Here is a 72,089-nt window from a genome sequence, read left to right as displayed (position 1 = left end):
CTGAGCTTAGCATATAGCTCGTTCTCCTTAAGAATTTGGAGGGTAATCTGAAGATGCTTGGCATCTTGCTCCTCATCTTCTAAATAAACCAAAATGTCATCTATGAAAACCACAAAAAAGTAGTCTAAATATGGTCTGAAGACGCAGTTCATGTAATCTATGAAAATAGCAAATGCATTGGTCAGACCAAATGGCATGACAAGGAACTCATAATGCCCATAATGCGTACGAAAGGCTGTCTTAGGCACATTTTTATCAGAAACTCTCAACTGATGATACCCTGACCTCAAGTTAATCTTGGAAAAGACGGAGGCTATAGCCAACTAATTTAACAGATCATCGATCTTGGGCAAAGGGTACTTGTTCTTCACCGTCACTTTATTCAATTATTAGTAGTTGATGTACAGTCGCAAACTGCTATCCTTCTTTCTCACAAATAACACCGATGAACCCCAGGGTGACATGCTTAGTCTGATGAAACCTTTGTCAAGCAAATCTTTAATCTGCTTCTTCAACTCATTCAGCTCTGAGGAGGACATCCAATAAGGGGCTTGAGAAATTGGTTCTGTACCAGGAATTAAATCTATTGAGAATTCAACTTCTCTTTCCAAAGGTAATCTAGACATTTCCTTCGAAAATACCTCAAGAAATTCACTTACCACTCTAATATTCTCAATACCCCCGTCATATATACTGCTAGCCACACAAATTACATATAGGCATCACACCCTTACCTGATCAACTTCTCAACTTGCACAATTAATAGAAATCTGACTTGCTCAGTAAAACTAGTTCCTACTGACAATACTGGTAATGACACTAGTTTCCTGACATAGTCTAGTATAGTTTGCTGCAAGCTAATCTATGCCAACCATCATATCAATCCCTTTCATAGGAATGCAAATCAAATCGATCATAGATACTCAACCCTTAAATATAATCTCAACTTTCTGACATGCTCTGCTAGTAATACTTAAGGACGCAGAAGGTGTAGTCACTCTAATCAGCATAGGTAACTTTATCAACTCTAATTTCAGCTTATCTACACATTCTTTTGAAATAAAAGAATGTGTAGCTCTATAATCAAATAATGCTTCTATTCTATTATCGTGGACAGAAATAATACCTTTGATCAGGTTTAGAGATGCCCTGGCCTCTTCTTAAGCCACTATGATCACTCATCCTGGAACCGTCGATTGCTGCTCTGTGATCTCAACTCCACCTTCAGGACAATACTTAGCGATATGGCCTAATTTTCCACAATTGAAATAGGACCAACATCTTCTTGCATGGAATCTACCATAGACATTGCACTGGGGTGACCTTCTAGTGCTAAAATTAGGAGCTGGTGTGTTCAAGGCTTGTCTTGAAGGTTGCAAAGGTCTAATTTTAACCCCAATACTCCTCTGCATAGACCCTCTTTGAACTAGTCGGGTCTAGGAACCTCTACCAACACTCTTCTTCCCTGAAGCTCCAGAACTACTCAAGTAATATACGGGCTTCTTCAATACACCATCCGACGAACCTAGAGAAGCTGCAAATCTTCCTATACTGTTCTTCTTCTTCTCTGCCTCTCTTCGTAGCTGTTCTCAGCTTATGACACATATCCTCATAAGTGGTGATGTCAAACAAAGTAATTTGCTGCCTATACTCTGGATACATCTTCTCTAGAAATCGTTCTACCTTCTACTTAGTGTCATTATGGTACTGTAGGTACGTAAAGTAAGCTATAAATTGTTGAATTTCTTAATGAATTCCTCTTCATCCAAGTCCCCTTGTCTGAATGTGTGGAATTCTTCCTTTTTCTTAGTACGAAAGGATATTGGAAAGTAGTAATCAAAGAATACCTTCTTGAATTCTCCCCAAGAGTACCTTAAGCCATCAGATGGCCTCACTAAATCCCATTATCTCTTAACTGCTCTGACTAACTAAACCATAGCTAAGGTCACTCTCTACTCTAAAGTGTAGGTCACCACCTCGAATATTGTCTCGAGGTGTTTAATCCATTGCTCAACTTCTCCTTCTCTTATACTTCCGTCAAAAGTAGATGGACTAAACCTCACATATGTCTTCCAAGCTTAATTGATAGACAGTTTTGTAGTAACTCCTACAATCTATCTACTACTCGAAGCTTGAGGTAGCTTAGGTTTGCTATAAGCTTCTTCTGGTACCAGTCTCTCTTGAGCTTCTCTCTCTTCTGCATGATCTCTACCCCACAACAACACATCATTGCCTTTGACCATTTGCCGACTTTCAATCATCATATCTTTCAGCTCTTCTAATAAGCCATCTCTTCTATAAGCTTGTTGAGGCACATTCGATTGAACCTCAAGCACAGGTTCATCCTCAACTGGACACTTAGACACTTAAGTGCTACACATAGTTCGAGTAGATCTTCTCATTTTCTCCCCTCTTAAGAATGAAAATAACATAAAGGTTAAGCAAAAGGGAAAGAAGAGGTGTAATGAGCAATATATAAGTTGCCAAAGTCCAAGGTGAATGCATAAACAAAGACATGACAAGATCTCCAAACTCAAGAAACTGATACCAACTAATATTGTAATGCCCTCACTGACATTACCATATGCTCCACTACAATCAGTTTGAAATCATATAATTTGAAAACATTAAAAGCCTTGGGATCCCAAGAAAAGATTTTTTAGAAATCATTTTATAAATCACTCAAGTTGTAAAACTGCATACACAACGGAAGCATAGATATATATATATATATATACATGCATCACGGGCTAAGAAAAACATGTGCAAATCTTAAAACAAAGTGAAATTTGGCACCTTATACCACACATTAAAATCTGCACAAAATTGGCAACCCAAGTCAATTTCACTATTAACAAAAAGTGCCAATTATCACAATTAAGCACCTAATCGCTATCAAATCCATATTTCACACTCAGTTACTCACATTATCATTGATTACCCCTCATTACAAGCTTTAACATTTCTAGCTAATTTCTCTCACTAATCTCTCTCTAGATTAGGGCAATACTTGCCTATAGCTTCAAAGCTTTATCTTTTCGACTCTAACTAATCACAAAGTACTAGTTTAGTTTTGAAGAAACTTTTTATTACTATAGGGTAAGAAATCAACTCCTTAAAACTCCTAAATTCAATTTCTCACTAGTTAAAACTAAGTGAAAATAGGGTAGAATTAACAGTTAAGGCAGTACGTGACTTACCCGATAAGTAACAAGTCAGAAACACCATCCTTGCTCCTGATTATGCTTGCCCTAGCACATCCCTTGCTCTTCTTCATGCCAGACCTCTCCTCTCGTGCTCTCCCTTTTTGCTTTTATGAGCTAGAACGTCCTATTAATCTAATTTTTGCATTATGCGCCGCGGCGAACCTATCCCCTACCGCAGTATATGGCATAGTAAGGGAAATCCTCACTTACTCACCCGCTCTACTTCGGGGTCCTGCTCTTCCGCTCATATTGGCTCACATAACATCCCAATAAGTCAATATAACACTTCATTACTCAGAACCCTAATCCCACATTAAATCACTAATTCAATTCTAATCAGTCATTAACACAAGATTAAAAATTTGGGATGTTACACTACTCGTATGTGAGAACAGTCTGAGTGTATGTGAAGTGGCATAGTGAATCATATAATATGTCTCATAAATCCACACATATAGTTATAGTATGATAGCATGATTAACACACCATCTTATACCCTCCTTATGTCTTTTGACTGAATCTGTGAGCTGATAATTTGATAGGACCAAGTCTATGTGACTAGACTAACCGAAGCTCACTAGTAGTAGGAGGCAGCCCTAGCTAAGAGCACCTTTGCCTACTATAAACCATAGATTCCCCCTATCTACAAATGTTAGGGGTGTTAATGCCCAATCTACCTCTTGTAATACCGGGACTTCTAAACAATATACTACTGAGCACTAAGGCCTCCATGGTGCTAGTATACCATATAGATTTCCAAACAATGTCCCAACAACACACTAGAGTAAACTCCCACCCTCTCATAATGATCATGCCAACATGCTTAATATATCCAATACATACTTATAACATGTCAATGATTACAATTGTTCATTTTCACGTAAACCATAGAATTTCACAAGTAGTTATGCATAAAAATAGCATTTACTATTCAACTACTTAAAACATTAAAACAACTTTTCATTCCACTATGCATAACTTCAAAATCATAATTTTATATTATTACTATGTTAATACCAAATCAAAACATTAATTTCAAAATCTATACATTGCCATCCAAACACACAAAAAGGAAGATTAGACAATATAGTTATCTCAACTTGTTTTGTCACTAAACATGGTCTACCAACAGCTGCACATGCATTCACTAGCACACAATGCTTGATCGAAGGTTAATCTACATAATTAAACCCTTACTTGTCAGATCCTCACACTAATCATCCTATGTTATATTATAACTAGCTGTGCTAGACAATATAGTTACCTTAACCTTTTTTGTCACTAAAAAGGTTACTGTAGTCTACCAATGGCTCTGCATGCATCACTAGCACACAATGCTTGATCAAAGGTTAATCTATATAATTAAACCCTTACTTGTCAAATTCTCACACTACTCACCCCATTTTATAGTACAACTAGCTGTGCTTATTATGCTCAAAACCTCAATTTACCCCTAACAGTCCTTCCAACACACTACATTAATCTTATTTAACATTCTAACACATAAATAACACTATTACATTACCCACATTTCTCTTAATCATCCAATTTCAACTAGGGGTTCGTCCAAACCCTAACCAACAACTCTAAATCTTTATGAAATCCATAAATATATGTTTAGAGGCTTGATTTAACTCCCCAAAGCCTTAACTAAGGCAATAGGTTCAACCATTACCCAAGAAAAATTGATTCAATGCCCCAAAATACCCTAATCATTAGAAAAATCTAAATATAGGGAGAAGGAGAAGTGTGGGAAGCTTACCCAAAGCTAAATCTTACTCCAAAAGCTTCCAATATGGTCTAAAGTTTGAGCCCTAGCAGCCCCAAAAGTCTCCTCTGACACTCTCTTAATATCTCTCTTTCTTTCTCTGATTTTTTATCTGATTGCATATCTGATATAAGCAAATCTATGTACATACGCTGCGGTGCATTAACACATCCGTCGCAGCTCATGGCATAGAGAATCCCCAAACTCATTTTGGCCTTTCTTCGTGCCACAGTCTACTCAAACTCTGATCTAGCTCTCTTCTAAGGCTACCTATTGATCTATTAGATACATTAATTTTCCAAAACATCATTAACTAACATGACTAAAATACCCTTATAAATAGTGAAAATTCTCAAAGTTAAAATCCAAGATGTTACACCTGGCTTTGTTGAAAACATATGCAATGAAAGGGCTAATGGAAGCGTAAGTGCATATCCACTTAATAAGAAAATCGAATTACTATTTTTCTCAAAAACACAACATGCGTCGTGGTGTATACTACATGCATGGCGGCATGTGGTATAGAACAACGTGCTCTAGTTCTGTATCATGTGTCATGGCATTGTCTCCATGCACTACAGTGCATGTATTAAATTCTGCTATCATGGCAGATTCTGATATGAATTTCATCGTGTGCCATTTTCACATCTGATGTCTGATTGCACTGATTCAAACATCTACACGAAGTTTACAATATAATCTATCTAATAAGATAAGTTTAAATATGATCTAACAATACAATCATAAATTGGAAATCTAAGTGTAAAAAGCTACTTTTCTTTCAAAAATGAGTACCCTGAGTGTTCAATTATTATACCTTGCCTCATTATAATACTTTAGGCCTTGAACAAAGTCCAAAAGGACCAAATAAACCTGATTTAGACATCATAACACATATAATATCACAATCACAATTTGACCTCTTAATGCCACATTACACACTTGTGGTCTTATATGAGGTAAGGCACATAACCATATAAACAAAAATATACTTGTTCCACTTTCAACCATCTGACTTTCAAATATGGGGTTAAGTCTCATTATATGGTCAGGAATCACAAACGCACTTGACTTACACAAATAGGGTTAAGCCTCACTATTTAGTCAAGTTTCATATAAATACATAACAATTCATATAAGAATCATACTTATTACTAGTGGAACAAGTTACCCAACATCATATATACTTGCTTGAATAGCATCTAGGCCTACCCACATATTCACCACCATGATAAAATGGGTGAGATGCAATCTCATTTATACAAGCAAGTCATTACAACTCAAAATTCACACGCACGCGCGTGCGTGCGCACACACACATTCATACACATATGCACATATACATCCTAGCTGGTAACCCAATTATTTATCAACACTATTTTACATTCATTATACAAAAGGTAGTTATACCACAACCAAAATGAAGCTAATCCTTCCTTGCTTCCCTTCCTGGCCTTCTTGTACTCTTTTCACTTGTATACAAAGGCAAAGAGTAAGACATACATCCCAATAACTTAGATAAAGCTCAATTATCAATTAGTAAGCAAAATCAAATGCAAAAGATAAAGTAGCATCGATTTGAATAAAGAGCAATATAAATAGATGTACACACAATGACATACTCATTCATCCTTTATACTCATGCACTCTCGGTTCCCACTAATGGAGCAAACTCAACACTCAAACTAGGACTTCTAGCCTTACACAAAATAGGGCCCACCAAACCAGTTCCTTAAACCAAGTATCATAGATATGGGTGCTCTCCTAAGTCCCCACTAGTGGAGAACGCTCAATGCTTAGACTATCAGGACTTCTTAGCCTTGCATAAGGTAGGGCCACAATCACTTACCCTAGTTTAAGGTATATTTATGGATGCATATACTCCTAGGTCCTCCACAGCGGGTCATCATCAATACTTATGAATTTTTAGAACTTTCTATGTAAGGCTGCAACCCCCTACCCTAGTCTAGGGTATGCTTATAGATGCAAATGCACATGCCCCTTTACATACATTGTAAGAATCACTCACACACATGCATGCATAATTCTTTCACAATATTATTACTCTATCAGTTTATAAAACACAATACACATAAATCATATAAAATACTTGTTATTCATTTTACAAACTAATAAATAAGAAGGTTATTCTAGTTACCTTTTTACCCTTATTACCAAGGATTATCGTTCTCACATTTGACTCCTAAGGGTGCAAGTTCCCATGAGCAACTTCTTAAGTGCTCAATCTACACAATTAAATATATTTAGTTAGCTTCTAAGTTTAAAACTAAGCTCTAATCTAGCAAAACTACTTAACTTAGCATCTATAACCATTTTAATGGTATCTCTTGAGTTCATTTAACACATTCACTATAATCACTTCCTTTTTTTTTGCTATCTAATTGACCAAAATACCCTTCTTTCTCCTTTAACTGACGTTTTTATCCTTTTCAACCTAATCATTGAGGCTAATTAGAGCCCATATCCTTAAGGTTCAACCACTAAACTCCAGATCAATCGTAAAACTTTAGTTTCACATCTAAGAGTCCTTTTAAAACCTTTCCCTCAAATTATAACCCATTAAAACTCTCTAATCCAATTTCTCTATCAACCAAAATTAGAAAAAAATAGAGTAAAAATGTATACAAAGTGGTACAAAACTTACCTAATAAGTCACTAGTTAGAGTAAGCTCTCTAGTTTCCATAAATTAATACTCTAGCACTATTAGGCTTTTCTTGTCTTCTCCTATGCATTTTCTTCCCTTCTCTTATTTGAAACATAAGCTGAGCACGTCAGCTTTAAGTAAAATCTATGCCATGAGTCGCAGCACATGCAACACATGTCGCGGCATGTGGCATAGTAAGATAAATCTCACTAGTGCTCATGTGTTTTTTCCCAAACCATAGTTCTACCATTTGATCTTGTAATCATATCAACCAACCAATACTACACATTAACCCACTATCCAAAACCATATGCAATCCATTAATTACTAATTGATCCTTAATTAGTAATTAGTTTCTTATATTGAAGTATAGGATGTTACAGGGTAGGAGTTCACCCTATAACGAAGAGATATGCATGTAAAATCCATATGGATTAGTTGACACTAGGGGACCCATGATGCAAAAATTATTAGGGGACTGTACCATGAAAATTTTGGGTAGCTTGGTAACTCCCTTATGCTTGTTAGGGTGTAATTAGGAATCAACGACACCGTTAGTGTAACATTTTCAGTTTTAACTTTCAAATTCTAATTATTTAAGAAGGATAAATTGGTCAAAATAAGTTATTTATGAATTAATGGTGTTTTTGGGACATTAATAAAGTTTAGACCTTTGGATAGCTTTAGGAATGAACTAGGATAGTGCTTAGGTCAACTAGGCTCATATAGTTAGTCAAATGGCATATAGTCTTTGTTGTGCCTTACACTACAATCCACGCACCTTGCGTCACGGCATATGACACATTTCATAAATAAACCAAACACGAGATGCATCTGATTTTAAAAGAGGAAAAAAAGAGGAAACACAAGAAAGGCAACAGAGAAGGCTATTGGCTCTGTTAGGGCTCAACTTTTATAATAAATTTGAGGCATTTAAAGCTTGCTACATGTTTTGGGTAAGTTCCTCTTCACTCTGTCCTCCCTCTATGTGAATTTTCTATGAATTTGAGCACAATTGAGGCTTGACTTTGTTTTCCCTTAGGTTTAGATGGAACCCATTGGCTTAGTTAAGGTCTTGAGGAGTTAATTCGAGCTTTAAAACCTAGGTTTAATGTTTTTATAGTGATTTGATGTTTTTTGTTAAGGTTTAAAGAAACCCTAAGGCCTCATTTGGTACGCAGCACTAAAGGATAAGGACTGGGATTGGGTTAAAGTATTACCACATTGGACATATTTGGTATGAAGCATCAATTAATACTTGGAATTACTTAGTTCCACTTATGTGGGACTACTCAAACCCACCACCACCTTAGTATTATAAAAGTATTCCTGGGATTATAATTTTCATGACCAAAATTCCCTCTTAAAAACATCTAAATCTCACTCAATCTTTCTCTTCTCATTTGCTTAGCATTTTCACTATGAGTTTGCTTAGCACATTCACCATGATAACTTCCTTACCAGTAATGACTTCCTCCCTTGTCGGTAAAGACTTCCTCCCTTGTAGTGATGAATTTGGCAGAAGCAATAAGAAAGACCTTGATACGAGCAAGAACAAAAGCAAAGATGGTGAGATCAAAATTGAAATTAGATTTTCTTGTTCCAGATTTTTTTCTTCTTTAAGTTTTCAGTGTCTCTATTTTTAGCGAGGATCATGATGCATTTCTTCGTAAAGGCTTCATCATTTTTATTGACGTCTACTACCACCATCCCTACTCATATTCTTGCCTTTGAATCTCCCTCCATTTGAGATTGTTGATGGTGTTTAGATCTAGTTCCTTGAGTTTGACAGCATTTTAAATCTAGTTCTAAGTTTGAGTTATGGTTTTCTAGATCTGGTTCAAGTTTAAAGGTTAAATTCTCTAGATCTGGTTCATGTTCATCCAACTCTATTTTTTAAAATGAAAAAATGATTCTATTACTTAAAGATATACATGAAAAGTAATCTGGTTTACAAAAATACTAGATTCAAGTAAAGTGTGATACTCTAATTTCATTAAAGCATTTATTGTTAACAAGCCTTTTTGATTCCTCATGTGTTAATATTTCCCGTGTTCTTTTTTAGTTAATGGTGAGGGCCATTATAGTATTTTAATAATTTTTTATTGAATATAAAATAAATTAATGCAAGTATTCTATCTAAATATTACTCCATACTAAACATACTTTTAAACCCTTAATCCCAACACCAACCCCAATCCCAATCCTAATCTCTTAAAATTCATAGCTTCTTACCTAATAAGGCCTAAGTGAAATTTGAGCTATTAGGAACAATGTGAGTGAAGTAGTGACATTATTTAAGTGTTTGGATGCTAAATGAAATTTACTGTGTGTTGGGAGTGTTGATGGTGTTAAAGTGGGATTTTAGGTATAGTAGGCACCCAAAATTAAATGATAAAGAGATTTAATTAGAATGATAATTGATAGTTAGTGTTTAATCATGTAGATTAAATATTCATTAGGTATTGTTACACGAGTAGACACTTGTAGAGCTCTTATTTGACGATGGTAATCTTTTTGTGACAAAAAGATTGAGGTAACTAAATAATTCACTCTATTTGATTAATTGCTTAACTGTTTGTGAGTAAAGGCATAATGTTACATCCACGTGTTTTGATAAATGTTACATGCTGTGAAAAGAGTATTTGTACATGGAAAATGATTTTAAAACAATGAAACTATGGAAGTAATTGTATATGATTATATATATATATATAGATTTGATACAAGCATGTAGTTTGTATGAGAGTGTGAGCATGATCATTTTAGGGAGTAGGAATTCACGCATAGGAAAGAGTAGTAGAAGTCCATATAACATACATTCTCCTTAGTTCCTATACAGGTACGATGTGGGAGAATCCTCTCCTTAGTGCCCATATAGGGTATGGTGTTAGAGATTTAAGCTCCTTAACATCAACATGATACAGTGTTGGAGTAACGACACCTTGATCTTGTATGATAGGGGAAATATAGTCCAGAAGTAAGATAGAAAGCCTTTGTACTAGCGATTTCACTATGAAAGGTATATTTGAGCTAACTTGTATGGGCATCAAGTCCAATAAAGCCTTTGGTTTTAGTCAAGGTGATATGGAAGCTTAAATGGCAGAATGATTATGCAAGAGTATGAAAGTGACTTATGGATATGGAAATGCTTATGTTTGGATATGTAGTTTATTTATCTTTACTTATCTACAGTTATACATATTAATTGATAGTTATAAGTTATTTTGTTACTGAGATATTTATCTCACCCCATGGTTATATTTCATATGAGAGGGCTCCGATAAGGGCAAAGGGAAGGAAGACTTGGTTAGGATTTGAATAGCTTAAGTATGTATAGCTCTTCCCCTTTCCTTTTGGTATTGTAACAAATACTTTATGAATCATATGTCAACTTAGGACCATGCATTGATTTTTGTGTTCACTTGTATAAGATTGTGTAATGGTAGGTATCTCGGCCAATGATGTTATAATTGTAATGAGATTATTATTAGAGATTGAGATAATAATGCAAGTGTATGTTATTGTTTTATATGCGTGGTTAATTGGCCAAGAGATTGATGTTTTGAATTTTGTGTCACCCCTTGAATTATATGAAGCTGGGGTTTTTATGGCCAATATATGTTCAGAAAGTAATTGTTAATATATGATTGTGGTCCATTTGAATTGGTTCAAGGGGTTTCAAGATTATTGGTACTAGGTTAGTAGATTTGGACACCTTTGTGTGTGTTATAAAAGAAAAATGGACCATTTTGTGTTTGGGTAATCAAATTTTAAATGGTAAAGTATATGAGGGTGAAACTAGTGCCAATAGTTGGGTGGCTCTATAAGATACGTATAGACACTAGAATAACTCAAATTGGACGTCAGATGGCAAAACGACACACTCTAAAAGTAGCTGAAGGTGCTGTCATGATAGTCTATGACAACAGTAATGCGCCATGGTGTACTACACAGTGACGGATCTGGTACCTCTGTACCAGTAACCATGGTGGATGGAGCATTTTAGGGGTGATCTAAAAGGCTCTATTTAATGCTCATATGTGATATCCTTTAGTACCTATACTTTTGCTACTTTATTTAACTTGTTTTAACTATAGTTTGAGCTCAAACGTCTTTTCAAAAAGAATTTCTTGGGATCTCACTCTTTTAAACTATTTTAAAGTCCTTGAGTTATTATAACTTTATATAAGGAATTAATTAATCCTAGTTATCATAACGATCTTATGCTCATGTGCTGTGTTCTGGTAATGTCAAGGCAGACATTACACCTAGCGTGTATGAAAGGAGGAATCATAGTCATAAAGTAGGATATAACACCTTAGCTAGGTGGTTCACCTATGAAAGGTTAGGCAATGAGTAAATCCTTTAGGAGATATTCAAGGTTGCCTACGAATTCAATTGGGGAAGTACAAAGGATGGATGAACTAGGATGACCATATGTGTGAGAAAATGCTTTATGAAAATGGATATACATTTACTCTTTACATATACACACACTTTGAAATTGAGAAAGATAAAGTCAAAATTCTTTGTTTACGGTTATTCTCTCTAATGGATATCTTTAAATTTTCTTGATTACTAAGATGTTTATCTCACCTTGTGGTTAATATTTTACAAGTCCTAAGACTGGTAGCTGATAAGGGCAAGAACCAAGCCAGGAATAGTGAGACTACACTCGCTCCTGAGATTTGTAATGAATTAGTATTGTCACAAACAATTATAAATGTTTATAAATTTCCATATGAATGCATACATATATGTGATGTTTGATGCACTTGTATGTACATATCTTAGTGCTAAAGCATGAAAATGTGCAATGTGGTATGGAATTTGGCCATGTGTGTGAATTGTGTGGAAAGTGTGGAAAATAGCCCTAGTGTTGTGAAAGGGCATAGTTGTGGCCAAATTCATTATATGTGTGTGTGAATAATATGTAATAAGGCTAAGAGGACTAAGATATTTGTATAAGTGTATAAATATGACTTTTGTAGTGTTTATATAAATTTTAGCCAACTAAATATGTGTTTATGCATAAGTGTGCAAAAAGGCCATATTATATGTGAAGGAGGATTGACTAGCCAATATGGCGTATGATTGCATTATTGTTTATACATATGGTCAATTAGGTGAAAATTGTCCCATTGAATGTGGGCAAGGCCCTCAAAGGGGCTAATGACGTAAGGTTTGGTTTTGGCATGCTCGGATGGATGTAGTAAAATGACATTTAAATTGCCATTTTACATTTGAGTATTCAATTTTGAAAAGAAATGTCATATTTATGGTGAAACCTGTATCACTAGTTAGACTATGAAATAAGTTTTATGTAGAACTTAAATCATCATGATAGCAAAAAAACTGTCATATGCGCCATAGCACATGGTGACATGTCGCAGTGTATGACACAAAGTGAGAACTTATAGTCAATACCACATGCCGCAATGTATGTGGTACATATGGCGCATGGTTCTTTTGGGCAAAAATTACAATTTTTTCCCTTGTTTTAGATTACACAATATTTATGCATTCCTAAATGCTTACACTATGCATAAATACATATTTTTAGATGGTTTGAATGGTTTTAAAATATTTTTGGGATCCTTACTTTCTAAAAGAATTAATTCCTATATTTTTAATATTTATGATTATTAGTAGTTCAGAAGCATAAGGACTTCTAGGGACATTACAACCCATACATGATTGAACTCATAGACAAACTTAGTGCTTCTACTCACACTTGGTATCTAGAGTAGCTCATGCTTGAATCATTAAAGTGAATGGTGAGTAAAGGGTAGCTCATCCACATATGGATCATGCTTATCCATGCTTGAATGAGAGGTCTAACAGCATTTAATATATTTCACAAAAAATTACATTCTCTATCATATGTCACTTCTTCTACATATACATTTTGCATTAAGCTATCAGTTTTCACTATGTTCATGTAAAAAGCTCTCAAGCTAGTTATTAGACTTAAATTATTATATCTACTCTTTGAGAGAGAACTAGATAGGAAATTTTAATCTCTATCATTAAAGAGATTCAAGGAAGGATTTCCTTAATATATTGAGAAAGTGTTCACTGTCTTGAAGTAAGGGGTTAAGAAAACTCACTGTGAGTAAGATACCTTGCACAAGGCTCACAAAGTGCTTAATGAAGCTTATGGTTTGTACCGAGGTAGCAAGCACTCATTGAAGATTATGTGATAGTGAAAAATCCCAAGTGTGAGCTTGGGGACTGGGTGTAGGTCAAGTTGTTGGCTGAACTAGGATAAACTTATCATGCAGTATTTCTATCCAATGCTCTCTAATTTAAGCTCTTTTGTACTGTGCTTACATTCTTGACAATAACAACAAAAGGATTTATATTTTCTAAGTGTTGAAATATGTAACTAAAGGTTTGAAGGTTCTCCTTTGATTTATTTCACTAAAAAGTTTAGTTTCATCTTAAATTATTTTTGAAGATATAAAAAGTTTAAGAAAATCAAAAATTTCCTAAACACCCAATTCACCCTCCTTTTAGGTGTTGTTGTCTAACCTTACACAATTGATCATATTTCTATTGCCACCTTTCATTTTTCGTTTGCCTTTATTCTCGTCTTCTTCATACTTCTCCTTTGTCTTCTCCTTTGTCTTCTCCTTTGTCTAGTGTTTGATGAAGATCGATAGCCTTAGGTGTAAGTTCAACGGTCATAGGTGTAGCAACTTACATTCTTCCTCTTCTTCCTTAGCCATTTAGATATGGAATTAGTAATTCTTCTTTGGTCATTTGGTGGAAGATCTAATGTTTTCCAAATCTAGAATTAGTAATCTATAATTTTAGATCTAAAAAACCTTTGAAACTTGTGATTTTGATTGAAATCTTTGATTAAATTCATTGTTGCATATTTGAGTCATTCTCCTTTATTAAACATTGAAAATTGTAACTTCCTAAGTCTTCAACCTAGGAATTTTAAGTCTTTATAAGAATAGAATAGTAATTTTAAGTGAATTTTTTATTAACAACATTTATGGGAGACGTATAATTTTGATCCTTAGACAGCCTTAGAAGAAGGCTATGTCGTAGTGCAAAAGGGCCATGGAATAGAGGAAAGTTTAAATTATGGTGGGACTCTCTGTGTCATGCACCACGACACACATGCAGAATCGACACTTATCAACTAGCAAAAACAGACCCAAATTAGAAGTGGGATAAGAGAAATCTAAGGGAGCAATGTAGGAGGAGCTTGTAGTTGTTAGGGCTCGATATTGGGAGAGATTTGGAGGCAATTAGAGCTTGAATCATTATTGGGTAAGTTACATACTCCCTCTCCTTCTCTTTGATGTGAAATTTTTGACTTTTGGGGCAATAGGGGCTATGATTTTGGTTACTTTTGGTATAGACCAAACCTATTGAATTAGTTAAAATTTTATGAAGTTAAATCGAGCCTCTAACTCTAAGTGATTTGCAATTTTTGGCTAGGGTTTAAATGAACCCTATATGAGAATTTGAGTTTTTGGGACAATGCGAATAGTTAGTTGATTATTTTGGCATGTTTAGATGCTAAATGAGATTATTAGAGTATTTTAGAAGGGTTAATATTGTTAAATGTGGAGTTTGGGTGTTATGGGTACATGGAATTTAGTGAATCCAAGGTTTATTCGGAGTAATAACTGATAAGTATTACTAAATTGTGTAGATTAAGTGTTGTTCAAGCCTTAGCATGCATATAAAACATGTAGAGCTAACGTTGAACTATGGTAACCCTTATGTGTGACAAAGGGTTAAGGTGACGGAATAATTTATGCTATTTGATTACAATGCTTAACTGTTTGTGACTAGATATGTTAATTTGTTACTTGAGATTTAATAACCTTGCATATTGCGAAATGTGATTTTATGCATGTAAAATGATTTTGCAAACAATGAGAATGGTGAAAGTTTTATAAGGTTAAATGAGAATGTGATTTGTATATGTATTATTATGAGATATGAGAGCATGATCATGTTAAAAGGTAGGAGTTCACCCATAAAAAGGAGTAATGAAAGTTAATATAGCATATATATCCTTAATGCCTAATGAGGCATGGTATTGGAGATTTTCTCCTTAGTATCCAAATAGGATATGGGTTGGAAATTGATGCTCCTTAGCATTACTGATGCAATGTTAGAGTAACGACACCTTAATTCATGTGCAATAAGGGGAGACTATAGTCTAGAAGTAGGATAGGACACCTTTAGTTGAGTAATCCTATCACGAAAGGTGAGCTCGGCTCATTATGAATGTGTAGTTGGCCTAAGAGCCTATGATTTCAATTGGGGTAATATGGAGGCTCAGATGGTAAAATAATCATACTAGAGTATCAATGAACATTTGTTATGAAAAAGGTTATGTTGTAATATGCTAAAAGTATGTTTTGGTCTATAATAGTTTTACTCTCATATAGTTGTGCATGTTAATTAATAGTAGTGAATTATTTTATTATTGAGATGTTTATCTTACCTCGTGGTTATATTTTACAGGTGAAGGCTCCGCTAGGGCAAGAGGAAGGAAGGAATGATCGAAGAGTGAAAAGCTTTATTTCTATAAGAGCTTTTCTATTTTGGGTTTGTAATGAATATGCTATATTGTAATGCCAACTTAGGATCATTACATTGTTTTGCTGTCACTTGTATGAAACTATATGTAATGTGGGCTTATCTTAGCCTAAAATTGTAATGCTTGTTGCTAAGTAAGTGTGAATGGCCAAGATACTAATACAAGTGATTTATTATGTTAACTATGTGTTGAAATAACCACAATGAGATTTATGTTGAATTTTATCCACCTCTTTGTATTGTTGAGAATTAGGGGTTTAGTGGTCATTTTGAATATGAATGGTTATTTGTATGATATGATTGTTCATGTGTGTTATGTGTGATCCATTTAAGTTTATCAAAGTAATTCCAGAGCTAATGACATTTGGTGGTGCGGATTGGACACCTTTGAATGTGTTTTAAGGTAAAAATAGACCATTTTAGATTTTGGTGTTCATTTTTTTAATGATTGAAGATTTGGATATGAGACCAGTGCCATTAGCTAGAGGGCTCGAAGAGCTTCCTGTGAATACTTGAACCACTCAAATTGGACATCAAATTGTGAAATAACACACTCTAAAAGTTCAAAGTACTGTCATGACAGCAAATTAGGCTCACACCGCCATGCATCTTGCATTGAGGGACTCGTCCCTCTATACTATCCATCATAGTGGATGTGGCTTGTGTCGAGGTAAACAGCTTAAAAATTTAGATTTTTCTAAAATTCTCCATTTGTGTTTTTAAGTATCGATTTGTGTCTTCTTGCTTCTACTATCCTATTTGATTTATTTATTTTAAACTATAGTTTGAGTTCAAACAACTTTTTAAAAGGGTTTTCTTAGGATCTCAATGTTTTAAATAAATTACTGTTAAACCCTTGAGTTGTGATAACTTTTACTTGAGTTGTCCTGTTAATGTCAAGGCAAATATTACAAAAATCATCCTCCACCATTGTGATGTTCATTAGTTATTGCTTCATTTAGATAGAAAATGGTTATTGCTTCATTTAGATAGAAAATGGAACCATTTATTTTTTTTATTTTTTTTATTGCAAGGGTTTTGTTATATCAATTGTGGTTCCTTTATCAAGATGAAGGAGAAAGAAGGGTTTGGATGACAATAAAGGTGATATTGTATTTTTATTTTGAAAAATTAATTTAATTAACATAGTAAAAAAAATTTCCATCCATATTTTCCATCATATCAAACCCATATTTCCAACTCTTCTTCTTCTTCCTTTTCCTCTTTCTCTTCCTTTCCTTTTTCATCAAAATGGTTCCAGCGAACTAAATAGGGCATTAAGTTTTAGAGCCATGAACACCCCATCAACCATTTGTCTTGCCATCAGCACCAAACAATTGTCATACATAGTGCAATTGATGGTACTTCCTCTTTTTTAAAATATAAGCAACTTTTACTAATAATATGCATATCAATAAAATTCTTAATATTATATATATATATATATATATAATGTTTCTCCTTTTTACTCTTAGTTTTAAATTATGATGAGTGAGAAAAATATTATAAATTAGCAAACACAAAAATTTAGGTTAATAAACACAAGAAGTAAATGGAAAAAAAATTATACAAATATTAAATGTCTGATATTTTGGATTAAAATTAATTAAGAGAAAATATTTATATTTTAGATAGGAAGGAGTAATAGAAGCTAAAAGCATAGTCTCCTCATGAAATCCTTTCATGTCATTTTCCTTGATATCTGTGTGCATGAAAAAAATAACATGTTTTTCCCCTATTATTGGCCAAAAACATATTGCATGTACACACATTAAATACAATGTTAGACTTTGAATAATTGAAATTTCATTATAAGAATTGAGGTCCTTGTTTGCAATTAAAAATAGAAAAATTAATTTGCAACTTCTTAAAAATTTAGGTTAATAACACAAGAAGTAAGATGGAAAAAAAATTATACAAATATTAAATGTCTGATATTTTGGATTAAAATTAATTAAGAGAAAATATTTATATTTTAGATAGGAAGGAGTAATAGAAGCTAAAAGCATAGTCTCCTCATGAAATCCTTTCATGTCATTTTCCTTGATATCTGTGTGCATGAAAAAATAACATGTTTTTCCCCTATATTGGCCAAAAACATATTGCATGTACACACATTAAATACAATGTTAGACTTTGAATAATTGAAATTTCATTATAGAATTGAGGTCCTTGTTTGCAATTAAAAATAGAAAAATTAATTTGCAACTTCTTATAATTTTTTTAAATTTTATATTAGGTCTTTATAGTTTATTTTATTTTAATTAAACCCTTCTATTTGATTTATTAGATATATTAATCCCAAAGTATTAGAATTATTAAAGAATGATTAACTTTCCCAAAAAATTCTAAAGTTTACAAAAAATTTGATTTAATATTTTTGGCAAAAAATTGATTTAATACAATCTTTACGTTTTTATTAATTTTTATAAAAAAGATATATGTAAAAAAATTACTTAGAAGGTATAACTTAATTATATAAATATTGAATTATAGAAATTAGGCTTAAATGAAATTTAGACCATAAACTATAAGCTCAGAGACGATTTGAATCCTGAACTCATATTTGGTATATTTTGAATCCTAAACAATTAAACTTGAAGCAATTTGACCCTTATAGTTAATTTAAGAAAACATCCATTAATTGGTCCATAATTATCCCTCCCTTTTTGCCTCTCCCTCCCTCTCTCATTGTGTCTTTGATCTCTCCTCTTTCTCTCCCTAGCCCCTACCACACCCCTCACATCATCCCTAATGCCCTTCTCACCAACAACAATTATAGACCTTTTCCAAACTTCCAACGATATATGGAGTTTGATATTTTGCAAATAAAAAAGGATTACTCTCAATGGTATATGAGATATCACAAATAGAAATGAAAGGTATGGTTATTCATGCTCTCACAATTCACTTCCAATCCACATCTGACATCTTCATAGCTTTTTTTTCTTTTATGTCTTCATTAATAGAGGAATATTACTTGGATACATTTCAAACTACACATTTTTTTTTGAAATTGCCGCTTTGCTTGCCATTCCTTCAATACTTCTAAGTGTATGGGTCTTAGCCATGCTCGAGTTGCCTTGCTTGTTCTTCATGCATGGTTGGCTAAGTAAAGTCAATCAAGTTCTTGATAAGACCTTAGATTCTAAGGAAGAGGCTTGACTTAGGCTACCCAACATTAAGAAAGCTATTGATATTCACAAAAGCTGTGATGATGGCATCGTTCAGGTGATCACAAAGCAAAATCTTGGCAAAGGAGTTTAGAAAGAACTGTTCCTCCACCTAATGCTAGCCATCCGTCACATCATGGTTGTTGACCTCAGAATTAACTTCTTCCAACAAGTCTCTGGCATAGACATCATTATTTTGTATACCTCAACAATCTTCAAAATAGCCAACATTACGTCCGATACTGATCATCTTAGATTGGGTTGGGCAATGCCCATTATTGTTGAGTACTATTAGTGGTATGATACTCTTACTCATCATCACTCTAGTGATGAACCTCATGATCATTGATCATTCAAAGACTAGGTTAAAATTGATGAACCTCATTATTTATATAACCTTATATGGGTGTTTCTATAGACCATACAGAGTAATCCTTTTTTATTTGCAAAATATCAAATCTATATTTTATTAAGTTTTCTCTATATGTGCTTTGAAATACTATTTTAACCAACTCATGTATTCGGAAGATCCACCTTTCCAAGGATAGCTCATCTCTCTTTTCCTCAAAGAACTTTCTATCTCTCCTAACCTTTCCTTTATTATTGACAAGTTTTCGGTTTCCTTCGACCTTTTCATTTGTTGTATACGAAAAGCTTGTCTCTCTTTTCCTAATTCTCCTATCTCTTGTCATCTCATATCTTTTTTTTCTTCATCTCTTCCACCACCTTTTTCTTTCCTTCTCTATATTGTTTCTCTCAGTTTCTTTGTTCTTTGTTTCCTTTTCCATCTTCATCTCTATCTCATCTTTGATTTTGATTTCCACCACTAGTTGCTTCTACCAACTCATTACCTTGTTATTTCCTATGTTGAAACCTTTTTTCTTTTCTTTCTAAGAAAATATCATTCAAGGACTGCCAATGATATTTGCTATCAAACAAGGACCTAAAGATTTTAAATATTACTGCAGGACTAGGGGATTGATTTGAAAATAATTTTAGATGAAAAAAGATTATAATATCCCTATTTTTCTTTTTAATTGACAAGTAGTCATTAATTAATTAATATGTATCCATTCACACTTAACAAGAAGCCATTTGCTAATTGACAAATTTGAAAATTGAAATAGCTTGATTGTAAAATAGGAAAAGTGTAGATCATGTTTCAACAAGTAACCCTTTATTAATTAACAAGTACTCATTTTTATTTAATAAGAAGTCATTCATTAATTAATAAGTTTTAAAAATGGAAAAAGAAAAGTAAGGGTATTATGTTATTTTCTTCTATAAAATTATTTTAAATCAATCCTTTGATCCTGCAATGATATTTCAAAATTTTTTGTCATTATTTGATATTAAATTTCTTCAATTATCCTTAAATGATATTTCCCCTTTCCTTTTTCTCCAATGTTGCTTGTCTAGATGTCAATCCTAAAGAAATATAACTAATTAATGCCTCATTTAGTACGTTGGAATTAATTTTGATGGAAATGAAAATGGATATAGAAGTGGAGATGAATATGAGTTTTAAAAATACATTTGGTATGTCCATGGAATTATGGTATTATTTTTATTCAAAAGACTAAATATTCTTTTTGAAAAACTAGCACGGATGATACCCACCTTATCATGAATAAGGAACCCCATTATCTAATGCAAAAGACAAGAAACTTGATTAAGGAAACTGGCCACCTAAGCAAATCCCGATCAAGGCAATGACATCCCTCATAGGCATTTTAACAAAGACATTGAATGCGTTTATCAGTTGAATTACAGCCAAGTTGCCCACATTCTTCTACTGGCGGAGGTGACAGTTAAGCTCCTGCAATCCACTATAATCACAAAAAAGTCTGACTATAAATAGATATAAAAATGAAATAGATCTAAAACCCATATATGAAAATGAAGCAAAACATATTTGAGAAGAGTGCGAACGGAGATAAATGTGAACGTAGGGGTGATCGTTTGTCAAAAAATGATGTATGACTTTAAAGCTCTCATATTCAACATCAATGGTGGGTTACCTAGAGGCAATCATGCGTGGGCACTGAGGTAGGTTATCCTCCGATTAATGGAGATGAAAAGGGAGGATCAAAGACAGAGGAGGTCACTAGCGAGGAAGGGAGATTGAAAAGGGAGAAGAAGGTCACTGACAGGTGGGGAGAAGGTCGCCCGTAGAGAAGGGGAGAAGGTTGCTCTTAAGAAGGAAGGGGGTAAAATTTGAGTATGGAGCAAAGAATTTGAAATCTTTAAGGTGTATCGTGGAAGCCAATTCCACCGATTTTGGTGGATATGGAGATGGAAAATTTTTAAATTCCATGGTACCAAACAAATATTTTTCAGGATTCCATATCCATTTCCAATTCCAAGCTTCAAATTCTAGTGTATCAAATGGGACCTAAGATGTTTTTTATTGTTAATCATATTTTTGTAGGTCTTATTGCTCCATCATTGTCTCATGTCTCATGCACCTCTAACATGGCCATTTCATTTGTGGAAGAAAAAGTAAAGTCACAATTCACCAACCGTGAGAAATAGAGTTGATATGTATATTGTGTAAATATTCCAAATGATAATTAAAATTAAAAAAATGTTTAAGAAGTCATGAATATAAAATAATAATCGTTTCCAGAATTTACTCAAGTCAGATTTAACTACTCCAATGCTATACAAACTAGTAAAGTACATATGCAATGCACGAGCCATATACAATAATTTTTTTATAAGTGAAATATCTAGCATCTGCAATGAACTAAAGTTTTTATAAATAAGTATTAATATTGCAGGAGATTTTCTTGAAAGAATAACTTGTAGCATATCATTTCCAATACTCCATATCATCCTATACATAGTAGGGCTATGTAACTATCATTTTTAATGTTAAATATGCATATTAGAGTTAAGTAAATGTAAAAACTAAATGAATATAGTGTGAATGGATATGATAAGAAGCATATTAATAAAAATTTATAATTAATTAGATCAAATTATCAAAAACTTTCCTATAAACAATATTAAAAGTTTTGTCTGTGGATCGACTATCCTCATCAAGAACCAATATTTTTAAAAGCATCCCTGCTTCGAACATGAGAAATAGCAACATATAACTGGTCATGCATGAAAACAAGACGAGGTAAGTACAAACCAACATTACACAAGGTCTGGCCTTGGTATACATTCTTTCATCTTTGTAGTTGATCCATACATTTATTAAACTTCAATAACATGTTTTCTAACTCGTATAACTATAAGACGTGTACCATTGCACAACCTGTAAACTTCTCAATGTTTAAGTTCATATTAAAATTGGGGCACCTACTTTAAGCCTTATTTCATAATTCAAAAAGTTTGACATTGTAATTTAATTTAGAAAATGTGTAGAATGCAAGTTATTAAGTAAATTCACATCTCCAACATATTTAATAACACTATCAAAGCTCATGTATCCAACTTTCTCTTGGGAAGTAAGGATAATATGTACTTATATACTTCTTCAGTCACAATCTACATAAGAGCTAATACAGTCCTATCTCTAAACAATGAAGAATTATATATATTGGCAAGGAAAATTGAGAAAGTTGAATTAACAAAAGACTTTACGATTGTCTTAACCATCCTGTGACAAATCATCTAAAATCTTAACATCCATAAATCCTTCATTAGCTCCAACGACTGTTTCATCACCAATTGAGATAACCTAATCAGTAAAATTTTAAAGAGCACTAATAGATAACTCCATTATTTGTCCACAGAAGTCTCATGTCTATTGTTAGTGTCAAAAGGTGACAATTGTCCCAGAACAAAAAGTTAATGGTTATAAAAATAATATCTTCTCTTGACTTACCTAGAATAACAGGAAGGCCAAATTTGCCTTAGGTCTCCACCAAATATAGCAACATTTCCTTCAAAAGAAAAAAGATCACCAACTAATAGGCTACTTAAATTTAGAATATCCTTTAGGCATCTGTCAAGAGTTTCAAGACAAAACTTATGTGCCATTAAAGCCTCATCTCGCTTAATGCTATATTGAAAACTATTTTATCTCTAGATCTTAATTTTTATATATATATATACACACACATATACATATATAATTTTTTAAATACTAAATAAATAAGTTTACATAACTAAAAATTTTAAAATATGAATGAAAATTTGAAAATATATCCATTAATTTTTTTAGTAACTTGAATAATTTTTAGATAATTTTTATAAATTTTAAAAATATAAGGATAAAATAGAGGAATGGTCAATACTTTTTTTTTTTTGGAATAGAATAGTCAATATATTTTACTCTAAATTTTAAAAATCATTTTCCTTTTCACTTTTCAGTTACTATACATTTAACTTGTTTTTAAATTTTAAATTATATCTTTTAAACAAGTTTCAATTTATTAAAATAAATTTTTTATATAAAATCCAAATATAACTCATTACAATAACTAAATTTTTGATCACTTCCTTTTTTTAAATAACTTTTTTTGGCCAAATTTTTTTGAATAACTTGCACTAACTAAATTTGCAAAATGCTATTCGTAATTTTTGCTTTAATAGTTTTGGAAATTTTAATAAGATGGCATTGTATCATAGATATGTGGAGGTGTGAAAATAGGCTGCGCTGAGTTAATCTTTGATCAAATAGGCCTGAACCTATGTGGTAAATTAGAGGCTTGAGCCTTAGGCTTGAAACCTATATAAAGTTTTTTGTATGACTCAAACCTAAGCCTATTTAAAGCCTAATCTGGCCTGTAAGCCTATTTAAAAATTTACTTAAAAGTAAAGCCTTTTAAATAGGCTCGTATTTTAATTTTAAATGTCTCAAATATACTTTAAAATTATTATAATATATAATATATAACTTAATTATAATATATAAGAATTGAAAGTACTTATTAACTACAATATAATATAAAAGTAAAGTAACAATATTAAAATTAATATATAAATTAAATATGATTGAAAATATAATTGAAAATAGTAAAGAATAAATTGATTAAAAATTTTATAGTAAAATTAATATACTTGTAATATAATATATAATGTATACAAGACAGTTTATTGAGCTCATAAACTAGACGTTAAAAAATAATTAAATAAATTTAATTAAGGTGGTTAAATTGAATTTGACCCCCTAGATGTGTGCGAGTTTTCAGGTCAAAAAAAAAAAAAAAACCCTCTCCTTCGTCCTCTCCCAGATGTTGAATCAAGTAATAGTCTCCACAAAGGAAAACCCATCCCAGTCAGAACGGAAGAGTGCGTATTAACCTCAATTCAAGTTCCATTTTGGGATTTTGTGAATCCGAGGACTTTGGGGATCATCTCTGCAAATGGCTCCAATCTATCCAAGCGCCAATTGACCTTATCCTCGTCGCTTCCGCCGTACGGGAAGACGCTCCCCTTTTCCCATGGCAACGATGTCGTATTTGGATGTTGATAGGTTCAAGCTCCCCCCTCTTTCTCTGCCACCGCTCTGCACTTGTCCTTGCCGTCCCATTTCGTCCCAATCCCTAATTATCCATCGCCGTTGCTCCAGGCTCAGCCAAATCCGTCTCGTGTTCTCGAGACGCAAAGCCGTGCTTCGGGTTAGTCAAAACGGCCTCTTGCCTCACCGGCGAGTCATCACAGCTGTAGCTCAAGCCGAGCCCGACCGGCTTGATGAAGGGAATGCGGAAAAGGTGCTTGGGTATACGGTATTGATGAATTGTGGTTCCGTGTCGTCTGTGCTTTTGTTTGTGGGTATTGGTTTAGTGCTACGTTTGGCTGAAGTGGGCCGGTGGTATAAGGAGATAAGTTGAATTCGGCATTGTCGTTGCTTTTAGTGAGTGAAAGTGGATGAAATTTAATTGTGGTAGTAAATTGAAGATGACAATTTGAAGAACTGAATTTGGTTACTTGATGGTGATATGATAATCCATTGTTTATCGTTTTGAACCTAAAATAGGAGTAACTGAATGGGATGCTAAGGCATGCGTTTTTAGAAAAAATGGTCTCTGTCTTTACTGCGCTAAGGAGTCAGTTCGGATAATTGGATGAACTAGTGAGTTCGTATGAAGTTAATGTTCATCTAGGGTGCCACTTTGCCTGCCAAGTTATTGCGAGAATTACACTTAAATCCACCACAACCCAATTAAATACCACAAGGTCCATTGATATTTTGCGATGCTGAGTTGTCAATGGATCTTGTGGGACCTAAACATAATTCTCCTTTAAGTTATTTACATTTTAACTAAAAAAGTTAAATTACTCGTGCTATCTCTCATTTCGCTGAACAAAGATTTGTATTTGTTTTATTCTGTTGATGAAGATATAGAGTGATGAATTTTTATGTTCATTTTGATTCAATTTAATAGAATGTAGTTACTGAAGGGTTGTTTATGGGAAGTTAATCCAAGTCTTTGCCATTGCAGGAAGATGTAATCTTGGAATCTCAGCAGAAAGTTAGTCAGTTGAAAAACAGAATTATTTTTGGACTTGGCATTGGGGTAGCCGCTGGTGGTGTTGTCTTGGCTGGAGGATGGGTTTTCACAGTAGCCTTTGCAGCTGTTGTCTTTGCTGGTGCCCGTGAATATTTTGAGTTGGTTCGTAGTCGTGGAATTACTGAAGGAATGACCCCTCCTCCTCGCTATGTGTCACGAGTTTGCTCCATCATCTGTGCCCTAATGCCTATGTTTATCATGTAAGATTTATTATTTTGCTTTACTTTCTAATTCTATGCTAGCCTCTTTGCTCATCTATATTACATTTTGCTTTTTTGCGGACAGTACGTATTTATCAATGGAAGTTTGGTGTTGTTTTGAGCAGTCAAATGCAATTTATTATCTCTGAATCTTAGTTTGCTAATCTTATTGGAAATGGGCACCTAAAATATTTTTCATACGACACATTAGTTGGTGCATTTCGTAAGCTACATGATTAATGGAAATAAACTTAGGAGGGGAGGCTACCTTCCCCTCTAGGATGTTAAAAGTAGACGTGGGCTCCGTCCTTCCCCCACCCACCCCTTGCTTGAAATAAGATGAAAGAAAGAACCTTTTGCTAATAGTTGTTAGCCCATTTATTTTTACATATGATAAAACATTTAGATTCAGAAGAAGAAAAATAAATCTTACAATTTCCATGTAAAGTCTATTTGTGCATATTTGTGTGCTGCAAGTAAAGTTAATGCTATCAACAGCCAATGTAAAAATTTGTTGAATCTATCATGAACATGGACAATAGACGTTATAATGTTAATGCTAGGTCGTTGCCCGTAAGTAACGCGCTGCATGGCTCGAGTACAGTGATAAGTGAGTTAGAGCCGCTGCATCGGCGCCCGGATGTAGTGTTAAATGAGCAAGGGCTACCGCGTCATTCTGGACGCACGCGGCTAAAGAAGTTAGTCCATAAGAGCAAAATTAGATTTGGTACTTGGAATGTTGGGACATTAAATTGTAAATCTGTAGAGGTTGTAGGGGTTATGATTCAAAGGAAAATCAATATCCTTTGCTTGCAAGAAACAAAATGGCGTGGAGAAGAAGCTAAGGATATTCAAGGTTTCAAACTTTGGTATACAGGAAAAGTAAGTGCACGCGATGGAGTAGGCATCATTATAGATAAGGAGTGGAAGAAGAACGTTGTAAAAGTTAGCAGAATTGGAGACAGAATTATTTCTTTAAAAATGATAATTGGACGTGAGACTGTTAATATTGTTAGCGCTTATGCGCCGCAAGTCGGGACAGAAGCCAGTCTTAAGGAATTATTTTGGGAGGATCTGGAGGGGTTGATTCGACACATACCACAGAGTGAAAAGATTTTTATTGGAGGAGACTTTAATGGGCATGTCGGGAGGGAAGCTGGTCAGTATGCGAGGGTGCATGGTGGTTTTGGTTTTGGAGAGCTAAACAATGAAGGACAAACTCTTCTTGATTTCTCATTGGCGTATGATTTTAAGATTGCCAACACTTGTTTCAAGAAGAGAGATGAGCATCTCATCACTTACAAAAGTGGAGCCTCAAGGTCGCAGATTGATTTTCTTTTGGTTAGGAACACGGATAGAAAACTTTGTAAAAATTGTAAGGTGATCCCCGGAGATGCTGTAATGACACAACATAGGGTCCTAGTCCTTGATGTGTGTATTATGAGTAAAATTCAAAAACGTCGACAAGTAGTAACACCAAGGATTAGGTGGTGGCAATTAAAAGGTGAGAAGCAAGATATTTTCAAGCGAAATCTTTTGGATAAAGGAATTTGGGATTCTCAGGGAAGTGCTAACATCATATGGGAGGATATGGCTAAAAAGATACGGGAGGTTGCAAAAGTAGTTTTGGGAGAATCGAAAGGTTCTGGTCCGAGAGATAAAGAGTCTTGGTGGTGGAATAATAGTGTACAGGACAAAATCAAGTATAAGAAGAACTGTTTTAAAGCCATACATTTGTGTAACAATGAGGAAAATTGGGAGAGGTACCGTATGGCTAAGAAGGAAACTAAGAGAGCTGTGGGTGAAGCTCGTTCTAAAGCTTTTGAAGAATTTTATAAGAACCTTGAGACGAAGGAAGGAGAGCAAAATATTTATAAGATTGCCAAGAGTAGGGAAAGAAAATCAAGAGATCTAGAACAGGTAAGGTGTATTGAGGATGAAGAGGGAAGAATTTTAGTTACAGATGATGAAATTAAAAATAGATGGGAGACTTATTTTTCTAAACTTTTCAATGATGGAGAGGATTCATCTAGTAACTTGGAGGATTTAGTAACTGGTGAAGGAGAACAAAATTTGTCATTCTATCGAAAAATACGTGATAAGGAGGTAAAGGAAGCTCTTAAGAAAATGGCAAATGGTAGAGCCAACGGACCTGATTGTATATCTATCGAAGCATGGAAATGTTTAGGTGAAGAAGGGGTGAGATGGTTAACTAAGTTATTTAATGTGATTTTACGGTCCAAGAAAATGCCTGATGAGTGGAGGAGAAGTACATTAATTCCTATTTATAAAAATAAAGGAGATATTCAGAATTGTACTAACTATAGAGGGATTAAACTCATGAGCCACACAATGAAATTGTGGGAGAAAGTAATTGAGCACAGGTTGAGATTGGAGACAAGTATTTCTGAGAATCAATTTGGTTTTATGCCAGGTAGATCAACTACAGAGACGATTTATCTACTAAGGGGATTAATGGAAAAGTATCGTTGTAAAGATAAAGATCTACACATGGTTTTTATTGATTTGGAAAAAGCTTATGATCGTATACCAAGAGAAGTGCTTTGGAAAGCGTTGGAAAAAAAGGGAGTACGGATTGCTTATATTAAAGCCATACAAGATATGTATAAGGGGGTAAAAACTAGTATAAGAACGCCTAGTGGTCAAACAAAGGATTTTCCTATAAAGATTGGACTATATCAGGGATCATCTCTGAGTCCTTATTCGTTCAACTTGATTTTAAATGTTTTGACGGAACATATTCAAGAGGAAATCCCGAAATGTATGCTTTTCGCGGATGATATAGTTCTTATAGCAGAGACAAGAGAAGAGGTTAATTGCAAACTTGAGTTATGGAGGAGGACATTGGAGTCGAAAGGTTTTCGTCTGAGTAGAAGTAAGACGGAATATTTATATTGTAAATTTGGTAAAGGACTATTCGAAAATAATTTGGAAGTGAAATTAGGAGATCAAATTATACCTCAAGTGGAAAAGTTTAGATATTTGGGAGCCATTATTCAAAATGATGGCGAAATCAGTGGAGATATTTCACATAGAATTCAAGCTGGGTGGTTTAATTGAAGAAAAGCTAAAGGAGTTATTTGTGACCGTAAGGTGCCTAATAAACTTAAAGGAAAGTTTTATCGTACTGCTATCAGACCGGCAATGTTATATAGTAGTGAATGCTGGGCTCTAACGGGACAGCAAGAGCATAAAGTTGGAGTAGCAGAGATGAGAATGTTACGATGGATGTGCGGACATACACGTAAAGATAAAATTCGAAATGAGCACATACGTGAAAAAGTGAGGGTGGCACCTATTGAGGAAAAAATGATAGAAAATCGGTTGAGATGGTTTGGGCATGTACAAAGAAGACCAAGGGAGGCACCAGTGAGAAGAGTGGAACATATAACTTTGAGTCCGGTTAAGAGAGGTAGAGGAAGGCCTAAGAGAACACTCTTGGAAGTTGTTGAACGTGATCTCTTAATTAATAATATTTCTAAAAGCTTGATAAATGATAGAGCACAATGGCGTCTTGCAATCCATGTAGCCGACCCCACCTAGTGGGATAAAGGCTTGTTGTTGTTGTTGTGTGCTGCAAGTGTGACTGGGTAAGCAAATTTTTCATCGAAACCCGAAGCTTTGATAAATGTGTCAGAAATTGACGGGAGTTTTGAGAACTATAACTTCATACTTACTTCATTTTAATGTAACCAGACTATGGGTCTTCTGCTTCGCGGAGTTTGAAGTGAGCTTCATTGCTTATTGCCTACAAATAGTGAGGCTTTCTCTAGATTTTATATTATAAATTGATGATATTGATTATTATATTATGATGATAGCTAGGGATGGATGACTGTGTGATGTAAAACACAAACACTCACGCTCACACTGATTTAAATAGAAAAGGAAAAGTGAGATGAGACAAAAACAGAGAGTGGTAGGGAGAGGGACGAGAACAGGGTAATGGGGGAAGAGATGAGGAAGGACAGAACAAAGAGGGAGGAAGAACTGGGAGGGGTAGGACGCAGACTGGAGGGAGAGAGTTTTCAGAATATATCAAATAGCTTGAGTGAAGGCCAGTAAAACCTATCTTCGACTAATGCCATTGTCTTATTAACCACGAAATGACCAGCTAAACCTCCAGCGTGTAACTCCCATATAAGAAAATCTCGCATAGAAGTACATGGGATGCACAGCTTGCTTCCACGAAAGAGATGACCGTCTTTAAGGATGAAATCAACATGCTCATGACGATTACTGCTGTGAACTTCTTGGTGTATTATCCCAAAATCTGGACATGAAGCATAGTCTTCCTTCAAGTTTTCAAAACCAACAACACTAACGCTCATAGTGTGCAACAAGTTGATCTGACAGCTCAGGGCGTCAGCCACAATATTTTCTGTTCCTGAATGATACTTGACCACAAAAGTGAATCCCTGAATATACTCAACCCATTTAGCATGTTTAGCATTTAAGTGCTGCTGAGAGTTGATAAACCTAAACGCCTGATGATCAGAGTAAAGAACAAATTGTTGCGGAAGAAGATAGTACTTCCAATGCTCAAGGGATCTCACAATCGCATAAAATTCCTTATCATAAGTGGAGTACTTTTGTTTGGCATCATTGAGCTTTTCGCTGAAGAAAGTCACAGGGTGACCTTCTTGGCTTAGTACACCTCCAATTCTTGTCCCAGACGCATCACAAGCAACTTCGAAACACTTTGTAAAATCAGTTAAAGACAAGACTGGAGCTTGAGAAAGCTTCTTCTTAATATCTTGGAAAGCCACGGAAGCTGTAGATGTCCACTGAAACTTGTCTTGTTTTAAGCAATCAGTGATAGGAGCCATAATGGTACTGAAGTTTCTAATGGAGCGTCTATAGAAAGAAGCAAGGCCATGAAAATTCCGTACTTCATGGAGAGATTGTGGCTCAGGCCATTCTCGAATGGCTTGGACTTTTTCAGGGTCAGTTGCTAAACCCCTTTCAGAAACTATGAAACCCAGGAAGATGACTTGATTTTGAAGAAATAAACACTTAGGCAAGTTAACATAAAACTGTTCTTGACGCAAGGTGAGAAAAATTAACTCGAGATGTTCCAAATGTTCTTCTTTTGACTTGTTAAAAACTAGTATGTCATCAAAGTATACCACCAAAAATTTTCCCAGGTATGAGCGAAGGAGGTGAGTCATTACTCTCATGAATGTACTTGGGGCATTTGATAACCCAAAGGGCATAACAAGCCATTCAAACAACCCATTTTGCGTTTTAAAAGCAGTCTTCCACTCATCTTCAGGTGAATCCTGATCTAATGATAACCACTTCTAAGGTCAATATTTGAAAACCAACTAGATCCAGACACTAAATCAAGCATGTCATCAAGTCTAGGAATGGGAAACCTATACTTGATGGTGATCTTGTTGATGGCTCTGCTGTCTACACACATTCTTCAAGAGCCGTCTTTCTTTAAGGTTAAAAGAGCAGGTACTGCACAAGGACTCATACTATGCTGGATGTAACCCCTTTCTAACAATCCATTGACTTGTCGGTTAAGCTCTGCCCTATCTTTAGGGTTCATCCTGTAGTGCGGTAGATTGGGGAGTTGTGAACTTGGAATGAAATCAATTGCATGTTGGATATCTCTCATTGGTGATAATTCAGATGGAAGCTCATCTGGAATGATATCCCGGAATTGTTGTAAGAGCTGTTGCACCTCTTCTGGCATTTCTGAAGTAGTAGCAATTCGTTGCGAGATCTTGGATACTAAAATAAACACAATTGTACTCTCTCTGCTTTCTTGTACAAATTGTTTTTCTGTCAGAAGATGCAAGTTGTGGGTCTTGGGTTTTGTGCTTTTTGATTTACTTGAGTATTTGCTTTCATTGTCAGGCTTAGCAGGACGTAATAGGATTGTCTTGCCTCCATGCTTAAATGTATAGGTATTCTCATGACCATGATTGATAACATTGTGGTCATAAAGCCACGATCGTCTTGGATGATGAATGAATATTAGAGATGATATTTTGATTGTTCTCTCTCTCCCTACGTTCTGATTCATTCTCTCTTTCTCCCCCTCTCTGTTCTCTATTTCCATCTCTGTTTCTGCTGTTTCTGCTGTATCTCCCTCTTCCAGCTCTGTTCAAATCAATATGAGTGTGTGCGTGTGTGTCTTTTTCAAATTCTGATGCATATATTGTTTAATGGATGTACATGGATAAGCTTGCTTTAACTTCTTATGAAACATATTAGCTCATCTGCTACTTTACGTTTGAAAAACTGATAGCTATTGGTTTATTTATTAGTGTTTCTAATTTATTTCTAGGTATCGTGGTCATATTGATGTTTCTGTGACTTCTGCTGCTTTTGTTGTGGCTATGGCATTACTGCTACAAAGAGGAAACCCTCGTTTTGCACAGCTAAGTAGTGCCATCTTTGGGCTGTTCTATTGCGGCTATCTTCCTTGCTTTTGGGTGAAGCTTCGGTGTGGTTTAGCAGCTCCAGCTTTGAACACAAGTAATTAGCTTCTTCATCTCTAATTAGGAAAAGTTTATTTATGCTGTTATGTAAGTTTGCAAAATTTATTCTGTTCATCTCTGGTCAGTTATTTATGTTCAGAATTGCCCTCCTCCCTACTGCATCTTTTATGGCGCCTGTGTTGTAACTAGACTAAATCCTGGTAGGAATAGGTGCAACATGGCCTTTTTTTCTTGGTGGTCAAGCCCATTGGACAGTTGGTCTCGTAGCAACTTTGATTTCTATAAGTAGCATAATTGCTGCTGATACATTTGCTTTTCTTGGAGGCAAGGTAAACTAGGCTTTTCAATCTGCTGCTTCAAATTTCTGCTGCAATTATCATTTGTTTTCAGATGTGATATTCACATTTGATAATATGCCAACCCTTGTCATTTCTACATCCTTGCTTCCTATGAATTCATTGACACTGGACAGGAGAAGCTGTATCCATGTCTCACACCTTTTCAACACTAATATATTAGACATGATATGACACTCCAAAACACACATGTATACTTTAGATTTTCTTGTTTAGCTGTGTCCTTTTCAATGTTCTTGCTTCTCACCTTTTTTTTTTTTAATTTCTCATTTCTTTTATCATTGATGAAGACAATAAGAGAGGAAAAATGGTAGGTGCTCAATTTAACCAAAAGGAAATAGGACAAATAAATCTATTATGATGATGATATAGAATAAGGATCTCGTTCTATATTTTTTTCAATAGCCACACTCAAGAGAATCTCCAAAGGGTTTAAAAGATTGTTTTATTGATGAGATGATCTACTAGCTTCTAAGTTGTTAGTCATATTTATAATGCTCAATATAATCTAAAATAATAAATAAAATTTAGATAACTAGATAATTAAATAAAACTACATAAAATCTCCTAGAATCTAAATTGCTGAATAAAATCTAAATAGATAAAATAATGAATCTAAATAAAATCTAAAGAACTAAATAGCTAAATAAAATTTGAAGAAATATCTAAATAAAAAACTAAATAAAATACTGAAACAAATAATAATGAAATCAATCCTAATTTATCTTCTGACGCTTCCTTCTTGAATAAGTCTTTACAGGAATTTTATTTGGAATCTTATCATTACCTCCCCTTGAAAACTCAACTTGTCCTCAAGTTGAAAAGAGGGAACTTGAGCATGCAAGAGATCATAATCCTCCTAGTGTGCCTCTTCCATAGGTTGCTTGTGCCATTCCACTAATAGTTCAAGCAAGTTGTGATGAGTCTATCAATGATCTATGATTCGGTGAGGCCTCACATATAACTCAAAATCAATTGATAGTGGTAAGGAAGCTGGTGTAAGTGACGGATCCATCCCATGAGCCTGGTGCAAGAAAGATACATGGAAAATAGGGTGAATATAGGCATCTGTTGGAAGTTCCAATTCATAAGCTACATTTCCAATCTGTCAAAGAATCTTGTAGGGGCCAAAGAAGCGAGGTGATAATTTTTCAAACTTTTGCTTGGTAAGTGATTGTTGGTGAAAAGGTTGTTCTCATAGCCACATAACATCGCTCGCAACATATTCGACTTCCCTCCAATGCTCGTTAGCATAAGCCTTCATTCAGTCCTGAGCCTTGTGTAGATCATCCTTCAGAAGTTAGAGCATTGCATCCTTGGTCTCTAGATGATCTTCCAAATCAGCTACAGGTGTTTCTCCTTTCACATAAAGAAGCAGGGGAGGAGGGTCTCTCTTGTATACCATCTTGAAAGGAGAAAGGTTGGTTGAAGTATGATGACTTGTGTTGTATGAGTATTCAGCCTAATAAAGAAACTTGTGCCTAGACTTGGGATGCTTATGTGCAAAGCATCGCAAATAGGCTTCAAGACTGCAGTTGACCACCTTGTTTGACCATCTATTTGAGGATGGTAAGTAGTACTCATCTTTAACTTGGTCTGGTTTAATCGGAATAATTCTTGCCGAAAGGGGCCAAAGAAGCAAGGTGATAATTTTTCAAACTTTTGCTTGGTAAGTGATTATTGGCGAAAAGGCTGTTCCTGTAGCCACACAACATTGCCATAACATACTCGACTTCTTTCCAATGCTTGTCAACATAAACCTTCGTTCAGTGTTGAGCCTTGTGCAGATCATCCTTTAGAAGTGGAGCACTGCATCCTTGGTCTCTAGATGATCTTCCAAATCAGCTACAGGTGTTTCTCCTTTCACATAAGGAAGCAGGGGAGGAGGATCTCTCCTGTATACCAGCTTGAAAGGAGAATGGTTGGTTGAAGTACGATGACTTGTGTTGCATGAGTATTCAGCCTTACAAAGAAACTTGTGCCTAGACTTGGGTTGCTTATGTGCAAAACGTCGCAGATAGGCTTCAAGACTACAATTGACCACCTTTATTTGACCATCTATTTGAGAATGATAAGCAGTACTCATCTTCAACTTGGTCTGGCTTAATCGGAATAATTCTTGCCAATAGAAGCTTATGAAAATAGGGTCCTTATTGGAGATGATTGAGCGAGGCACCCCGTGTAGTCGGATAATTTCCTCACAAAAGATTGTGGCAACCTTCTTTATAGTGTAAGGATGCATAAGAGCAAGAAAATGGGCATACTTACTCAACAATCTACCACTACCAAGATGACCTTAAAACCACCAGACTTTGGAAGACCGGTGATAAAATCAGGTGAGATGTCTTCCCAAATCTGAGAGGGTACAGGTAAGGGTTGTAGAAGTCTTGGTGGTACCAGAGTTTGATACTTATTTTGCTGACAAGTGGCACAATGTCTCATGTATGCCTTCATCTACTTTTATTGTAGGCCAATAAAAATTCTCAGGAAGATGCTTAAATATTTCAAGAAAACTTCCGTGCCCCTTAATAGTATTAGAGTGGCCTTCTGTTAGTAACTTTGGTCGCAATTGTGATGAATAAAGAATGACTACTCTATGATCATGGGAAAGTTTTTGATTAACTAGGTGGAATCTAGGTTGAGATGATGGATTTTTTGGCAAATCTTGCATTATTTCATTAGTGAAGGGATCTAATGCCAATTTAGAGGAGAGGTCATGCAGCTCGGAAGTGAAAGGGATTGCCAATTGAAAAAAGCTGCATGTTGTGGTCGTCTTGACAATGCATCGACCCCTTATTTTCCACCCTGGCTTGTGGATGATGGTAAAATTAAATGGTAAGAGCTTGATGATCAACATCTATTAAGTATTAGTGGTGATATGTTGTAATAAATGTAGAAGGCTAGAGTGATCTGTTTTGACAAAGAAATGCCTCTCGAGGAGGTGATGGCACCATTTTTGTATCGCAAGAACTAACGTTAGTAGTTCATGATTGTAAGTGGACTTGAAGAGGTTAGAGAAAGAAAATCCTTTATTGAAGTAAGCAATAGGGTGTTTACTTTGCATAAGGATAGCTCCAATTCCTTTAGTCGAAGCATCACATTCAATTGTAAATTCCTCCTTAAAATTGGGTAGCTGTAAGATTGGGGCCATCATTAGTGCGAGCTTAAGGCAATTAAAGGCCTTATGAGCTTGGTTGGACTATAAAAAGGCATCCTTCTTCGTCAATTTAATTAGTTTTCGTGCAACGATCCCAAAATTCTTTACAAAACGCTGGTAGCATCTTGTAAGGCCCAGAAAACCATGCAACTCCTTCACATTTTTAGGAACAGGCCATTCTTGTACTGCCTCCACCTTTTCAGCCTCAACTTCAACTCCTTGGGGAGAAATTTTGTGCCCCAAAAAGGGAACTTGTGGCCTCCTAATAAAGCATCTTTTTCAAATTAACACAAAACACATTTTCTTGCAAGGCCTTTAAACTATGTGCAAGTGGTCCTGGTGTCGTTGAAAAGAGGAACTATATACCAAGATTTTATCAAAAAATACCAATACAAATTTCCTTAAGTAGGGATGAAATAAGTCATTCATGGCGGCTTGAAAAGTAGCTGGGGCATTAGTTAAGCTGAAAGGCATTATTGTGAATTCATAGTGCCCTGAATGAGTGTGAAATGCAATTTTATGGATATCCTTTGGTAACATTTGAATTTGGTAGTATTCAGAACGAAGATCAAGTTTTGAAGAATTGACAGCCCCATGTAATTCATCTAATAACTTATCAATGTTAGGAGTTGGATATTTATCTAGAATTGTAAGGCTATTCAATTTTTGGTGGTCTACTTAGAAGTGCCATGAACTCATCTTTCTTTGTAACTAATAAAACTGGGCTTGCAAATGGATTGGAATTGGATTGGATATACCCCTTTGCTAGCAGTTCTTCTACTTGCTTCTCAGTTTTTGCTTTTTGACAGTGTGGGTACCCATATGGTTGTAGGTTAGGAGGATTTGTCCTTGGTAGCAAAGGAATGGTATGTTAGTGGTTTCTGAATGGAGGCAAACTAGGGGGTTCTTCAAAAACGGAGGGAAATTCTTCAAGTAGTGGTTTCGGATTGAAATATTGGAATGGGTCAGATTAAGTAGAAGCATCTATTTGTTGCATTGAATTGAATTAAGCACCTTTCATGTTATTAGGGACTCCTTGAAGCTTATAACTCTTGCCATTTAGCAAGAAAATTGTAAAAAGTTGATTCCAATTGGCCTGCACCATATTAAGGGATGCTAGCCATTTAATATCGAGAATTAAATTGGTCCCTTCTAGAGTGAAGGGGTAAAAATCTTCCTTAATGGTCAATCCTATTAGTTCCACTTCTGTATTTTTGCAAATTCGGTCGCATCGCACAATACTACTGTCACCAATTTGAACTCCGAAGGTAGGAATAGATTGGGTAGGGAGATGAAGTTCCTGGACTAATGCATCAGAAATAAAATCATGTGTGGACCCACTATCCACTAATAATAATACTTGTCGAGAACATAACATGCCATAGAGTTTCATTGCTGACCCCGAATTACTACTCAAGATGGCATTAAGAGAAATTTCGGCACCTTCAAGCTTTGTTTGTATGAGTTCGGCATCTTCAAGAGGGGGAATGATCTCCTTGCCTTCTTCTATGACTTCCGTTAACAAAAAAGAGCCCTTGCATCGATGCCCAGGCCTAAAGTTTTCACCATAATGGAAGCATAATCCTTTATCTCTCTCCTTCTTTGGTGTTTAGCATCCATAGAAGTTGTGCTTGCTGGTGTGAGGGAAGCTGGGGGTGACGCCGCTTACAAAGGGACCATGTATGCTTTAGGGCTTGCTTGAGGGTGGGAATCTAGCAGATGGTTTCTGTGCCTGACTCGAATCACGTGTGACTGAGGAGGTTGTATTAGAGAATCGGGTTGGGTTTGAGTCCATGAGAGAGCATCTTCCCTTCAAATTCTAGAGCAATGGTGAGCGCACGATATTCACTGCTGGGTTTATGAATTCGAATGTTAGAATGGGGCTCTTCCTTCAACTCGCTGAGAAAGACACTAAGAAGACAATGTTTAGGCCAATTTTTTACTCTAGTTGAATGTTGTGCAAATTCTTGCTGTTAGTCTTGCCTGGTCTTGCCTGCCTGATGTTGCATAAATGTTTGTCTAGATTTTGGTATTCTGGAGGCCCATAGTTGTCTTGCAAAGCCTTCACTTACTCTCCCCAATACAGCAAGGTGCATTTTGAATTTAACTATAAGAACAAATCCAAGGCATCTCCATCTAAAGACATTGAAGCTATATCAACTTTTGATTCTTCCAGTGTGGTAATATCAAAAATATTTTTCAGCTTTAAGAATCCATCCTTTAGGGTCTCCTTCATTGAATTTAGGAAATTCAATTTTGGGTTGAGTGGCCCTAGCCCTCTTTTGTGGTAGTAATCTAATTCCTCTTCGTTTTCTTCATCCCAGTGATGGTGTCTTTGTTAGCTTTTTGGATTTCTTCTATTTCTTTGCATTGTAGAAGCTTCTAAGGCCTCTACTTTTTCTTGTAGTAAGTCAAGCTTCTCCAGTTTTAAAGCAATAAGTGCTAGATCGTGCGCAAGTGGGTTATGATTTTTGGGTGGAATGTTGGATGAATTGTCAGGAAGGTTGGTTTTTTGGCCAGTATGTGTAGTAACCATGGCTTTGATGCCAAATTGGTAGGTGCTCAATTTAACAAAAAAGAAATTAGACGAATAAATATATTAAGATGATATATAACAATGATTTTGTTATATATTTTTTTCAATAGCTACGCTCAAGAGAATCTCTAAAGGGTTTACAAGACTGTTTTATTGATAAGATGATCTGCTAGCTTCTAAGTTGCTGGTCATATTTATAATGCTAAATATTCTAAAATAATGAATAAAATCTAGATAACTAGAGAATTAAATAAAACTAAATAAAATCTCCTAGAATCTAAAATATTGAATAAATTTAAAGAACTAAATGGCTAAATAAAATCTAAAGAAATATTCAAATAAAAAACTAAATAAAATACTGAATCAAATAATAATGAAATGAATCCTGGTTTATCTTCCGACGCTTTCTTTTTGAATAAGTCTTTACAAGAATTCTATTTGGAATCTTATCAAAAAAGCTTTGACTGCTTGCCTACTCCCATAAAGAGTGCATAAATTGGGATATGTAGCCACAACAGATTAAATACAAGATAACATAATATAAAAAACAAACCTTTAGTGTTGCAGTTTGCATGGCATGGTGGTTGATGAGGATGCTAAGTTGGACTTTACCTTCAGGGCAATGCCTTTTAGGCTTGATGCCATGAAAACCAAAATTGAGAGAGTGATCTTGTGTGAGATTGAGAGAGGGAGGGAGGGAGGGAGGGAATCTCTATTCTTAATATTGGTAAAAGCACGATATCCATATTATAGAGAAGATAGTTGTGGCCTACTCCTAATAGGAGACAGCTATGTGTCATAACAGTATTCTATCTAGCGGTGATCCATGTGATATGCTGAGGCAGCAGAAAATGGATGGTAGAATATTCATTTTTCATATCTCTGGTCTTTGATTATGAGATTCATGCTAACCTCCATGCAGACATTTGGCAGGACTCCACTTACTAGTATAAGCCCCAAAAAGACATGGGAGGGAACTATTGTAGGCTTCTGTGGGTGCATACTTACTTCTGTCATATTGTCGAAAGTTTTCAGCTGGCCAACAACATTGTTCAGGTACTCTTCCTGCCCTGAATTTAATTTCAGTGTTATGGGCATGTTCTCATTTTATGTATTTGGTTAATTAAATTTATGAGTTGGAATTTACTTAGCTTTGTTCTTTTTTAAGAAAAAAAGGAACGTTGAACTTGCACAAAGCTTATATAATTGCACTTATGATTGATTGTAGTATAGGGCACGACAACTAACTTCTTATTTGCTGATTGTTACCGTTTCAGACTAATTGGTGGTTTTTTATTTAAACGTATTTGCATCAAACTTAATAGAATTGTTTCTTTAATAATTTCAGTCATAGATTTCCTGGCAACATGATGTCCAGGAAAATTAATTGTGATTACCTTCTCACGGTCCTATTCTTTTAAATAGAAAATATGGATCTTCCTTTGGCATCCAGGCACCATGACAGTAAGTGGAGATCTGCAGCAAGAGCATATCAATCAATCATATTATTGATGATTCTTGCTTTCTTAATAGTTGGTTATTTTTGCTTAATAACCTGCATGTTTAGTGTATATTACTGATAGCATAAATGGTTGTCATGCACCTTTCTGTTGCCAACACTTGTTTTAAGATATTGAAGTGCGTAATGAGTTTTATCATTTCAGTAATAGCCGTGTCAACAAGTAAATGGCCTTACAGTACAAGATTATTATTCACATGTTTTTTATGGAATCTTTTATATCCTGTGGATGTGGACATGCATTGACACTCATGATACCATGGTTTTTCCCCCCAGTGCAATGGCTTTTGGTGTTCTGAATTTCTTTGGATCTGTATTTGGCGACCTTACTGAATCTATGATTAAACGTGATGCGGGTGTTAAAGACTCTGGATCCCTAATACCTGGTCATGGTAATAACATTTTCCTTGCATATATTCTTGTCATGAACTTTAAATTCCTATATATTTCTCCAAATTTTTGTTTCAATAAGAGGGAAGAAACTGAGGAGGAGAATAAAAAGTCCTCATTTACTAAGGCAATGAAATAAAATTTAGCAAGAAACCGTAGGGTATTTAAATGCTCCCCAATTTCTGTACCAACCTGTCAAGGTGAGTGCCCTTGAGGAATCCATGGGATGAGTGCAGCAGAGAGATATTAAAGACAACACTATGTGATGAGTTATCAAAAGACACAGCTTTTATCCTCAAAAACACAAGCATTATGCTTGAAACAAGCAAGGATTTATTTAGATCATGCCAGACTTGAAATATTTCCAAATCTGGTTCATATCATCATCCCTATAATCTTGCTGATTTATTAACGCTTCAAGATGGAGAGTTGGTATTAATCATTCCCATCTTGCACCCAAGTTTTTCTATTCTTACTCTTGGCAGGGCCTCAGTAAATATTTCTACCACTTGTGTCCTTGTTGGCATGTAGATTAATTCAATAACTCCAGTATTAATGTTTTCCTTGATAAAAGTGACTGATGATCTCAGTATGTCTAGTTCAATCATGTTGAACTAGGTTCTTTGCAATACTTAGGGTTCCCATGCTACCACATTGTCTTTTTATAGGTCTATTACATCTGACTTGAAATTTGCTCAAGTCAAATCCCTTCACAAGTTTCGACCGTCAATGCTTGATATTCGGCTTTTGCACTGTTTCAAGCCACAATACCTAATACCTGACCTTCAGTCTATTATGGATCCCACCAAGTATGGCGTGAACTACCTAAGCAAGAACTTTTGAAGGGTAAACAACTAGAGCCAATGCTACATAAAAATTTTTCATTAATGAAAGACGTAAATCCATTATGAAAATAAAATATATGCATCTTGGATGAAATGATTGTTGCTATCAACCCCAATAACAAATAATTGGTTTAACTAAATACAACAACAATGGCAATAATGACAAATTTTATTCCACTAAGTGAGGTTGGTTACAAGAATCACATAATACCATTGAACTATATCAATTATCAATGACCAATTCTTAGACATATTATTCATTGACAGATCTCATTCGATAACTTCCTTAAGTGTCCTTCTTGGCCTTTATCTAACTTTCTTTATAGGGCTAAAAACCACATGCTTAACCCTCCTCATTGGCACCTTGATAGGCCATTTTTGCACATAATTGAACAACCTTAAAAGATTTTCGACCATGTCTCTTCAATGGATGTCCTGCCAACTTTTCCTTGTATACAGTCATTGCGAATATTATCTTTCCTTGTGTGACTACACATCCATTTCAACACCCTCATCTTTGGTATCACAATTTTTTTTGGTTGTTTTTCCTTCTATGTAAACATTCACTACCATGTAACATCACTAGCTGTACAATAATTCAATAAAACTTCCCTTTAAAGCTTAGTAGGTACTTTGAAATTACAATTACTCTTGATGTCTTTCTCCATTTCAACCACCCAAGTTGCATTTATGTGTAATATCCTCATCAATTTTATCTTCATTTTGTATTATCGATCTCAGATAGTTGAACTTTGACACTTATGTTGTGGTTTGATCTCCAATTTCGCCTTCAAATCAATTCTAACTTACTTTTTGTCAAACTTGCAACATATATATTCTGTTTTATTTCTACTTAGGCAGAAACCCTTTGATTCCAAATTCTACCTTTAAAGAACATTCTTCTACTAGGTGCATTTTGATAGGTAAGAATGTGTGGGACTGACAAGAACTAGAGAGGTATAGTGAAATATGGGAGAAGAACAGTGAAGTTAGGTTAGAAGCAGAGAGAAATGAGAGAGATTTAGGTGGAGAGATTGAGAGAATTTGAGGAACATAAGGAGTACTGCTTATTTGATCACCGAAGATAAGATTACAACTCAAATGCTTTAGTATATATAGGCTTACGTCATTCCCTCCCAATGGCTATATTTTCACTAATCAACTGTTTAAATGAAACACACATGAAACATGCATAACCGACCCATAAAACTATAACTAATCATGTCATAATTATAAATCTTTAACAACACCCCCTCAAAAAGATCCTTGCCCTCAAGGATCAGTGGTAACAAATTGGGGAAATTTTTGCTGGAATTGATGCAACACCATCCAAGACGCTTCTTCATCCGGCAATTGCTTCCACTTAATCAAAATTTCAGTAACAATCCTCCCTCTCTTTGGACCAATCCTCTTCTGTAAAATACATTCAGGTCCTAAAGCTGGTGGTATTTTTGGCCAATCAAGGGTTGGATGCCTTTGCTTCACCTTAGGTTCAGGACATAGCTTTAATAGAAACACATGAAAGGTTGGATGTATTCTAGATTCAAGTGGCAATTCTAATTTGTAAGCCACTGCACCAACTCTGTCAATAATCTTGTTGGGACCAAAATACCGTGGAGCCAATTTTTGAGTGCTTCTAGCAGCTGAAGAAATTTGCCTATATCTAGCTTGAGAAAAACCCACTAACCAATAGCAAACTCACAATCCGTCCTATGTGAATCAGCCTTCTGTTTGATCAAATTGGTTGCCTGATGAAGGTGATGCTTTAAAACATTCTGATGCAACCCTCTACTCTATTAAGCTTAAAAATAAGCAAAACCAGAAAATACACTGTAAATGTAACTAACAATTACTATTGCTGAACAAAGAGTGGGATTACAATCAAAATAAAGACTGAAACTCCACTGAGATGGCAATTATAGAGCATGAAACAACATAAACTATACCCTCTGAGTAGCAACACGAACACTGGTCTCTCATAAATACAAACTGAAGTAGAAAGATAAAATGATGAAGAAAAGATGATCTTCTCCACCCCTAATCTGGCATTCGAGAGGCCAGAACTCTCCTCACTTGACCACAATTCTCCAATAGTCCCTTCTCATCCCTCATCACAGAAGTACATATTTAAAGAGTCAAGAAGTAGTCATTACCCCTACTGACACTACCCATATCCTAGGCTACACCTAACCTGACTTTTCTTTTATCATTTGAATCTTGCAGTTATAAACCTTCAAATAAACCTCTTGATCACTGATCTTAGTCTTCTCTAAATCACCTCCCTGCCTAGATTGTCTAGTGTAAGCCTTAGGAAATGATAGGAAAATCTTTTGGGAATCACCAGCTCTATCACATTCATTACAGCTTCTCTTGTTGAAAAAGACTTGTCTAAAACATCCAAATCAGAATTATGAGACAAATAAGGACAATGAGTAGGGGCTTTTTGACCATACAAAAGTTCATGTGGTGTTGCTTTAGTAGCTGTAAGAAATGTGGTGTTGTACCATTATTCAGCTTGCGAAACCCACTTGGTCCAATCCTTTGGTTGCTCCCAACACATGCACCTCAAATAAGTCTCCAAACATCTGTTTAAAACTTCTGATTGCCCATCCATTTAAGGTGATAGGCTGTAGAAAGTTGTTGTTTGACCCCTAAAATATGTGAAAATTCTTTCCAAAAAGAACTCACAAAGATTGGATCATGGTTACTAATTATTTCAGCAGGAGCACCATGAAGTTTGTAAATAAGAAGCAGAATAAAGATGAGTAAGAGGTATATAATGGGCATACTTACTCATTCTATCAATTACTACCCAAATTGTATCCTTACTATGAGATTTAGGAAGTCCTTCAATAAAATCCATAGTAATACTTTCCTATACTCGACTTGGAATGGGAAGAGGTTGCAATAGTCGAGGAGGAGCAATAGCCTCATACTTAGAGCGAGTACAAGTATCACACTGTTTAATAAAATATGTTACATCATTGATCATTTTTTTCCACCAAAATAATGCTTTGATCCTGTGATAAGTGGCTTGAATCCCTGAATGCCCTCCTTGAGAACTAGAGTGCAGCCATTCTAAAATCTGCTGCCTTAAGATAGCATCATTTCCTATCACCAACTTCCCTTTTCTTCTCAACAAATCTCCATCCCAAGAAAAATGCCCCCACACACCATTATTTTCTTGAGTTTTCTTATGAATTCCTGTAATCACAGCATCACTCTCCCAACTTCCCTTGATTTTGTCCGGTAACTCAGGGGAACAGGTGTCTAAAACCATTTGCATCAGCTGCTGTTTAGGTATTCTAGAAAGAGCATCAGCTACTGAATTATCATTCCCCTTTTTATATCGTATCTCATTCAAATCCAACTAATTTTACAACCCAAAACTTCTGAAATGAGGTCTTTAATTGCTGTCCGAGCAAAAATTTCTGACTTTGTTGGTCAGACCTGATTGTAAATTGCTTCCTTTCAAGATATTGATGCCAATGAAGCACAGCTAGGACCACAACTATTAACTCCTTTTCATATATAGAAAGTTGCTCGTGTCTTTCAGCTAACCCCTTACTAAAATATGCAATTGGCTGACCTTCTGGCATTAGAAGAGCCCCCACTCCTACTCCACAAGCATCAGCTTCAACTATGAATTGCTTGGAAAAATCTGGACTGGTGAGTGTGGGTGCAGAAATAAGGACTTTGAGTTTAGTAAAAACTGCAGCAGCTACGTTTGACCACTCAAATCCATTCTTCTTAAGTAAGAGAGTTAGTGGTTTGGTTAAGACTCCATATCCCTTGATGAATCTTCTATAATATCCAGGCAGCCTCAAAAAAGCCCTCAATTGCTTAATAGTTATAGGTTCAGGCCATTCAGCCACTGCTTGAACTTTCTTGGGATTTGTTCGGACTTGACCACCACTAATTAAGTGACCTAAATACTCAACTTCACTTGCTGCCAAAGAACATTTGCTTTTTTTTATAAAACAATTGATACCGTCTCAAAACAGAAAACACTTCTTTGAGGTGCTGCACATGATCATTGAGGTTAGAACTATAAATTTATATTTAAAAAAAAAAAAAACTGACACAAACTTCCTCAAATAAGGACAAAATATACTGTTCATAGCCCGTTGGAAAGTTGCTGGAGCATTAGCTAGGCCAAATGACATAACTAACCATTCATAATGCCCATTGTGTGTTTTAAAAGTAGTGTTTGAAACATCTTGAGGCACCATTTTGACCTGATGATAACCTACCCTCAAGTCCAACTTTGTAAACCGTTTGGCAACACTTAACTCATCAAAGAGGTCTTCCACCAAAGGAATGGGGTATTGGTTCTTCATTGTTTTTTATTCAATTCCCTACAGTGGATGCACATCCTCTAGGTACCATCCCTCTTGTTAACTAACACAATTGGAGTAGAAAATGGACTGGAACTCTCTTGTATGACCCTTTTTTGTAGTAATTCTCCTACTAATCCTTCAATAATGTCTTTTTGAGCCGAGGGATATCTGTAAGGCTTCAAATTTATGGGATTGGTGCTTTCTTGAAGGACAATAGAGTGATCATGCCCCTCACGAAAAGGTGGTAACCCTTTGGGTTCTTCAAAAAGATCAGAAAACCCTTGCAAAGTAGAAGAAATCTCCTCTGGAATTTCTGTTGAGGTCTGTACTGAAAAAATTTCCATCTTCTTGAGTCCCTTGGGTATTACTTTCAGTAAAATACTTGATTAGTGCAAAAATCCTTAATTTCCAACATCTTTGGATACACTACTTGTAGGGTATTAGGAGTAGCCTGAAGTTTGCACAATTTCCCTTCAAGCCAAAAAATCATAGTTAGTGATTCATAATTCTAAAAAGCATTTTTAATACTTTTGAGTCATTCAAGCCCAAGTACTAAATCATAGGTATGGAGTTCAAGAATTCCAAAATCAGAAGTAAACTTTAAGCCCTGCATTTGCCATTTAAAACCCCTTCGGATGCCATGGACCTTGAGCTTCCTTCCCCTAGCCACTTCCACCCATGATTCATCAGTCCTGTCAGGCCGCCATCCTAGCTTTGTTGCCACATAAAATCCAAAAAATCATGGGTGTTGCCATTATCAATAAGAATCTGGAGTTTTTTCTTGCCACAGTAGCCAGTAAGTCTCATGGACAAAGCACCATCTACCCTATTAATGGCATGAAGAGAAATAAATGGTTTAGCTTTCTCTTATTCAGCCTCACTATTTTCCTCAATCTGAGTAACCTCTTCCTGGGTCTTTTGAACTTCAATAAAATGAACTTGTAGCTTTTCTCTTTGTGGACATTTGTGGTCTCGGGAAAATTTCTCATGACAATAAAAGCACAAATTTTTGCTTCCATTCTCAGCCTCATTTTCCACAGAAAGGGTTTTTAGGAGGTTACAATTCGATTTTTGATTAAAAAATGCATTCTTTTGAGGAAAAGATGCTGACTTCCCTTTGGCATGGGACCCATTGCCTATTAGTGCGTTTTTGTAAGAACTCCATGTGCTCTAGGTTGAAGTTTGTGTGGCAGATGCTATGGATGCTACATATCCTCCTCCTTTACTCTGGATCTTCTTTTCACTTTGCCTTTGAATCATTATTTCTTGTCTTCCAACTAGCTTTCGAGCTTCTCTTAGGGTTCGAGGCTTGAATAGCCCAACTGGACCCTCGTACTCGTCTCGCAGCCCAAACAGATATATGTCGACAAGATGCTCCTTTGATTGTTGAAGTTTACAAGCAATCATGTCGAATTCATCATTATAGTTGGCTAGTGATTAACGATGCCTTAGGTAGACAAAGTCACTCATCAAAGTCTTGTGCACAGGCCCAATGTGATCCTTGATCTCTTCTGAATACTCATCCCATGTTGGTCGCATACCATCCCAAGATTTTTCGTATGCCTGATGTCACTGGAAGGCTTTGGGATCAAGATGCATTCTAGCAATTTTGATCTTAGATGCTTCTGGTGTTTCGTTGAGTTCAAAGTAACACTCGCATTTCAAGATCCAGCCAACTGCATCTTCCCTTGTAAACTTTGGGAACTCCATTTTCATGAATTGGGTAGGTCTCCTATACTCTCTTTGCTCATAGCCGTCTCTTCGTCTTTGCTATTCGTGTTCATGATGTCGATCAAGATGCAAGCCGTTTCGAGGATTTCTTTCCTGCTCGTTATCTCGTTCTCACACCAGTAATTGAAGTTGTTGAGAAATTCCGTCTACTAATTCGGTGAAAGCTTCAATGTTGCCATTGTTTTCTTCAATCTTGACCAAGCAATCTTCCATTCTTTGACTTTTTTGCTTGATTTGATTTCACGTCTTGACCATATACTGTAAATGAAGATGAAGAGGATAAGCTGAGGAGCATATGCTCTGATGCCACTGATAGGTAAGAATGTTTTGGACTGATAGGAATTAGAGAGGTATAGGGAAATGAGAGAAGAACGGTGAAGGTAGGTAGAAGCAGAGAGAAATGAGAGAGATTTAGGAGAAGAGATTGAGAGAATTTTGAGGAACATAAGGAGTACTCCTTATTTGATCACTGAGGATAAGATTACAACTTAAATGCTTTAGTATATATAGGCTTAACTCATTCCCTCCCAAATGGCTGTATTTTCACTAACCAACTGTTTAAATGAAACATGCATAACTGATCCATAAAATTGTAACTAATCATGTCATAATTATAAATCTATAACACATTTTGAGGGATCTTATAATGTCATGGGATGCCTCCAGTTGCTCCTCACAAGGCTTATTCATATACTGACTAGTGACATCTATTGGAAGACAACTGTCAAGGAATAAGAGACAAGTAATGAGTTTGCCTACTTTGTTGATGAGGGTGCTTTCTTCCATAAACTTGTGCTTGTAATTTGTTTCCATAGGAGTTTTGATAGGCTTGCAGCTAAGAAATCATGTTTTAGTGTGGAGATCAATAGTATATTTTTGTTGAGACACCAAGATGCCTTTAGATGATCTTGCTACTTCCCTTTCTAAAAAGCATCTCAAAAGTTTGAGATCTGTCATTTGAAAATTGTTGGCAAGAGTTTTCTTCAAGTTTGTTATTTCTTTTGTTTAGCTTCTTGTGATGATGATGTCATCTACATTCATAGTGAGCAATTTCTCCTTTGGACAAAGTTGAATACTTCATCATGTATGAGTATTGAGATACAACTGTTTATATAGACATCAGAGGAAAAGACAATAGAATAAAGCCTAATAACTATTAATTAATGCTTTATAATAATAACGCCTATTTACATAATCTTCTCACATTCTCCCTTAAGTTGGATCATAGATATTAATCAAGTTCAATTTGCTTATACAATTCTCAAAGCTAGGCTTAAGCAGCCCTTTTGTTAATGCATATGTAGCTTGAAAATTTGTAGGTAGATAAGTTAGACATATGATTCCTTCTTTCACTTTTTCTTTGGTGAAATGACTATTTACCTTCACATGTTTGGATCTTTCATGTTGAATAGGATTTAAGGCCATGCTTATAGCAGGCTTGTTGTCACAATAGAGCGTCAGAGGTAAATCCACTTTGACTTTTATCACATCCAAGATTTGTCTCTGCCATAGCTCTTCCATTATCCCTTAGCCAATGCCCTTAATTTGGATTCAGTATTGCTCTTAGACACAACTCTTTGCTTTTAACTCTTCCATGTAACTAGATTTTCCTATACAAAAGTAGGAAGAAGTTGATCTTCGATCGGGATAGGTTCCTCCCCAATCTACATTTGTGTACACTTTTATGGAAGAAGGAGAAGTTTACATCATCAGTCTCATATTTTGTGGTAAAGATCCATTTACAGCTAACAATTTTCTTGCTTCGTGGCCTTTCACTAATATCTATTGTTCCATTCTCTAAATCTCTCTTTTCCTTCATGACTACATTGTTCCATTTTGGTATTTCTACATAGAATTCAAGTTGGGTGGTTTAATTGGAGAAAAGCTAAAGGAGTTATTTGCGATCGTAAGGTGCCTAATAAACTTAAAGGAAAGTTTTGTCGTACTGCTATCAGACCGGCAATGTTATATAGTAGTGAATGCTGGGCTCTAACAGGACAGCAAGAGCATAAAGTTGGAGTAGCAGAGATGAGAATGTTACGATGGATGTGCGGACATACACGTAAAGATAAAATTCGAAATGAGCACGTATGCGAAAAAGTGAGGGTGGCATCTATTGAGGAAAAAATGGTAGAAAATCGGTTGAAATGGTTTGGGCATGTACAAAGAAGACCAAGGGAGGCACCAATGAGAAGAGTGGAACGTATAACTTTGAGTCCGATTAAGAGAGGTAGAGGAAGGCCTAAGAGAACACTCTTGGAAGTTGTTGAACGCGATCTCTTAATTAATAATATTCCTAAAAGCTTGATAAATGATAGAGCACAATGGCGTCTTGCAATCCATGTAGCTGACCCCACCTAGTGGGATAAAGGCTTGTTGTTGTTGTTGTTGTTGGTATTTCTAGTGCCTCTTGGATGTTGTTGGGAATGCCGAATTTATCCAAATTAGTAATGAAGGCTCGATACCTAGGAAAGAGAGCCTCGTAGAAAATATGCTTCTACATTGGATGCAAAGTGCAAGATTGAGGTTATTTCCTAAAGAGAAATATGTAGATCAATATCAATAGATTCATTTTGCCTCAAGGCCTCTTTAAGTTATTTGAATTTCTATGCTAATCATAGTTTGATGAAAATTAAAATTTAATATTTGGAGTCATCTAACCCTTCATGAAACCTTGGGGCCAACACACAAGAGGCTCTAGAATTCAACTGTAAGGTCTAAGGTATAAACCAATTGTCACCTAAAAATTCCAAGGTTTGAATCCTCAATTAAATTTTGTGAAATAGACCTATTTTGCCTTGTACTCTTGACTTCCAATACTCATGCTTAATTTGGATTCTCAAACCTACCCAAGATGATTTGGTTACGACTTGTTTATGCCTTACAAAAATTGTTAGGGACATTGACAAGGTTTGACCTTTGTGCTAGCATGATTTTCACTGCTACCATAACATAATTGAAGAAAATGCTATTCCCTTCATTCACAAATGTATGGCATTTTTAACCGAATCCTTTCTCTCAGTAAAATAGTTACTTTTTTTCAAAATAACTCTATCTTTTTATATCTACCCCTATTTAATGGAGTGTTTTATCCTAAAATAAATATAAAGTAATTTATTCAATAAGGGTACTTTTTGGAAAAAAGGCAATAATTACACTTTGAAAGACTAAAAACGCCTTACATTTTTTAATATCCAAACTCTCAAAAAATGCCTTACATTTTTTAATGGAGGGAGTCCTGTTTTTTTGAGTCTGATAATTATATTTTAGTTAATAGGAGTTTCTAATATAAAGACAACAAGCCTGCCTCTTAGCAAAATAAAATCTAGGGTAAATCAATGAAATCTGTTTAGATTAAATGTCTAACAGATTCTATCCTAAATATTAAAAAATAATAATTGAATATCGGGGAAAATAGCAATAAATGAAACAATTAAATAAAACTGGAATAAATTAAAAGGAGATCAACACCTTCCATACGGAATAGAGAACACCGCTCTTCAACACTCCCCCTCAAGCTTGGCTATAGATATTGATCATGCTAAGCTTGTCGTTGAAATTCTCAAACTGCTTTGCAGGAAGGGATTTTGTTAGTAGTTCAGCAACTCATTGATTGGTGGGTGTGCAAGGCACCTCTAAAATTCTATCATCAAATTTTTCTTTGGTAAAGTGACAGTCAGTTTCCAGATGGATAGGATTTTTAACCATTCCAATTATAGCCATGTTATCACACAAAACCTTCATAGGATTCTTAGAGCCAATTTTTAGTTGTCCATAATCCTTCATAGACAGTTTGAGCCAATGCTGTGAGTTTGTATACACTTCCTCCTCTAAATTGCCATTTAAAAAGGCATTTTTTACATCTAATTGGTAAAGTGGCCAATCATGATTGCAAGCGAGATCAATGCCTTAATGGTGTTGAGTTTAGCCACTAGAGCAAAGGCCTCCTTGGAATCATACCATAAATTTGAGTGAAACTCTTGGCAACTAATCTTGCCTTGGATTGTGTTTGATAGGAAGGACCCATCTGTATCCAATGGTGGACTTACCCTTTGGCAAGTGTGATTTCCCATGTGCCATTCTTTTTCAAGGCATTCATCTCTTCTTGAATAGCATCTCTTCACACTGGAATCTTAAGTGCTTTGTAAACATTTTTGGGAATTTGCTTAAAGGTTATATTAGTAACAAATGTTCTCATAGCAACAAATAATCTATCATGGCAAATGCAGCTACTGTTATAATTAGGGTAGAATAGCACTCATATTTTATTCATAAGCGTTTACATATATAGAAGAGATGAGAGGAAGAGAATCTACACAAATCACTAATACCTCTCCTTTTGGCAAATCAAATTAGATGCTGATAAGAGATAAAAAAATAGATATTAATAACATATAGCAGTTCTTTAAATGGAGAAAAATAGGTCTAATCTTGATATGAGCCTATGGTGCCTTAGGACCTTATCCAACACTCCCTCTCAAGCTGGTAAATAGATGTTAATCATTCCTAGCTTGTTTCTGAGTTCTTCAAATTTGTTTTGGGTCAAGGATTTGGTCATAATGTCTACAATCTGGTTCCCTGAAAGGATGTAAGATAGATCTATCACGTTAGCTTCAATTTTTTCTTTGATAAAGTGTCTTTCAATTTCCACATGCTTCATGTGGTCATGTTGAATAGGGTTGTTAGTGATCTTTATGGCTGACATATTATCACACCATACCTTAATCGAACCATTCAGATCAATCTTCAATTCCTTCAAGAGACAAACAATCCACATCCCTTCACATATTCTTAATGATAAGGCTCGATACTCTGATTGTGCTGAACTTCTTGACACTACCAGTTGCTTTTTACTCCTCCAGCTCACTAAATTTCCCTTCACGTAGGAACAATACCCAATAGTTGATCTTCTATCACTCTTTGAGCCTCCCCAATCTGCATCAGTGAATAATTCAACATTTCTGATGACATTCTTTGCAAAAAATAGTCCTTGTCCAGGAGTCTTCTTCAAGTATCTAAGAATCTTGTAAACTGCTGTCATGTGTTGCTTTTGAGGAGCACTAAAGAATTGACTCAACACTAACTGGAAAGCACATGTCAGGTCGTGTGTGGGACAAACAAATTGGTTTTCCCGCTAACCTTTGGTATCTTTCTTTGTTTGCTGCTGTGCCATTTGGTTTAATTGTCAACTTCTGATTTAGTTTCATTTGAGTATGTGCAGGCCTTGCTCCTAACATCCCTGTTTCCTTTAATAAATCTAGAGTGTATTTCTGTTGTGATACACTAATCCCCTTTTGTGTTCTTGCCACTTCCATTCTCAGGAAGTATCTTAAGGGACCAAGATCTTTAATCTCAAATTCTGCTGCCATATTTCCCTTTGGTTTAGTGATTTCTTCCATATCATTCCCTGTCAACATGATGTCATCCACATAAACAATAAGGACTGTTAATTTTTCTCCACGATGCTTGACAAACAACATGTCATCTGTTTGGCATTGTTTGTATCCCCAAGACTTGATAGCTTGAGAGAATTGGTCAAACCAAGCTCTTGGAGATTGCTTTAATCCACATAGCGATTTGTACAACTTGCAAACTTTATGAGAGTTTTCAGAATTTCTCAAACCAAGAGGAATCTCCATGTATACTTCCTCATCTAGATCACCATTTAGAAATGCATTTCCAACATCCAATTGGTGAAGTGGCAATCTAGATTAGCAGCAAGTGATAATAAGACCTTAACTGAGTTGAGTTTCACCACAGGGGAGAAGGTCTCTTGGTAGTATATGCCATAGGTTTGAGTGAAACCCCTTGCAACTAATTTGGCTTTATATTTGTTTATACTTCCATCAGGGTTATATTTCACAGTGAAAACCCACCTACTGCTAACAACAGATTTTCCCTTTGGCAAGTTGGTGATCTTCCAAGTTTGATTCTTGTAAAGTGCCCTTAGTTCTTCATCGATAACCTGCTTCCCTTTATATAGCTTCTTCAAAACTATTAGGAATTTTCACTTGTTCAACATTCACTACGGATGTCTTCATGTGGGTACAACTCCTCTTTGCTTTGCTAAGAGCAATAGGCCATTGTAGGTCTTCAAGACTCACCTTAGGTGTGGAGTCATGGCTTTGCATCGGAACAGAAATGGGTTCAGCTCTTTCTCTATTATGGGTTTGTTTGCTGGCACAATTAGGTTCCTCCACCCTAGTTTCGAGGTCATCAAGGAACAGGCTAGGAGGTTCAAAAGGATTAATATCCTGAAAATTCTGGTCTGTTTTGGGAATTTCTAGAATTTGTAGAGTCTGTTTGGTGAGGATCTGAATTGATTCTTGGTGAAACATCAGTATATTGAGGTAAGGTTGTAGAATCAAAGGAGTCAGTATGTTCAAAGGTGTTATCTAGTGATATATGGGGAACATCCTGTTTCTGTCCAGATTTGGAATATTAATGATGATCATTGCAAATCAGCGATTTATTCTCAGATTTATTCTCAATAATCTCCCCCTGAATGGGTGATTTGGACTAATAGGGTTGTTTTTCAAGGAAGTGAACATTCTTGTCACGTATACTTTATTGGTGACAAGAGCAATACATTTATACCTTTTTTGACTGGAAGAATAACCCAAGAAAATGCATTTTATGGCTTTAGTATCCAATTTTCCTGCTCTCATTATAAACAAAAGCTGTGCACCCAAAAATCTTTTGAGGGATGTTGGTAGTAAGAGGAGAGTTAGGAAAACTTTCAAAGAACTTTTGAAAGGGTTTGGCAAAATTTAAAGTTTTGGAGGGTAAGCGATTTATAAGATAAGTAGATGTAAGAATAGCATCCCCCCAAAATTTGTTTGGAACATTACTTTCAAACATAATAGCTCTAGCTTCTTCAAGTAAATGTCTATTTTTTCTTTCAGGCACACCATTTTGTTGAGGTGAGTAAACACAAGATGTTTGATGATGTATGCCTTTTTCTTTCAAATAAACAACAACAACAACAAGAGGTGTTACATGATTGCAAGACGCCATTGTGCTATGCCTTTTTCTTTCAAATAATTTTGAAAATTCAGATTCACATATTCCCTCCCATTGTCACTTCAAAGAATTTTTATGAAGTCTGAAACTGATTTTGAACAAAGGAATAGAAGTTTTTGAAGATATTGAAAACTTCGAATTTTTCTTTCATTAGAAATGCCCAAGTCAAGCGAGAATGATCATCAATAAATGTTACAAATCATCTTGTTTTAGAATTTGTTTCAAATTTGGATGGACCCCAAACATTATTATGGATGAGAGCAAAAGGGTGACTTGGTGTATATTTGTGGGATGGATAAGAATTTTGAACTTGTTTAGCAAAGTGGCAAGTCTCACAATGAAATTCAAAAATTGACTTTTTATTGATATTTGGAAATAAAAGTTGCAAATAATGTGGACTAGGGTGGCCTAACCTAGAGTGCCATAATATCAAGTCTTCGTGAGACATAACAAAAAACACACCATAACTTCTATTTGATGGAAATCCATGGATATAGTAGAGCCCATTCCTCTTCTTGGCATTGCCAATCATCCTCCCTAAGGCCAATTCTTGAAAATCACAGCCACTTTTGTCAAAAGTAACATGAGATGCAACACATTTTTCAGATAGTAAGCTGCACTTAATCTCAAGTACATATAACACATCCTTCAACATAATATTTTCAGAGATTATCACAGTGCCAGATCCCAATGCTTCAACATACTGTCCGTTTGCAACTTCAACAGTTTCATGCTTAGAGAATTCACTAAATTCAGAAAACAGATTCCTAAAACCTATTACATGATCAGATGCCCTAGAATCGATGATCCAAATATTGTTGGATTTTTTCATACTATTAAGAGTTTGAGTTAAAGCTGTACCTGCTTGTGCCATAGTCACAGAAGGAGTATTGTTCTCACATATTTTTGCGGATACAGAATGTTTCTCCAGAACTTTCCTTAAGACCAGCAGCTCTTCAGTGCTTAATCCCCCAGTTTTAGCTTCTGTTGTGGTTACTGACGGTCCCTTGCATTTCTGTTTGAAATTATGAGGCTTGCCATGTAGCTTCCAGCAGGTTTCTCGAGTGTGTCTATTTTTATTGTAGTGATCACACCTTCCATACTTCTTACCCTTCATATCTCCCTGATTTCCTTTGACAGCAAGTGCAGAAGCTGAGTGAAGTAGAAGAAGGTGTAGAATGTCCTTGAGTTAAAATCTTTCGACTTTCTTCACATTTAAGCATGTTAAAGGCATCTTCTAGTGATGGAAGAGGCCTCATGCCCATTATATGTCCTCGAACATCCTCAAAAGAGTCATTGACTCCTAGTAGAAACTCAGCACCTTTGTTGATTGACTATCTTTCTGTAGTACTCCCCATCTTTTTGACAAGACCATTCATGGACCTTGTAAATATCAATTTGTTGCCATAGCCTAATGAGAGCACTGTAATATTAAGTGACAGATTGCTCTCCTTGCAAGAGATTTTGAAGCAATTGCTTCACTTGAAAAATGGCAGTCGTGTTCTTGCTTGAGTAGGTGTGCTTTGTAGATTCCCATATTTCTTTGGTTGTAGTTGCCAATAGGTAATTTTTGCCAATCTCGATAGTCATAGAATTCACAAGCCAGGCCATAATCATATTGTTTTCTGCCCACCAAGACTCGAACTTTGCATCTGTAATTTTTGGAGGATTCTCTATGAGGTATTTCTCGCGATTCTTTCCTCGAACAAACATCAAAATATGTCGCTACCATTAGAGGTAGTTGTTGTCATTGAGATGATGAATGATTATAGCTTGCGAGAATGAATCGTTCCTTGAACTCAACATCCCAAAGGGAGAGTTCATATTGTGCATGTTCAAACCAGTACCTTGTGAGTCTTCGTTGGTTGATGATATTGTGCCTTCACTTGTGGTGAAGACTAGCAGTTGGTTTGTTAGAGCTGTCCTATATGCCATTGATCACAGACCAAGGCTCTGATATCATGTTATAATTAGGGTAGAACAACACTCATATTTTATACATAAGAAGCGTTTACATATATAGAAGAGATGAGAGTAAGAGAATCTACACAAATCACTAATATCTTCCTATAATCTTGGAAAATCAAAAACAACAACAACAACAAGCCTTTATCTCACTAGGTGGGGTCGGCTATATGGATTGCCAGACGCCATTGTGCTTATCATTTATCAAGCTTTTAGAAATATTATTAATTAAGAGATCACGTTCAACAACTTCCAAGAGTGTTCTCTTAGGCCTTCCTCTACCTCTCTTAATTGGACTCAAAGTTATATGTTCCACTCTTCTCACTGGTGTCTCCCTTGGTCTTCTTTGTATATGCCCAAACCATCTCAACCGATTTTCTACCATTTTTTCCTCAATAGGTGCCACCCTCACTTTTTCGCGTATGTGCTCATTTCGAATTTTATCTTTACGTGTATGTCCGCACATCCATCGTAACATTCTTATCTCTGCTACTCCAACTTTATGCTCTTGCTGTCCCGTTAGAGCCCAGCATTCACTACTATATAACATTGCCGGTCTGATAGCAGTGCGATAAAACTTTCCTTTAAGTTTATTAGGCACCTTACGGTCACAAATAACTCCTTTAGCTTTTCTCCAATTAAACCACCCAGCTTGAATTCTATGTGAAATATCTCCACTGATTTCGCTATCATTTTGAATAATGGCTCCCAAATATCTAAACTTTTCCGCTTGAGGTATAATTTGATCTCCCAATTTCACTTCCAAATTATTTTCGAATAGTCATTTACCAAATTTACAATATAAATATTCCGTCTTACTTCTACTCAGACGAAAACCTTTTGACTCCAATGTCCTCCTCCATAACTCAAGTTTGCAAATAACCTCTTCTCTTGTTTCTGCTATAAGAACTATATCATCCGCGAAGAGCATACATTTCGGGATTTCCTCTTGAATATGTTCCGTCAAAACATTTAAAATCAAGTTGAACAAATAAGGACTCAGAGATGATCCCTGATGTAGTCCAATCTTTATAGGAAAATCCTTTGTTTGACCACTAGGCGTTCTTATACTAGTTTTTACCCCCTCATACATATCTTGTATGGCTTTAATATAAGCAATCCATACTCCCTTTTTTTCCAACGCTTTCCAAAGCACTTCTCTTGGTATATGGTCATAAGCTTTTTCCAAATCAATAAAAACCATGTGTAGATCTTTATCTTTACAACGATACTTTTCCATTAATCCCCTTAGTAGATAAATCGCCTTTGTAGTTGATCTACCTGGCATAAAACCAAATTGATTCTCAGAAATACTTGTCTCCAATCTCAACCTGTGCTCAATTACTTTCTCCCACAATTTCATTGTGTGGCTCATGAGTTTAATCCCTCTATAGTTAGTACAATTCTGAATATCTCCTTTATTTTTATAAATAGGAATTAATGTACTTCTCCTCCACTCATCAGGCATTTTCTTGGACCGTAAAATTACATTAAATAACTTAGTTAACCATCTCACCCCTTCTTCACCTAAACATTTCCACGCTTCGATAGATATACAATCAGGTACGTTGGCTCTACCATTTGCCATTTTCTTAAGAGCTTCCTTTACCTCCTTATCACGTATTATTCGATAGAATGACAAATTTTGTTCTCCTTCACCAGTTACTAAATCCTCCAAGTTACTAGATGAATCCTCTCCATCATTGAAAAGTTTAGAAAAATAAGTCTCCCATCTATTTTTAATTTCATCATCTGTAACTAAAATTCTTCCCTCTTCATCCTTAATACACCTTACCTGTTCTAGATCTCTTGATTTTCTTTCCCTACTATTGGCAATCTTATAATCTTGGAAAATCAAATTAGATAAAAAGCAAATATTAATAATAGATATCAGATCTTCTTTAAATAAGGAAAAATAGGTCTAATCTTGATATGGGCTTATGGTGCCTTAGGCTCTTCTCCAACTTCCTCTTGGAACCATCTATCTTTAAAACAGAATCTAATAGACTTATATGAAACTTTATGGATTTTGAACAACTTTTCTTCTTAGCGCCAATTGAGAAGATGGAATGCTGTGTCATGCGGAAAATAATGACTAACTAATTTCTAATATAAATACTATAATAGAGCTTAACTGCTTAATTTCCAAATTCTTCAAAGTAAAATCAAATTTACTAGTGATTTATGGTAAAGAAATTTTGGATGTGATGAGTGCGGTCGTTGAGTCCTAATTGGTTTCATATGAATCTGGAAATTGTTCCATTCGTATATGAACGAATTTTGCCCAGTCTTGTTTTGTGATTGTGTCCCATGAAGCCCAATTCAAATATCGAGGAATTGTTTATTTGCTAATTTACTGATCTTGAGCATTCGTTTCCCTATTTGTTTTATCTGAAAGAAGAGTTGTTGTCTCGTATAAATCAAAGTGAAAAGGGATGAAATATTATTAGAACTTTCATCTAATTTTACTATCGGAACAGACTTTTAAAATTTGCAATAAATATAAAATAGACTTGCAATTCTTGTCATCTTTTAGCATGTAATCCTAGATCATGTGGGTGGAAGTTTCTTCATGGCTGCCCATTCAAATCAAACCTCGTAATTCCTTCTGCCCATAGTTGTTTGGAGGTTAAATAAATTGTCAACTAGATGTCTTTCCCCATGCAATATATGGGATAAATGATAATTTAAATTTTTTTTTTAGAAGATTGAACTTATTTGTCTCACATTTAAACCCTAGTGAAATGTGTAGAAAAAAATTGAATTTAAAAAGTTTGTGGGGAGATCAATGCAAATATGTGGAGAAATATCAAAATAATAATAAGAAAAATTGTACGGAACCTACCTATGTCTTGTAATCTAGTGGCATGCAAGTTCCCTTGTAAGTAAGAGGTCATGGATTTGATCCTGCTAGTAACCTCAGGACTTATGAATAGCATGGCTTTTTATAGATTTTATATTTTTATATATATGAAATCCTGAACTTCACAATGACATCATGCGAAACTTTCATGCAGGTGGAATACTAGACAGGGTGGACAGTTATGTATTCACAGGAGCACTTGCCTATTCTTTCATCAAAACCTTTCTACCGCTATATGGAGTATGACAGTGAAGAGAATTTGAAATGTTGCTTTGCATGACTCTGGGAAACTCGTGGATATTTTCCAATGGGGCCAAGAAACATGAAGCATCACGTAAATTTGGATCAAGATGTTGAGTGGAAAGGATAGAAAATTTTGAGGATCATGGGAACAAAAAACACCAGGTTTTTTCTTATTTCCTCAACCTCAGTCCTCAGTTAAAATCTGCATTTCTTCTCTTCCATTATGCTTCCACATTTGTATGAAATCGCAGGTTCGACAGCTGACCAGATATATATATATGTGTGTGTGTGTGTGTATCGGCGAGTTTTGCATCCGCTTTTGTTCTTAATTGTAAATAATCATAATTGACTTTCAAAAGAACAAGGGCACAGCTGGCTGTGGTTTGTGTCATTAGTATTTATTATTCAAGTCCAAAGTTAGAATTTCAGCATTTTTAGTTAACAGCAGGAACTATTTAGCAGGATGTGCATGGAATTTTTAACATATTCTTACACCCCGAAGTAATTATTTTAGGCTCCCATATTATTCCAATGTCATCTTTCCTTCCATTTTGAAGGTGGTCATAATTGAAACGCTGGCATATATGAAAATATCATCAATTGGCTGTGGGTTAAAACTCAGTTTTCGGAAAGCAACTTGTCACCGTGTTATTAGTTATTTAATTTGAGGTTAGAGGTCTGATAATGTTTACTTTGTTTCAAAAACTAACGTAAATTGCAACTTTGTCCCTCAAATTATAGTCCTTATAAAAATTCATCTTGGTTAAAGTAGGATTTCAAACTTAAGATTTTCCTCCCACTTCAATCAGGGTAAAGACATTTTTGTTCCATGTCTCCCATCTCTTCAGAACAACGGGATCACATGTTTCATGTCTGTCTGGTGGAAGCTGAAAAACTTTATAGTTTTTCTGTAAATAGAAGAGAGTTCAAGTTCCAAAACTAAAATAAGGCTGTCGCTGGAAAAGCAGTATTATAAATTCTTGCAAAATGGGTTTCCAGTGTCAGCAAATTTGCAGGTTCTTGACAAAGATATTTAATATAGAGACAAAACAACTACTGGTTTCTATGGTTTTAACTTGTTTTGGTATAGGTCCTGCGGTCCCTCTAGTTTATCTTGTTTCCAACATTAGCTTTTTAATTTTTGAGCATGTCTAAAAAAATAATGAGATGACACATTAAATATGCTAATCTGTGAGTAAGGTCGTTAATATTTGTGGTGAGGTGAAATTATGATTTAACATATTAAAACATGAAACACGAAACAGAACAGGCTGGTTAATGATAATTTGTTGAATTATAATTCCACTTTAGCATAGATTAATAGTGGTAGTTACGGTCCAACGTGTTTAACATTATAAGTGCTATCTCATTGTCTTTACGGACATTCAAAAGTAGAGGGGTTAATTTTGCAAGTAGGCTAAACTAGAGGGGCGTGAAGCAATGGAAGAAAACTAGAAGGATTTATATTGAAATATATTAAAACTGTAGGGATTAATAATTATTTTTTTTTTTTAATATTACATTTCAGCAATGTTTGTCATTCTGACAGTTGAAGGCTGTAAAACTTTGGATTTAGGTTGTCTTGGGATCAAACAGTCACGTCCCCTCCAAAGACACAAAGTTAGTCACTCCATGCATCTGGATGGGACAGGACTCAGATCTTGGGAGAAGCCTAACCTAAAATTCAGGCTCAGTCACAAGATGCTGATGTCATATGCATTGTTTAATTTTTCCTTTTCGGTTGTTCATGTTTCTTTGGTACCAAAGAAAACATCTCTTTTCTTCATTCATGCATCCCAGCCATTGTAAATGAGTCGATCGTGATCTAACCTAATCATTTTTGGTCAAACCATTACTATTATTGTTTTACTTACAATCAGGGGTACTTTATAAGTTTTACCAGAAATTAAATTAAGATAACACAATAAATCTCTTTAGATGATAACAATTGATTTTTTTTTTAAAAAAAAAAAAAAAACTTGCTAGCACTTCTCTTTGCATAAAAATTCAATTCCTGAAGTTATCATCTACCTAAATAGTTTTATTTTTACTTTTTTTTTTATATTCAAAAGTTTAAATGAGTTGGGTTTTGAAAATTCACTATGATTAAGACATATTGTTGATTTCAAATAGTGTCTGTTTACATATTGTTCATCAACAAAGTTTCTACTAGTTTTTACATTAGCAGTGAGACTTGTTTTCATGGTATAGTAGAATAATAAGTCAAATTTTTACCAACTGAATCAATTTTCTTTTTCTTTTTTGTTTATCGTATAATTGTTTAACAATGACCATTAACAAGTTGGTAATGTCCCTACCATTGTTTTATAATTTTGGTTGTTATGACATAGACACCAAGTTGCATGATGCTAAGGTCAATCACGTTACTAAAAGTATCCGATAATTAAACCTTTTTTTAATTCAAGTTTGACCCCTTTGTTTTCTCCTCCTAAATTGATTCTTGTTTGCCTTATTTTTGCTTATTTAACGTTACTCTAGTATATTATTTTCTGCTTGTCATCATCTCAAGCAAATTATCAAGTTGGTCTTCTATTTTTGGATTACCATGTCGATTTTTTCAAGTTGATATTAAAATAATTGAGGGTGAAATAATTTAGAAAAAAACTGTCCCATATGCCCCCCTTCCTTTTTGTCTTCTCAAATCATACTTTAAAATAGTTGTAATTTAAAATAATGCTAAAGTAGTGATGAAGCTATTGTTAAACAGTTCAGATAATATAAAATTTTGTTTGCATTATATTAAAATTCCCTTATATTGAATTTATCACCATCTTTTTATATTCTGTCCCCCAATAATACTTTACTTTAATTTCTACATTTTTGATTCCATAAGTTCTTTCAAAGCAGTGTTATAATAACAACCTCCACTACTACAGAATTCCTTTTCATAATGTTAATTAATATCGTCTATTAATGCTGCATTTTGTATGTGGTGAAGTTATTATTAAGAAGGAAAATGTATTTTTCTTGTGTTCGATTAATGACAAAGCAGCTTTGTATTCTTTTTATCATGGGAGAGAACTTTCAATGGGCCTAATGAGAATTAAGCTCTCCTTTCCTTCCTTTTTTTTTTTTTACTGGTTCTGAGGATGTGGGCTTGCAAGTCTTGTATTTGTGAAAATTCCATCTCATAGCATATTAAATTTCTAATAGCCTACAAATAGGATTGGGTCTACAAAATAAATAATGCTTCTGCACCCTATTGTTGGTTCTACAAAATACATATTGTCTATATTGTTATATGCATGATGAGCTAGTCAATCCGTACATTTATTCACTTCTCAATATACATAATTGAAAGTAATAATCTAGTGTCTCGAAACCAAGCACCCGATCCTATTTATAGTATTTGTGAGAACATGATTCTAATTGTAATCATGTTGAATGAGTTTGAAGGGAAAAAAAAAAGGTTAAATAGGGAATTCTAGTTCATGTATCTTGATTTCATTTGTACTTTTTCTTAATTTCTTTTCCTTGTCTTGGTACTCAAGACAATATTACTTCTTGTGAAATATAATTAATTTATATTCAACCACAGCATGCGGTGAAAATTATATATATATATATATATACATTGCCAAAGCAATTAAAATGATTTTGATTCATCCAAACTTGTTCACAAGGTCCAGTAGAACCAGACCCTTAAAAAAAAAAAAAAAACAAAATAGATCAGTCTGCAGGACATCGTCAACTTGCGGTACGTGGGGACTATAATACATGTCAATATCTAAACCAAAGAAAGTCACATCCCTATCTTGTGACAAAAAGAACTGAAGAACAAAACATTGAACACAAGTTGTCACCAATTATTGGATCTGCTTATCCTCCTCCCCCCCTGCCTTCTTACTACTACTACTACTATTATTGTTGTTATTATTATTATCATAGGGTATTTCTTCCTTTGACGTCTTTAACTTCTTTTTCCAATTAATTAAATCGTAATTTGAGGAAAAAATCAAACTCATACATGACGTTTTTTTTTCTGTCCTGTTGGTATCCTTGAGTGCAGTTTACTGTTTTTGTTATTTTTTCAAAAAATATTTCTATTTTTTTGATCAAAAATTAATTTTGAAATTTGGGAAACCAAATTCTTTTTTGCTTGTTAATGGACCTTGTAGTAATTAATTTTTTGTGTGTGGAATTTGTATGTAAAGACTCTACATTTTATTCTAATTTATAATAAAGTATCATCATTTAATGAAATTTAAATTAATTAGTTATTGAGGACATATTAATAATTTTCTTGATTGAATTAAAGTTCATATTTTTTTTTAAAGATAAAGTAGATAATTTGATATTCTATTATAATTTACTCAATAATTTTCGTCCTATAGTTCGAATCAAATTTTTAAAATTTATAATAATTTTTTATTACATCCGAAATATTGAAATATATACTAAATCAGTATAAAAATTAGTCATATAAAACATCAATAAATATACAAAGGTTTAACTATAGGGATGAAATTAAAAATTTTATATGTTATAAACTTGTCCAATTAAAATTTTTAAATGAAATACATAAAAAATAGTATGAAATTATTACAATTAAATTATTTTTATTATAAATAAAATGATTATATATTTACATTATGACGTGTTGTGGAAATCATGATTGAAGCAGATAAAGCTTTTATATATTAATTACGAGCCCATTGACCAAAGAAAGAAGTTCAGAGCCATGAAAATGCAAACCAACCTGGACGACATGATGAGGAAGAGAAAAATTCACAAAACAATGAATGAAAAAGACACAAACATTATCACTGAATTCTCAGTTGACTTTTATCAATAGAATTGCTGCAAACTCGCTGAGTCTCTCTATATATATAGAGGATATTTTTTAAAAATTTATTTTATTTTTAAATATAAGGATATCATGAACAATTAAATAATTTTGCTCTTGTCAATAAAAGAGATATTAATCATTTAATTGTGTGCTTTATTTTCCATCATAATAACATTGATTATGACATTATCAAGGCAAAATTTAAAAATTATTGTGATTTAATGTGATTTTAACTAAGTAATAATATTTTTTATGTGCAAAATTCAATTAAAAATATATTATATATAGGGATAAAGAGAATAGTATGATAAGGTTAAGTTCTGCTCATTTTGGACCACAATATAAAATATTTTATAAAAGCCTTACTTAATTTAAAATATAGGATATTGAGTGTATTATATATATATATATATATATTTCATTTATATCCTAATTTCTTTATTATAATTCATTCAAATAATTAATAAAGGTGTCTTGAATAAGTTAAATGCCATATTTATTTTACTGAAGGGTATGATCAGATAAAAGTGAAATTTTTTTAAAAAAATAGATTTTAAATTTTTTTTGGAAATATAAATTATTTAATAATTATGATATACCAATTAGTTACATTGAAAATTCAACAATATAAAGATCTAAAATATATTTTATCGGAGTTAAATTTTAGTTCTTTTACAATCTGGGTTATACAATTTGGCATAAATTTACTTTGGTTGACTGATGATGAGTAGTTGTCACAAGGAGTTATATATTATCTTTGAATTATTTATTACGAATAAAAAAAATTGAAGTGGGAAATTACACAAAATATACAATATACTTGAGAGAAAATGGTCAATGGATAGATAGAAAATGGAGAGTGAGTTGGCTGTATGGATATGAGAAAGCAAGCGCTTGGTTTTGCGGTGAGAGACCCTACCATGCATAAGTGGCTTTTGACAAATGACAATCATATATGCATGAATGAGTGCTTCCTTTTTGTATTTTCTATATAAGAATAAAAAAGAAAGATGCGTGGAATGCCAAGAATGCGTTGTTCCTACGCTGACGAACAAAAACAACGGAGAGAGAAATCCTGCAGACTAACCAGCAAATATTGATTTAGTTGATAAAAATGTGATCTATAAATTATAAAATTATAGAATTAAATTTTACTATCAATATAAAATTTTATTAATAAGTGATTTGTGAGTGCTTTTATAGGAGCTCTTTGAGTTTAGAAACGTACTATGACCTCTAAAATTTTTTAAGTTATTTTTTATTTAACTAACAATGAAAGTTAATTTTTATTAATAACAAGAGTTAGATAGTACTATTTTTAAAAGTTAAAAAAATAATTCTTATAATAAATTAGTTTAGGGTCTATGTTGCTGTTGGACTTAAAGTTTAGAGATAATTTACTCATTTATCTATTATTTTATTTGGTTAGTGTTAAATTTAAAAGATCTAGTACCAATTGGATGATTGAGAAATAAATATAGTTTTTCCGGTGCTAAGACAAAGTTAATTAACTTCGTGATTTATTAAAAATGATAGTTATATTCTTAAAATTATTAAAAAAATATGTAACTTTTTAATTTTACCTTTTTCTACAATTAATAATCATAATAAATTATTATCTAAAAATTCAAATGATAATAAATAAATAATGTGTAAAATTGAAAAAAATTAGTGATTACTTTAACCTTGCTTTATATTCCATCCATCTTAATTTATATGGTACTTTTAGATAAAATTACACATATAAATAAAACTCATCAAATATATTTTATAATTTTATTTTTTAAAATAAAAAATTTAAAATTTAAAAAATATATTTTATTTGATATTTTATTTATGAAAGAATATTAAAAAATATAATATAAAAAAGGATAATAATAAAAATACCTATTAAAATAATTTTATTTTATTAAAATATTTTATATTTTGAGACGATGAAGGAAGAATTAGAAGAAAGGAAATAACGAGAGAAAGAGAGCGATGATGGAGAGGAGATTTGGTGGGGAAGAATCTGATAAAGTGAGAGAGAGAGAGAGATGTAAAAGATTGTCTCTATGATAACAAAAATTCACAACTTTTTCTACAACACGCACATCCATGCACATCCCTCACACCAACTTCACTTTTAGCTTTTTCATCTTTTTTCGCCTTGGATTCTCACTTTCCTTCTTTCTTTTCTCCATTTCTTGATCTTAAATAAATTGTATTCGCATTGCTGTAAAAAAACCACCAAATTTTAAATCATAACAATGTATGCAATATTTATTTTAGTTCATTTTTCCTTTTAACCTTAATTATGGCTTAATTATATTATTTATAATTTCTTTATGCAATATGTTCGCTCCTGGCCTAAATCGATAAAAAGTATAGATTCAATGGTCATTTATTCGACTGCGACTAAATTGTAGTTAAACTGATCAATTTTGAGTTTTTTTTTTATAAAATTATAGCTCCCATGAATATCAGAGAAGAAAGGAAAAATAATTTCACAGAAATGTAATTGTTTTAAATATTTTGTTTTAACACGCAACCCTCAATCGATATAAATTTTTTAGGGTGCACAATCGATATCAATTTTTTTGGGTACACAATCGATGTCAACTTTGTCCCGAATAACATTAAGCATATTTTTATTAATTTATTAATTAATTAGAGGAGCTCTTTCAACGCAGCAACATATTCTAATGAACAAACCAAATATATTATATTCCCTCTTTTATAGTAATAGTTTGGACATCTCTGGAGTTCTCTTCTTCTCTTGGGATATTGACGAGTCATACTCAAGGGATTCACTTAAATGTAGTGCTTCTGGGTAGTTGAATGAGTTACTTTTATCGGAAAATAAATGACAACACGCACTTACTACATTGGAAAAATAAAAATTAAGAACCCTATAAAGTTATTAATTATAATTAAGGACCTTATATCATTGAAATCTTAATAATGGACTTCGATCCTTACTTGAAATAAAAATATACAAGTTTACAAAATTGCCTTTAAGTAAATGTAGGAAATAGCTAATCGAGTTGCACTTAAAAAATTAAGCAAATATATTTTTAAAATTACTATTCTTAATTGGGACTATTATTAATCTTAGTTGAAAAAAATCAATATCCACATTTATAAATTCATTATGAAATTAAAATTCACTTGTGAAGCTTTCAAAAAGACTTGTAAATATAATATTTACTTGGGGATTTACCAAAGTTACTTTTGAATATGAAGCCAATAGCTTGTGAATTTTTATGCTTGTGATATAGGTAAACTACTAAAAAAAAAAAAGGAAAGATATTGCTAAAATTTCCATCATAGATTGGGATTATTGTTAGTCTTAGTTGAGAAAACTAGGATCTCAAGTGTTATGGGTTCAGACTATTAAATTATATAGATTGTGACTATCATTAATCTCATTCTCAAGTGTGAATCGTAGTTTTTCTAATTTAGATTAATCATAATCCTAATCTATGATAGTAATTTTAATAGTGTATTTTTTTTTAATTTCTCAAGTGAGACTCGATCAACTATTTCTACGTTTATTTAAGGGCAATTTTATAAATTTATATATATTTTTAATTTTAAGTAAGGACTATGGTTTATTATTGAGATTTCAATAATTTAAAATCTTTAATTATAATTAATGATCTTATAGAGTCCTTAATTATCATTTTCCCATATATATATAGCAAAATAATTAAGGAAGTGATATGTGACTTCTTCGTCTTCTTCTTTCTTTTTTGTTTTTGAATTAAAGAGGCAGGTACTAACGATTTGATGTTATAAATAGGATTGAACATGCGACCTCCCATTTGCAGAAAAAGCTTGTGTGCCACTAAATTACTAGGTCATTAACTTAGTATGTAACTATGTACAAGGTAATAAGTAAATTGTAAAGAGAGGGATTGATGGATGAATTTTGATAATTAATTTTTATTATTATTATATAACACAATAACAACAAGCCTTGTTTCACTAGATGGTGGGGCCGGTTATATAAATTGTACAAGTTTAACATCTTTTCATGTGTGTTCTTTTTGCCATTTTTTTACCCTTCTTCATATAACTCAAAACTATCTATTCAACTTTTTCTCATTGACAACTCTTACAACTTTCTTTATATATATTCAACTCATTTTAAATAATTTTTTATCATTTTTATCAATATAACACTGCTATATAATATGACAAATTTAAAGGTCTCATCTCATATTATATTTTAACTTCCTGTACTCAAGTTTAAGGGTGTGATAATTTATTGTGTTTTTTGTCACATCTCTAGTGTTTTTTGTCACATCTCTAGAATGTATGTGTGTAAGTATGAATGAAGGTACGTTGCTGTGTGTTGTCGTGGCTTTTTTGGACTGGAAGCGTCTTTCATCCATAAGTATATTTAAATTGTTTTAAACTCCAACTATATAATAATTGGTATTAATTCTTAATTTAGATTTAAATATTGTCATATATAAAGAAAAAAAAATCAAATGCTCATGATTTATGCACAGCATGCAACTTTTCGGCATTTTTATATTATATATAGATAGATTATTTTAACATTCTCTCTCAGTTTTTTTTTTTTTAAGTTTTGAACTCTAAAATCCTCGGCCAAAAAAAAAAACACTCTATTAGAAACAATAAATACATATACCTCTCTTACCTTTTTTACAAACATATCAATTTTCACTAAAAATTTTTAGAATTACATATCCATCTCATTAATTCATTTTTAGGACATGCTTGTGAATGTTTATAAAATAAAGAAAAATTGGAGTAATTTAATCTTCCATTCAAAAGGAGAGATTTGTGTGTGTATGTGTTACGTTGAAAATAGAAAGAATGAAACTCTGCATAATTTAAGAAAATTAAAGAAAAGTTTATATTGGTTTTTTAAAAGTAAAAGAGATGTTGTATATCAACTAAAGTTAATGTAATTGGTAAAAGCTTTCTCACTCAAACAAGTGATCGGAGATTTAAATTATAGCTCTTGTGTATGAAGTAACTTAGCCTCCAATGCCTTTGGCTAGATAATTTGGTATTTGTATAATATTAAAAACATATAGGAAAATCTTAGGAAATGATGATAAACACTCAAAAATGTGATAATTACTCTTAAGTCTCTTGGAACTTTTATGACAGTATGTCTTTTATGAAATTCCTATAACACCCTAATTTAAAATGAAAAGAAACATGAGCAAAGAAGGACTTGTTATTTGCCATATTGTTTTAGTCATTTAGTCATTGCTAGAAGAAAAGTGGTTATTACTTAAACTAATAGTCACCAATATTTCCAATGTTTGGACTTTAATGAGTAAAATTTTTCCAAAAGAGAAGTTCTAATTATTTGTCATATTTTAATCATTGTCAAAAGAAAAATAGTAATTACTTAAATCAAAATAATCATTAATATTTACAGCATTTGGATTTCAACAATTAAAAAATCTGTAGAGTAGAACTTATCTTTTGCTATCCTATTTTAGTCATTGCAAAAAAAAAATAATAAAAAAAGTAATCATTTTTTAAATCAAATTAGCCACTGAACAATTTTTTTTTATTTTAAATTACAGGTATTATAATCATCTTACAAATGATATTAATGTCAGAAAGATTTCAAAGGACTTAAAAAAATTATTACATTTCGTGAGATTTTATTATCATTTGTATATTCTAAAAAAAATTCTTTTTATTTTCCCAAAAGCCATTAAATTTTATTTGTTTTATTTATTTGATTGATTATCTATTGAAATTATTTTTTGGTGGACAAAAAGCTACAACTTTAGAGAGGGGAAGAAAAAGCTGTAAAATGTCTTGGGGTCTTTATAGCATATTTTTGTTGTTATTAATATAACGGAGTCTGAATCCCACACTCCTAGGAGGAGCCTTCTTGCAGACAAAAGTGCGATCCTTATTATTTTAAAGGTGTTTATCATTATACTTTCCAAGCAAGGGCAATTTTTTTAGCGAACACGTTAAAAACAATACTTGTATAAAATAATTCCACTTTTCATGGGCTTCCATATGCATAAGATGCCTTGAATACGAAAAGAAAAGAAGAAGCTATATTTAAAACAAATAATTTTTTAAATTATTAAAATATATTTAAATATTAAGATGATTTTTTAAAATCTTTATTAAATTTATAGTACTTACTGCTAAATTTTAGAAAACATTATTAAATTTTAAAAGATACAATTTTAAACAATTTTGTAATTTTTTTAAATTCTTAGAGAAATTTTTGCCTATCCCGTATAATTATTTAAAAGAAAACATAATTGTTTCAATATTTTAATCTATATTTTTATGACCAGGATACTTTGATGAAAATTTTTCAGGGTTATTTCTTCCTCTCTTTTTTATCAGCATCTGCTTTTTCAACAAGGAATGAGGTGACTAAAGTCTAAGGGCCCCTCCAAAAAAGGGGAAAAAAATTATGCACGAGGCCATGTTTTAAATTGAAGCCCGCATAGTATGAAAATCTAAATCAATTTGTTTAGTTAAATTGATAAACTATTAAACCCAAGGTACGTGAAACCGGATCAGTCATTGAACCGGTCACGACATTAGGTCACGGGTTAGTGGTTCAACCGGGGTTGAATTAGTGACAAACCGGTCATAATTAAAATAATACAATTTAAATAAAAAGATATTAATTATAAAAAAGTCAACCAAATCCAACTACTCAAAAGTCCAACAATAATAAAATACAACACTTCAAATATCAATCCTTAATTCCTTACAATTACAACCCTTCAATCATTAAAAAGTCTAAAACTAATATTCACCAACACTAAAATCATCATTAACTTCATTCAAATCTCCGGGCATTGAGACATTAGGAGTTGAATGAGAAAAACCAGAACCACTAGCAACATTAGGCAAAGGTGGAGACTCTAGAACATTCATATATTCATCACCTACAATAAACAAAAATTAATACTAATGAATGGCATTTTAAGAAAGAAATTCATATATTTGTATTGGACATGATAGTAGATTTAATAAACCTTCATGATCCCTCTCTAGGGTTGATGGAGCAACTATGGTTTCATTGTGAATGATACTTTCAAGATTTGCAACATCTTGAGAATTAAACTCAGGAGCTGGCTCTTCCTCTTCTTCAGTCACCCAAAAGTCAACTTTATCAATTGATTCATAATCAATGGGATCATAACTTTTATTTTTTCTCAATTGACTCCTTGAAAAAAAAATAAAGCAATTAAATATGATAAACAATAAAAAAATACAGCATCATGAAACTGAGACGCACGCAAAACATATGAATATGTACATGCACATGTAATCCCTTCCCCGTGCATCATGCATTTTGAATTTGTTATGCTACCCATCTTCCCATAATAGCACATAAAACTACATATTAAATGTTAAGATAACAATAATCTATCCATGCCATTAAAAATAAACTAATAAGAAGAAAAGAAAAGAAACATCGCATATAAAAGCATTGCCATTCAAAACTCTAATTTTTACCTATGCTTTAATCGCAAATTATAATTTGTAAAAACCAAATCATTCAATCTTTAATGTTGTAATCTATTTCGTCTTTTGGTATGGATGCGTTCAAACAAACTCCAATTTCTTTCACAGCCAGAAGAAGAAGAAGTTTGGCTAAGAATGCGTATTGCAAGAGTTTGCAATTCTGGAACAGAACCTCCATAAAATGACCACCATTCATCTGTAAATAAAAAACATTTAGTTAGGTGTTAATTATATAATAACTAAAATTACCATAGACATGTTAAATAATAAATATGAATACTCAC

The 72,089-nt window shown here is 34.0% G+C and overlaps 2 protein-coding genes across 7 annotated transcripts in view; one reads left to right on the top strand and one right to left on the bottom strand.

The window, feature by feature from the left end:
• Window positions 1–24,545: 24,545 nt before the first annotated feature.
• LOC129289583 (phosphatidate cytidylyltransferase 4, chloroplastic) lies at window positions 24,546–61,344 on the top strand. 6 transcript variants are annotated; one of them, XR_008588172.1, is made up of 8 exons: window positions 24,549–25,077; window positions 25,795–26,063; window positions 32,386–32,576; window positions 32,744–32,868; window positions 39,511–39,644; window positions 40,384–40,499; window positions 59,419–59,669; window positions 61,084–61,344. XR_008588172.1 is itself a non-coding variant. In XM_054926374.1 (7 exons), the coding sequence occupies exons 1-7, from the start codon at window positions 24,793–24,795 to the stop codon at window positions 59,508–59,510; spliced, it is 1,206 nt and encodes a 401-aa protein (XP_054782349.1). In that variant the 5' UTR covers window positions 24,548–24,792; the 3' UTR covers window positions 59,511–60,008. The 6 variants fall into 6 exon arrangements, 4 of the variants coding, with proteins under 4 accessions (XP_054782351.1, XP_054782349.1, XP_054782347.1 ...); XR_008588171.1 differs by lacking the exon at window positions 61,084–61,344 and adding an exon at window positions 59,759–60,008; XM_054926374.1 differs by lacking the exon at window positions 61,084–61,344 and having other exon boundaries at window positions 24,548–25,077; window positions 32,750–32,868; window positions 59,419–60,008.
• Window positions 61,345–71,839: 10,495 nt separating this feature from the next.
• The window catches only part of LOC129289193 (uncharacterized), a 1,841-nt gene continuing 1,591 nt past the window's right edge, over window positions 71,840–72,089 (bottom strand). The window contains exon 4 of the mRNA XM_054925996.1: window positions 71,840–72,001. Within this exon, the coding sequence (XP_054781971.1) occupies window positions 71,840–72,001 (162 nt within the window). The remainder of the gene's footprint in view (window positions 72,002–72,089) is intronic.

This window comes from Prosopis cineraria, unplaced genomic scaffold (genome assembly GCF_029017545.1).
Source record: "Prosopis cineraria cultivar Desert tree isolate PC_DT_omini unplaced genomic scaffold, ASM2901754v1 PC12, whole genome shotgun sequence".
NCBI lineage: Eukaryota > Viridiplantae > Streptophyta > Magnoliopsida > Fabales > Fabaceae > Prosopis > Prosopis cineraria.
Note: the sequence above shows the minus strand (reverse complement) of the source record. Positions and strands in the feature narration are given on the sequence as shown.

Coding starts and splice junctions, on each gene's coding strand:
- LOC129289583 (XM_054926372.1), top strand. CDS start 24,793: ATGGCAACGATGTCGTATTTGGATGTTGATAGGTTCAAGCTCCCCCCT. Junction 26,064..32,385: donor CTAATGCCTATGTTTATCAT/GTAAGATTTATT, acceptor ATTTATTTCTAG/GTATCGTGGTCATATTGATG. Junction 40,500..59,418: donor ATCCCTAATACCTGGTCATG/GTAATAACATTT, acceptor ACTTTCATGCAG/GTGGAATACTAGACAGGGTG.